This window comes from Scleropages formosus, chromosome 5, assembly GCF_900964775.1.
Source record: "Scleropages formosus chromosome 5, fSclFor1.1, whole genome shotgun sequence".
In the NCBI taxonomy this organism is placed as follows: Eukaryota; Metazoa; Chordata; class Actinopteri; order Osteoglossiformes; family Osteoglossidae; genus Scleropages; species Scleropages formosus.
This window is the reverse complement of record NC_041810.1, coordinates 4,063,466-4,135,554: the sequence shown is the minus strand read 5'-3', so window position 1 is coordinate 4,135,554 and position 72,089 is coordinate 4,063,466. Positions and strand designations below refer to the sequence as shown.

Genomic DNA, 72,089 nt, shown 5'->3' with positions numbered 1-72,089 from the left:
AAAAATTGTAATAAAAGATAAAAAAGACAAACTTGCTTTGCATTATTCGGCAGAAACTAGAATTTTCTTCTGAAGTGCCATGTTTTTGAATATAATCATAAAGATTTCAAATAAGCCTTAAAAATTTAATTCGGTTTTGGATGGTCTTGAGGTAGGCCATCTGTTTGATTTCATATGTTCCTCCCGTATGGGATCCCAAACTAATTTACTTTGACTTAGGAGTTTGAAAAGAAAGGAAAATCAAAACTTGCCTGTGAAATGTTCATTAGATCTATCCAAGTAACTATTGTTAATATTTCATTTGTAGCCTAAATTAAAATACTTTTATGTTTATTTTCTTTCATCAAGGTAGTAAGCAATGTCAAGCTACCTCCTTGGAAATTATTCCTGTATGAAATTTTGAACCCAGCAATCTGAAATAGTAGTTATTCATACAGTTTCAGTTAATAAAATATAACTTACTGATTTCATATATTAAATAATCACATATGTAACCTCTTATAGCTTACTGTTTCATAGTAATGGACAATGTAACGTGCCATTCAGAAAATGTTTGTAACTTTTCCAGCATAAGCACAATAGTCCAATGATATTAGTTTGTAGGTCTGTATACAGTATTCATGTAGTGTATAAATAAGATTTGAATTTTTGTATAAAGTAAAATTCATGAAATAATTATATTGTCATACAGTATATTCCCCAGAATGTTCAGACTTGGAAAAGTAAATTGGTAGAAAGGCAATAGCAAACACACAAAGTTTTCCCACTACAATTATAACTTGCAGACTGATGTGGCAAGGCAAGAGGGATGGGGTGGCCTGTGGGGGGTTTCTGGGGGGGGCTCAGATCTTCCGTCTTCATACACATAAAACCTTTTTTCTTTTTTTTTTTTTTTTGTTCTGCCAAGACAGTTGTGTGCATAGCCCATAAACAATGTTTTCCTCATTCCCTTGATAATTTAATGCCCCATTTGCTGGTGTGTTTTGACACATTCCTTACACTGCTCATCATATGATTCTGAATAAATGTGAAAAAAAAACCCATCTGCGACTCTGTCCCCTGTCCACTCATTACTATAGCTCAGATTCATTTAAAATTGTTTTGATTATATATCCTCAGCAGAGATAAATTGAATTCCAAGAAAAAAAAAATATAACTAGGTTTGAGATTTAAAAGGTTGATTCAGATATTAAAGAATTTTATTTGTTAATTAAAATGTTTGTTTTGTGTCCTGTTTTTAATCATCCATCCATTGTCAATTAATGATTGTCCAGTGCAGAGGTGCGGAGGTCTAAAGTCTATACCTGAAGCATACAGTATGAAGCAGAGTACACCCTAGACAGTATGCCAGTCCCTGGGAATTTCACACACTATGAACAGTTCAAAGTCACCAGTTCACCTAAAACAACCTTTTTTTTTTTTTTTCCTTTAGGAAGAAACCAGAGCGCCTGAAGACACCACATGAACATGGGGAAAACATACAAACTCCACACAAACTGAGCTAGATTCAAACCCAAGGTGACATGGGGACAGAGCGAGTAGCGCTACTGTCTCAACCCTGTGTGGCTGGTGTGAGAGGCTGTGGGTTCAGTCCCTGCTGGGTCTGGGTGGAGTTTGCATGTTGTCCCCTTGTCCGCATGAGTTTCTTCTGGGTGCTCTGGTTTCCTCCCACAGTCCCAAGACCTGTTGTTCAGATTCAGCCATAGTGTGTGAGCGACAGAGAGAGTGTGTTCCGCTGATGTATGGATAAGTGACCCATTGTAAGTAGTGTATCCAGCAGTGTAAGTCACCACAGTGAATAAGGTGGGTGGGCTGATAACGCTACATAGAGTTCATTGGAAGTCACATATTGAAAATGGTCATCACCACAGTTGGCTGCAGATATACTAAAAATGTTAATGCTTATGACCAATTTTACTTAAAGAGTAACTGTGACAGTTGAATGAGGTTATAAACTAAAAATGTGTATGTACTGTTTTTGTTTTTATTTTTGAAGTTCATTAACTGCTACGCTCAGACCATGACCCTGACCAATTTTACTTCTCAGAGACCAAGTGAACGATGATCTCGATATTAATGTTGGGTGCATGAAATGTCAAAATTCAGAAGATTTATGTCTTTCTAGGATTGGTGTCAGCTCTGGTTTCTCATGGGACTTGAGTGTTTTGAATATGTTTACTGCCACTCATTTATTATGCACAAAGGTTCCAAAAAACTGCAAACTGGCGCTTGATGGGTCAGGCTTGCAGAAGTTTGTCCCTGCGGAGTGCGTCGCCTTCATCCCTGACATCTTACGCTTGAGTTTTTTCGTCGTCTGGAACTCCTCACGCTACTGGAGCCCACAAAGTAATAAAATTTAGCAGCTGGGTAAAATGTCAGTGTGGCCTTTTCTCAGATGCGCCGATTCAAACTACGCCAAATGCTTTGCTTTTTCATGCCAACTGCCTGTCTAAGCCAGTGGCGACTGAGTAGCGGGAGCAGTGTGGACCAATGCCTTCTTAAACAGATAAAAAATGATATATTATTTCAATAAATTAAGAAAAATCAATCAACAGTCTGACACTATTCTGTTAAACTCATGCAAATTTGTTTTTTAATTTTTTATTTTTTTTTGGAATCTATAATGTATGTGTTTCTCCTGCGATTAAACATATTCTAAATAAAGATATGAGACTCACACACATATACACATGTCATACTTCACGTGAAGTATTGTATATATATATATTCATATATATGAGTTTAGAAGCTAAACTAATTTAATTTAGAATATAAATATTTTATTACATTAAGATTGCATTTACTCTGCTAAGTTAATGAATATTATTTAAATGTAAATATTTTTAAATCTATGATATACATTTTATGGAGTTTCTAAACTCTGTTAACTAAACTTAAAAAAATAGAAATCAATTTAAAATCTTTTAATACATGATCATTTAAAAAAAAAAAAAAACGAAAAAAATAAGAAAAATTTAACTCTTGTGCTTATTCATTTAGCTCTTCCTATTGGACATGTGCTCCGGCAATTATATAATACTAAGTAGGACTTCCAGAACATGTAAAACATTAAAAATAACCTTCACCTTAAAGTAAGACAAGCTCCGGTTCTGGCTCGTGAGTTCTGGCTCATGCAATCACATTACTTATCCGCTGGGAAGTGACTCAAATGTCTGCACTATTAGCACATAATTTGACCAATTAGCCTCACCAGCTGCCCATGGAAAGGTTGCTGGGGAACAGCAGGGTGTCCTCATGGTCGGAAGTTGACATGCAGGATTCGGCCGGTTGCGAGAGGTAGAGCCTCACCTTGACGGTCCAAATGTGAATTTATATTTACTGAGTATTTTTCCAGTTGCTCTTATCGCAACTGACTTAGAGGAGCTTCAAGGCAGGAACATGATACTTGCAAATATTAATCTGTACCGATAAACATCAGCACAAAATCACTGCTCATGGCATCACAGGGCATACGAGTACGAAGGTGCTAAGAGTTTACTATTAATTTGCCGTTTAGCTAGCGCTAATCGATATCGAGTTTTTAACCCATTTATGCTGTTTGTTATTTTATTGGTCTTCAGCATTTTTTGTGATCAATTTAAACATACAAAGTTTGCTGAACTGGAAAGCATCATATTTACAGAAAGAAGGAAATTTTCTGGGATAATAATTAAATCGCTTCTTTAAAATCGCCTTTAAAATAATGGGTTGTTATTCTTTTAGAGCATATGAGACTTTTATGGTAACCTAATTGTTATAACATAGAAAATATTGGCTCTTAACAAGTCAAGAAGTGCCACTTTGTCCATGAAAATGAACGATACAAACAATGCATGTAAAGTTTAGTGGGAAAATATGTTTATTCCACTTCTTAATATGGCAGTGCTGGCTTTGACTAGGATTTAACCAGATTCTCCGAATACTAACTTCAAAAAGCTTCCGAGGCTTTACTAAAAATCAACTTGTAATGGCTTCTGAGGATGATTATACATAAACAAATCCATGCACAATTGATAAGAAAATGTACAGAAAATGAAAGGCTCCCAAATAGAAGTAAACAACTCTCCAATTTAATCTGGCAATTTGCATATTGTCATATCTGGGCCTAACAATATTCTGCCTCTGCTGACTGCTTTCGGATCAGCCAGAAACCTGCCATTTCGCTAATTCAGAATTGTCAGGGCTGTGTAAACTGTAGCCCTCGTGTCTCAAAATCATGGAAATGCAGAAACTTGATGGCTATGTATTTTGACACTTGACCTTTCCTTGCATGCATAATAGCCTGAAAGTGCCTGGAGAGGAGGTTTTATACCAATCCTTTGACAACAATAGGCAGGTAATCCTGGCCAGTCTTAACGCTGTGTCTGGATATCACACTCGACTGCAAATTCATACATTCAGTGTTATATCATTTGACTGCTGTGAGGAATTAAAATGTACGAAAAGCTGTAGATGAAGGACTTATTGTGACAGGTCAGTTGTCTCACAAAATGTTTCCAGTAAGAGTTATATCTGCCTAAGATTTGCATTCAGATGGATATGCCCAGTGGAGATTTCAATGCACCGCAATATTCATACAAAGCGTTGAGTCCAAGTTCTACATTTCTAGTTTTCTTCTTAAAAAGAAACCTGCCTGTTTTCACTTGCTGCCACTCATTCCCCCATCCAATTCCTTAGAATTTTGTTTGTGTTACATCTGATGTATACCCTAGATATTTTTAAGGCCTGAAATGCTTAGAAAGCAACCTTTTAACATGTGGATAATTATTTTAACCGCATTTAATGGCTAACTCAGTAGATTTAAAGGCAGTTTGGGATCAGAAATCAATTTCTTAGCCTCGTGGATATATGAGCAGTCAAATATAAAGCAGCCAACATATTCTTAAGGTTATTATGACCTTGAATTCTTTATGTATTAATACACACACACACATTTTCTGAACCGCTTGTCCCAGACGGGGTCGCGGGGAACCGGAACCTACCGGGCAACTCAGGGCGTAAGGCCGGAGGGGGAGGGGACACACCCAGGACGGGACACCGGGACGCCAGTCCGCCGCAAGGCACCCCAAGCAGGTCTCGAACCCCAGACCCACCAGAGAGCAGGACCCGGTCCAACCCACTGCACCACTGCGCCACCGCGCCCGCCTATGTATTAATACTTCAACTATATTTTGAACCCTGAATATTTTTTTTTCTGTCTTTCTTTATTTTTGTGCCCCCACAAAGTTTGTTTTCTTTAAAAATCTGTTTTCACATTTTCTTCCTAAGATTTGTAAAGGCTACATTTAATTTTTTGAAAAAGATAGCCTGAAGATTCTTCAAAGTGAAAATTGTCTATTACTAAAACCACCTATCCATCCATTGCTGATAACAAAATGTTCAGTGAAGGGTCATGGTGATCTGGAATCTATCCAGGAAGCATATGGAGATGTGTACACACTGGATGGGACATCAGGCCATTGCAGGCTAATTACACAGACACCCACTTTATTGTCACTAGTCCATCTGAAACACATGTCTAAAACTGTGGGTGGAAACTGTAGCACCTGATGAAATCCCCTTTAATCATGAGCAGAACATCCAAACTCCTGAGACTGAGCAGGTATTGAATCCATGTTCAAAACCACAGCCCAGGAGATGTTAGGCACCAGTGCTACCTGCTGCACCTGGGACAGCTGGTAGCATAGCGGTTAGAGTTGCCACCTTCAGACTCCCAGGTTTGAATGTCATCTTCATTGTAGTACCCTTGAGCAATGTACTTGCTCTAAACTGCTCTAGTAAAATTACCCAGCTGTACAAATGGGTCAGTAATTGTAGGTCCATTTATGTTGCTTTGAAGAAAAGTGTCAGCTACATGAATACATGTAAGTTTTGATGCACAACTAAAATTTACTTATATTATGGTTTATTTACATTTCGTTGAACCTTTTCTTTTTTTTTTTTTTCTCCAAAGCAACCTGTAGCGTTAAGCTACCTACAATTATTTACTCATTTATACAGCTGGATAATTTTCCTGAAACAATAGAGGGTAAGAATGTTGCTCAAGGGTACCTCAGTTGGAGGTGGGATTCAAATCTGTGCAGCCAAAGACAGCAGCGCTAACCACTACTCTACCAGGTGTCCCCCATTTAGTCACCAATTTAATATTCAGAATAATAAGACAGATGATATGGTATGTGCAACGGACTGGGCTTTTAGTATGTAGTAACACCTCCTTTAGCAGAATACATAGTTTAGCTACAATAGCTTATAATAGCTTCCTGTACTAAGTTGCATTTATTCTCTTGCCTTGCGGGACTTTTCTGGCTCTAGAAATATTCTTAGGTCTTCTCGCATGCACTTCATGTTTGAGATCTCCTTACAGACATTCAGTGATATTCAAGTCTGGAGACTGTGAACTCCATTCCAAATCCTTCATCTTTCATTCCAGTGAGCATTTCATGGTTTTGACTGAGGTATGTTGTGGATTGTTGTCTTGCTGAAATATCCAGCATCTTATCAGCTTTGGTTTCCTCACTGACTCTGGGACATTAACTTATGGGATTTGCTGATATTTTCTTGAATTCATTCTTCTTTCCAGTCGCACATTATGTTCTGGGCTTCTGGCTGCCATACTGTTCCAGACATTAATAGTGTCACATCCATGTTTAATGCTGGGCAAAGTATTCTTTCCTTCAGGTATTTCACTTTTTCTGCAAATAACTGTGGTTCTTGCAAAAAGCAAAAAAAAAAAAAAAAAAATCCAGTTTAATATAAGTTCAAAGAACGTTGTTCCAAAAAGTTTCTGTCTCATAATGATTTCATTTGGCTTGCAATAGACCATGAGATCTGAGATGGTTTTGTAGAAAATGTTTCTTTCTGACAACTCTTCCATGCAGATCATTGCTTCTTAGGCCTCCACAAACAAAAGAAGGTCTATGTAGAACTACTCCAGCGCAAGCTAAACTATTCTGCAAATCCTTTCTGCAGTGATATATGGATTCCAGCTTTGCAGACCTGACTAATTTTTTGGGGGGAGTCATATTGCATGCTATTGCAGTATGACTCCCCCCAAAAAACTGACTGCTGAACCTGGAATCTGGGGGTATTTAGAGAAGATCCAACAACCATCCTGCTCTTTATGTCTTTGCTTTAAAAGCCTCAGATAGCTGCTTGGAAAAGTCTAGCATTGCTCACAGTAGACAGAACCACACTCGCAACCTAAGGGAAGGAATGGGTCAAGAGTATTTGTTCAACACTGGAGCTGCCTTCACCTTTATTAATGAAGGCCTAACAAGTTGCTTACACTTTAGGTCTTTTGAAACAAACAAACACAAATGTAATGGATCAGCTGGAAGGTTGCCCAAACCTTTTCACATGCCACATTCATTTTTATTCCAATCTTTCAAAATCCACAAATAAATTGTGACTGTGAATGAACATTTGCAGAGTGGTGTTTTATTCTGGTTTTTACAATTAATTTTCACTTAGTGGTTCATTATCACTTGCAGTTTGACCGTGGGAGCGTAAACCTTCCCACACATCCGTGTAAAATCAACCTATGAAGATGAAGCGCTCACAGAAATTACAATTTTGAGTAGATTTTATTTAGCATTTTTTAACATTTACCATTGCCTATTTCTCTATTTTTAAATATGAAGGGTGAGTGGAGGTCACAGGGATGGCAATAAACTTGTAAGAGTTAAAAAATTATTTAAACATTAAAAGAAAATATTCTTTACAAATTATTCAATCCATTTATAACAATGTTAACAGGAAAAATGACAAAATTGTATTTTACAACAGAACTTATTGCATTAAGAATTTTGAATGTGTAGCTGTATAATGCTTGATCGAACCATAACCCTGCTTAGAATAAAAAAGGATTTATCTGCTCTGCCAAATAATAAGTGTTTAGAAAATAATACATCTCAGATATCCAAAGTATAAAGTATGAATTTTAAATTCCGGTGTGAACTTTGATCATTATATCTGGCACATTCATATTAATGGAAGTTCATTTTAAAAAAAGAAACCCCATTGCATTAAGGTGCATTTTATATGCCACCTGATAGATCAAAGGATGTATTTCATGCAAATAAAGCTATTGTTTATTCTGAATGTATTTATTCTAAGGTGTAATAATGACATGAAAGCCACGGATGGCATCTCGGGATTTGCGGCTTATCTACCTTAAATGACAAAGAGTGTCAGCCTTCATGGCCCCCAATGGCAAGCACATGTCACCTTGACATCAAAGTGGATTTAGAGGTTCAGATTCGCTTTATTTTTAATGTTAAAAGAAATTCTGCTCACCTGCCAATCTCTTAAAGGCTGACTCTCATTGTGAGATCACAGGAAGTAATTGCAAAGAAACGCCTCATATTACCACTAATGCAAATCAGAGGCACTCATCGATGCAGGCGCATATTCGCTTTCCCACTCAATTGTTCACATCTGATGTCCCAGGTGTAGAACTGACAGTGCTGATTGCTCCATCAGTGAGAAAAATAACAAAAATCTAGCCAGAAAATACCAACAACCTACGTCAAGATCCATATGGATCATAATAACAGAGCATTTATCGAAACTGGGTCATATGCTTATAGTTTCACCACGAAAGGTGCAACCTTTGAAGCATGGATTGAACTGTATGTGTCCTCATATAATATTTTGGTTTATAATACAATCTGACATCCCTTCATCCTAACATCCATAAATACACTAATACAATTAAGAAAATTATAATAATTATCAACATCTAACACTTTCTTACACTAACAATAACTTTAACCCACAGTATTCCACGATGTAATATTCAGTGATGTGTTAGTCACTGTTTTTAACCATATTTAACATTAAAGCAACATTTTAGATAGATAGATAGATAGATAGATAGATAGATAGATAGATATCTTGTTTCCTTTAGACAGCACATGCAAAACAACATTTGGAAATCACAACCCAGGCATGATGATAAAACCCATGTTTGTTAGTTTTTTGTTGCTCATTATCATTCAGCCACTGTTGACATCGGGAGAAGCGGCTTCAGTCAATGTGTGTGTGTTTAACATTCACCGTGGTAGCACTGTCTGCAAATTCTTCCTATTTGTAAATGTTAATCGCTGCTGTGTTAATTTTACAAAATATCTATTCCATAAATAATTGACCACACTTTTTTTTTTCAGCAAGTGAGCAAGGCTGCGAGTGGCAAAAAATTAGCGAGAGGAAAATCATTCGAGTTGTTAGTGATCTTAAGGTGATTGGCAAATACACCCTTTTTTCCTCCTCTATTCAGTCTATTACAGGTAGAAGCAGCACAAAATGTAATGGTTAGAGCTGCTGCCTTTGTATTTGAAGGTTGTCAGTTTGAATCTCACCTGTTGTTGTAGTACCCTTGAGCAAAGTTCTTGCTCTGAAGTACTCCAGTAAAATTACCCAGCTGTATAAATGGGTGAAGAGGTGTGGGCATCTTAACATTGTATGTTGCTTTGGGGAAAAGTTTCAGCTAAATGAATAAATGTAACGCAAATGTTACACACAGGTGTCACTCATGGGAAAGAGAGAAATGGTAAAATGTCTCTTTACGTTATGCGTCATTGTAAACTTAGGCTCATTTTAATTAACCCCAAGCTTCCAGAAGAGATGGAATGGGTCGCATTGGCCAGAGACACATACAAAGCAACACTGAAGATCTATAATCCATGTGTTTCTATATTTCTAGCTGCCTGAAGTGTTTAATTTGTACGTTTGTCGGTTCCAACGAAGGACCTTGCCATAAAATTTAAAAAAAAAAGAAAAACAAGGAGAAAATTGGCTTTAGAAAATGTAGTTTAATTCAACAGAGAAGTAGCGGAAGAAGCATCTGCAGACATTCATTCAGTAACTGGCGCAGGTTATTATCATTAATGAATTTGTCTTCTGCTCCGTGCATTTTAAACGAGCTTCGTATGATCCAAATACAAACTTCTGTGATGAGTTTTATTAGCATCTGTAATACGGCAGTGAGAAAATAAATTAGTGATCAATGAGCTGTTTCACTATGTAAACGTGAACTGCAGGCAGAACTGAGAAACAAATTCAGTATGTGGGACAGATAAATATCCCACCCTACATCACCAAGTTTGTATAATCGGCCATGAAAACAATAGCAGTGGGGTATTATTTGTTTTTGCACACAACGGCCTTCCTCTCATTCTACTCTTAATTCTGTTCCCTACTGGGAGGCTTGTTGTGGCAACATCTTTGAATGTAATTACATAAATATCAACACGTAAAATAAAGCAGTGCAGCAGCTGGAAATTATTTCAAACAACCAGGTGTTTCTTAAAAAAATAGATATATGTTTAAAACATAAAAATTAAAACAGTAAGTTTTTTTTTTTTTAATGTACACCTCATTTACATTTATTCATGTAGCAGACAATTCTGAAACAATGTATGATTCATAAAAGCGAAACAAAAATCCATTACACCAACAGACCAAATATAACAATATTTTAATTATTTTACTTATAATTTTAATTGTATTACATCATTTTAAAAAATATGAATATTTACATATAGTGAGAGAAAGATAATTCATTATTTTGAGAAATATACCTGTATTCTATGGAATATTACTGTCACGTCCATGCCTGCACCTCACTCAACAGCACCTGACACCAGTCAAGCACCTGACTAACCACTCACCTTTAAAAGACCTTCCTCAACTCCCATACACTTGCGGAATCTCATTTGAGACAACCGTCCTCTTGTGATATGTCCTGCTCTCCCTCATCCCCTGTTTCCGGTATCCGTTCTCTGGTTTTCAAACCTTTGCTTCGTCGCCTGACCCTGTCCTTGGATCTTAACTGTCACTCTGACCGCCGATCGACCGACCCTTCACCTGTCCTGGACAACGAGAATTTGCCTGACCCCTTTATTCCAGACAAATGATCCTGCACTTGGGTCCAGCCGTCCCGGCGTCCTCGGTTCCGAGTGACAGTTACATGTTAATTGTTCAAGTCTACTAAGTGTGGAAGGATGTTGAATTTAAATAAAATGAGTCAGCTTCAATTAAACTGACAAGAATTTTTTTATAAATCAGCTTCATATATCTATATAAATATATACATATCCAAGGTACTGACACCACTCAGAGGTTAGCTAACGATTAACCCCCACAATTCTCCAGCATTAAACAACGTACAGTATTTACGATGGGAATTTTTGAATACTTCATAAAATTTTTTAAATTTAGACCATTAAAAATTGCTAAAAGACATTTAAAATGTGGGCATCAATAAAATACCAATAATGCTTTCATGCTGTACTTTTTTACCAAGAATATCTGTGATACATATTACCAGAAAAAGGGGAGAGATAACGTTATTTTCCCTCCAGCCTTAGACCATTCATTATGAGCAACAGTCGATTAGTCACCAAGTCACCTTCCAAATATGAGACCAAAATAACAAACAAAAGTACAATCTGAAACATGCCTTAAAGCTGTGGGGGCTATTTTTATGACACTGAAAGAACAGATTCAATGACCTATATTATGTTTTCCAGAACCTTGGTAATCGGTTTTTGACTGGTTCTCAGGAGTCTTGTCTATCTTCTTTCTCAGTATATACACTCTATAAATAAACTGTATGTGTGGGTGTGTGGGTGTAGTGCCCTCTCGTATTAGTTATTTACTTTGTAAAATCTTGATGAGGATCCATAAAATTGCTTTTTTTGATTCTATTTATGTAGAAAGGTGGGGTAAAAATGTCCATGCGTTCTTGCCATGCTTTGTTAAATATGAACTTTATTATTTGTGGTCTAAGAAATATAATTTGTCTTTGTTGGAACCCTTTTTCTATCTAAAGCTTCACTTCATTCAGCGCACTGGGTAGCGCTGTCACCTTGTGTTCGAGAGGTCCAAGTTCAAATGCATAACTTCAGTGCAATACCCTTCATGAAAGTACTTGCTGTTTACTGAATTGCTTAATCTAAAAAATGCCCTGCTGTATAAATGGGTAAATCATTCAATGTAACTTAGTATCCAAACCTGACATTACAGGCCACTCTTGAGAAAAGCATCTGGTGAGCAAAAAAATAAAAAATCCATTGGTTATTATATTCCATCCCTTGAGCTTCTAACTAGGGGCACACTCCTTTTTTCATAACCAAAGGTGCCTGCCTGAACTGATTTTGAAGATGACCAAGAATTTTCTCAATATAATATAATTATCTGCAAGCATTACCCCCACTTCCTTCCGCATAGCAATTCTAAAAATGAATTGCATTAATTATGTCTGGATAATTAAATGAATATTGAATAACTCCTGTATACTATGAAACATTGAGAAGTAAATGGAATATATCAACTGATGCGGGAAGGTTAAAACCACAATCTATAAAACCATTTAAATCTGGTTCACCGGGTGTCAGATAAAAAGGCGGGAAAGTGCAGGTCGTGAGCAGAATTAACGCTCATCGTTCCACCGGGAATTCTCTTCTGTTTTGTTCTGCTGAATAAACAGTTGACAAACTGATCGAGACTGTTATTAACCCAAATATTGGAAGCCAAAAGTGTATTACTTTGTTTAAATTTGAATACCATCACAGTTTTTTTTTTTTTTGGGTAAAGCTGTTAAGTCTAAGGACACCTGAGCTACGTGGGCAATATGTGTATGTTATGTGTTTTGTGTCTCTGGGAACTGCTGTTCATATGTATCTCAAAAAAAAAGAAAAAAAGAATCACTACAAAGGCGATCAGGAATTGCGGATATTCTGATAAAGTTTTATACAGCTACTCCTCTGATGATGAAAAGAAACAAACTAACTGCACTAAAAATCAGATGTCTGCATCCAAGTGTCTGTTTCTGCTAATGTAATGAACACATTGTATTTTCTATGAGATGTATGTCGCTTTGGAGAAAAGCATCTGTTAAATGATTGATTAAATGGAAATTCTGCAGAACAATTGGGAGAACATGTTGGTTGATTCCACATGGTTGAGTACTGTACTCTTTAGCATATATCATTCAAGAGAATAGCATTTTTGGGTATAAGTTTTTCTAGTTGTATTTTTGATGAAAAGAGCAGTTCTAAGCTCATACACTTCTAAAGCTACATGGGCATATATAAATTACAGAGGTGAAACAAATATGAAAGTATTTTACATTGGGGTCATTGGCTGGAGTTGTTTTTCACTTTCCTTCTTCACCAAGTAGCTGTTATACAACTTTGAACTGTGTTTCAGGTCATTATCTTGTTAGAAAATGAAGGACTGTCCAATAGCTGTAAGTCTAGAAAGGGTTTGTTTCTGAAGTGCACTGTGATGTTGCTGGCTGAGATTTCTGTTGACTTGGTAATCTCGAACCATGACACTGCCTGCAGTCGCTTCCTTGTTGAGCGGTAGGAACCTTTCTTGCACTCACCGTCTCTGCATTTTACAAATACTCAGTGTTTGGACATAAAAATGGCATATTTTGACAGTTCAATCCATCCCAACAATTAAACTCATAATTTTGACTGATGCTGTAGTTGCTGTTGACTTTGACTGGCACTGGTTTAGTTTCTTGTTGGAATTATACAGGTGGTCCTCGATTTACAATGGGGTTACATTCCGCGAAACCCATCATAAGTTTAAACTATCGTAAGTTCAAAATGCATTAATACACCTAATACACACCTCTGTTGACGGACTGGGAGATGCGGATTGCTGCCACTGCCCAGCATCGCTAGAGAGTATTGCTCCGCATATTGCTTGCCTGAAAAAAAAGTCAAAATTGAAATTTCAAAGTACAGTTTCTAGTGAATGTCTATCGCCAGCTCCCCATCGTGAAGTAAAAAAAAAATTGTAAGTCGAACCATCGTAAATCGGGGACCATCTGTATTCTATTTCCTGCAGGGAGCAGATGTGCAGTGAGGGACTATAACGGAAGGTGTGCTCCCTTTGAGTTAGTTTGGTGAAATGTCCTTTGTAATATACGGACTGTGAAATGTTTATGAGATTAGGTAGCCATCTCACGTTTAAGTCTGTTATATATTCTATTCAAATGAAAATACAATGAATATTTTTACTTGCATGAAATGAAGATTATTTCAGCAAAATGCTTCAAGCTTTCAGTAATGAAAGTGTCAAAATTCCTAGGTTTCCCTTTCTTGATATTTGTTTTATACTTAAATTTTTTATTGCCAAAGCAATCTTTTTTCTCGTTCCACTAAATACTGGGAGAAGTTATGGGAGATTCAAGTTTTACCTGAGAAAGTGTGTTTGTGTATTCCCACAAGGTGCTAAAAGAAGTTAAAAGCAGCGCAAAATGTTTCTCAAGTTTCTCGATTTGGACTTTGCCTGATGGAGAGGAGCTGGATTATGATGTTCCTTAACTTATCGATGCATATTTGTTATGCGGAGTCAGTTTATTTGGGCTGGATTTGACATTCACTGGTTGTGAGGGCGCATCAGTAAAAATCTGCCTCACGGCAGATTAAGTTCAAGGCCTTTGGAAATGTCAACATTTAGAGGCATTGCATAGCACATGTACTTGTTTCTGCATGGAGAACCAAGCTTTGCTCACATGGTACACAAGCAGTTTGCACAAAATGTCTTTATTTAAACCATAGCTAAAGAAAATATGGGGTGGAATGCAGGAGAGTGAGACTCATTGTCCTTGATGGACAGCAGTTTGTTTTAGGTCCTTCTGTGTCGCTTCATCTAGGAAGTCCAGTCTAACTCCCAGGACCTGCCAGCTTTTCTCGTTAATTTATTCAATTTGCTGGCATCACTTGTGCAAATGTCATTACTGTGGCATACAGCTGCGTAGAAGACCACATTCACTACAACAGTCTGGTAGAACGTTTAGGACAGTGACCTAAATACTTCAAAGGACCTGAACATCCACAGTAAATATGAAAAATAGTAAAAAAGTAAATGACTCTTCTTGTGCCTGACCTTTCCAATAAGTTGTCCAAGTACATATCAAGGTATGCATATCTGGAGATGCACTTGGACAGCATAAGTATGCATACATCCAATCCATCTCTACCTCCTTACCATCATCGGCAAGTAAAAACAGTGGACCCTTGGACCTCCTAAGGTGGACCACCATCTCTCCATCTCTTTTGTCTTCTCAGTACTAAGTTGCAATTGCTTTTTTTTGCATAATTCAACAAAATCTTTCAGGAAACCTCTTTACTCATCCACTTGCATGTCCTTAATGCACTCAAATATTGTTGTATCATTGGTAGTCTACTATAGGTGACAGGACTCAGTGTTGCACTCAATCCAAGATGTAAATGGTGGACAAGAAGGGTCCCTTGAAGGACCCCCAAGATGTACACAACTATGTCAAACACATAGCCATATAGCCATACACAGTGTGATCTATTAGTTAGATATGGATAGCCCATAAACCAAGACTCAATAAAAATTTCTCTCCCAGCAGCCAAGGCTGGTGTTGAAAGCACTAGAGAAATCAAAAAACATGGTCCCTCAAAGCCTAGCCCACCTTCACCAAGTGGAAGTAGGCTCTTCTCAACAGACAGTAGACACCATTGTCCACCACTATAGTCTTAGTATATTGAATTGAAGACATTATTATCATCATACTGCTGTGTAATAGAACAGAACCATAGTGGCATTCCCTGAGTTCTTTAGACAAGAATATAAAAGAGAGCACTTAAGTATAAAAATTAAAAAAATTTAAAAAAAATAAACAGTTTAAATAGATAATACAGTAAATAAATAGATAATATAATATAATATAATACAATAAAAAATTAAGCAGTGTTCAGTTGTTTCACAGCTCTGGTGAAAAAGCTGTTTTTCATTCTTTTGGTGTGAGAGTGAATTGTCCAGCATTCCCATGCATTTTTATTGTGATGTCGAAATTGAATTTATGATGAATATGATGATAAGAACAACAATGATGACAATTATTATTAGTACACACACACACACACACACACACACTGGCTGAAACTGCTTGTCTGCAGCAGAGTCGCAGCAAACCGGAGCCTAACCCAGCAACACAGGATGCAAGGCTGGAGGGGAAGGGACACGCCCAAGACGGGATGCCAGTCTGTGGCAGGGCGTCCCAAGCGGGACTCGAACCACAGACCCACCGGAGAGCAGGACCCGGTCAAACCCACCGCACCCTCTCTATCATTAGAATGGCTCTATAAATTAATTAATTAATTGTCTCTTAGTATTTATTAATAGGAATTATACACACACACACACACACACACACACACACACACACACACACACACACACACACACACAGAGACCACTTGTCCCAGGTGGGGTCATGGCAAACCAGAGCCTAATCCAGCAACACAGGGAGCAAGGCTGGAGGGGTAGGGGACAAACCCAGGACAGGACGCCAGTCCACCGCAATGCACCCCCCGCAGGACTCAAACCCCAGACCCACCAGAGATCAGGCCCCAGCTAAACCCACTAAACCACCACGCCACTCTACTACATAAATGTTATAATTTATTCAAACATATTGGTATTTATATGAAAAGGGGCAGGGGGGGCACGGTGGCACAGTGGGTTGGACCGGATCCCGCTCTCCGGTGGGTCTGGAGTTTCAGTCCCGCTTGGGGTGCCTTGCGACGGACTGGCATCCCATCCTGGGTGTGTCTCCTCCCCCTCCAGCCTTATGCCTTGTGTTGCTGGGTTAGGCTCTGGCTCCCCGCGACCCTGTATGGGACAAGCAGTTTCAGGCAATGTGTGTGTGTGTGTGTGCGTGTGAAAAGAGGCACTGCTTTTTACTGAATATTGGCAGCGATTAGTTATAAGGCTTGGGATCAATACAAGAACAACAAGAACAACGACAACAACAATAATAATAATAATAATAATAAGAAGAAGAAGAAGAAGAAGAAGAAGAAGAAGAAGAAGAAGAAGAACACAATTTTAAAGTCTGTGAATTCTCCAGCTGTTCATTAAACTACTTTACATGGTATTCTTGAAAATGACTGAGTGCACTCAAAATACTGATTTCGCATGTAAAAACTGATATGTGAAAACTGATTTACACTTATGAACTGGTCACTGCCCACCCCTCCAAGCCCAACCCCAACCCCTTCTGTAACAAAATTTTATAAAAGACAAAACTTAAAACAAAAAATTTGTCCAGTTTAGTCCAATAGTTAACAAAGTTAAATAATTACACCACATGAAACTGCTTGCAACTGCCCTTGAAACAAAATAAAAGACAACAAAAATAGAAATATGCAATGGCAGCAAATGTTAACATTTGTATTTCTTCTTTATTTGGACGACAACTCAGGTGGGAATACTGCAAAAGGAGCACTTTGATAAATGACAGAGAGATTTCAAATTCCACAGGAATACACATTTCTGTTTTTCTCTTTCATATGGAAGTTATTGTGTATGCTCTCTGGTTGGAATTCCTGGCTCAGAAAAGATAAATGAAATTATATTTCACACAAATGGATGGCGGTAAGGGGGACATATCCCATGCATGCCCTTCAGGGTTTAAGGTAAATGCGGAATTACTCATCCTCAGATCGAACTGGTGGGTTTAGCATACATAAACTGATTCATTGTAATCTAGAACTAATAATAGATGCGTACTCTGACTTTCAATACACAATTTGAAATAACAGTTAACTCCAAATTGCAATGATTACGGGGAAGACTCCTAACCACATATAACAGAGCAGTTGGAATGCTAATAGAGTGTGATTTTGCTGTCAAATTCAGGTTGAGATCTGTTTCTATCCTACGGTGTACTTTTACAAGACATGCGGTCGGTGGTAATTTGAAAGTTGATTACTGGAACATGGGTTAGTCAATTAAAGTGTTCATGTTATAACAAACCAAACAATATCACAATCATTTTAATGACACGGAAGCAAGTAAATTGTAATCACAGCCATGGCCTTCATCTTTCCCCGAACCCAGCGATGTCACTGGACTTGTTGCAGATTGACTATAAACTTCTGAAACAGTCAAGCAATTATTGGCAGAGTTCAGAAAGAAAAAAAAAATGTCATTAGTGATTTTCCACCTTTAAACAAGTTAAGGTTTCACTAAATTGGAGGTACATGAAAATGAAACACTTTTATTAAATCAATCAGTTTCTATCTTATGAGAATGTAAAACATAAACAAGCTATGAATAAGTGAGTTCTAAAATGAAAGTGTGTATAATAATCAAGTGTGCATGGGGGATGACTGGTACCATAGTGGTTAGAGGCACAGTCTTCAGATTTAGGTTCACATCAGTGTAGCATCAGCAAAGTATTTATTGTAAGATGCTTTAGATTTTTTTTTTTCTTTCAGTAAAATTACATAAAATAAAATAAAATAAAATAAAATAAATACAGGTATCTTAATGTTCTAAGCTACTGTGAAAGAAATCATCGGCTAAATGAACTGCACAACAAAAGGGTGCATATTCCTTCCAAGAGTCATTATTTCTCCTTTAGAAAGTACTAAATCCAAATTTCAGTCTACTGTGAGAAATTACTGCAAATATTAAAAATTTCTATTTTGCACGATAATTCATAAGACATTTCTTTGGGCATGTCTACACATAATTTTTCCACATTAAATGATTTTTCCCTGCTGCTGGTGTTCCAAACAGTTTTATCGACAGCTTATTAAGTCTGGCTTAAAATGTCACCCAGTTAGCAGCTTACTAAAGAAAGCAAATAATTTAGAACGCCAATCTATCAGTAAAAGTTTAATGGCCAAAATATCCTGGAGTCTGGCTGCAGAACCATCGGCTGTAAACTTTTAAAATCAATACGGTAATTAATAGAATCTCGATAAAGTTGGGCCAGGATCGTTGTCCTTGGGTTAGAAGATTTCTTGTGTAATACTCCACTGCTGAAAGGAAGACCAGCAGAGGCAAGACAATCGAACGCACAAGAGACAAAAGTGCTTCCGAAACAAACCTCCATTTCTTTCAGAGAACACTCTGTCCAATGGCTCTTATTGCAGCATTGAAAACTGAAAACTGAATTATAGTGCTTTCGCATGGCAACCGAGTAGGTAAATTCCAGACCGTTCAGGAAGACTCAACAGGGCAGCTGTTTCAACTTATTGTGACCCTGCTGGAAAGCCTGGAACCTCTGAGCAAAACACGTTCTACATTTCACTGTAATAACAGTTCAAGCTGATATAAACTGCCGAGCCACTGACATACTGTAGATGGGTAAAAAGAACTTACTTACTGCTTTATTACACTTGATCAAGGTGTTTACCCTGCATTGCTCCAGTAAAAATATCCAACTGTAAAAATGGGTCAAATAGTCTAAGCTGCTTTGGATAAAAGTGTTAACTAAGCAGGAAATTAATAATAGTTATTCCCTCATATTTCAGAAAAGCTCAGGGCTCAACAATCGGGCCAAAAGTGGGATCAGCATACCATTCGGAGAGCTTCTTGGCATCAAAATGGACAGTTCAGCATAACAGTAATGAAAAAATCGGTTTATTTGTCTCATTTTCCCTTCATATGTATATCATGTGTTGGTCTGGTATCCTTGATAAGATAATGCTAATAAACTCACATTTTGAGAGTTTCGTTTTTTTTTTTTTTTTTGTATATTTTCACTGTCCAAAATTAGATGTTGTTAAACTTTTGGGATCAATAAATATCTCGGAGTCCCAGTTATGTTTACGTCGCAACTTAAAATACCCCATAACCATATGATTAGCAGTAGATTATACAGTATGCTTCATGTGTATTTTGATTTTTCTCTCACCAACATAAGAGCTGTAGGCCAGCAGTCAAATAAATAGAAGAATTTACGTGTTTCCAGCTCAAATTCTTCTTCTTCTTCTTCTTCTTCTTCTTATTATTATTATTATTATTATTATTAGCACTGCTTAGACTACTGGCCCCGCGACCCAGTCCCGGATAAGCGGAGGAAGATGGATGGATGGATGGCTGGATGGACTATTATTATTATTATTATTATTATTATTATTATTGTTGTTGTTGTTGTTGTTGTTGTTGTTAAGAAGAAGAAGAAGAATATACATTTATTGATTTACCTTCATTGTTTCATTTTTATTAAACCTTTAAATAAATTATTAGATAGTGTTCCTAATGTCCTAAATATATTATTTATATACAAATAATAGACATTTGTTGAGTTTTTAGGTTTTTGGGCTCTGAGTAAATGAAGCATTTTTATTAGTTGCATCTCACTTTCTATAACTGTTTGATGTAGTGCTTTTGAACTACTATTTACAATGATCATAAAAAGACCTTACAATTAATTAATTAACTAAATTAATTAATTTCCCCCTTTAACAAGCAATAATTTTTTAATAGATAGATAGATAGATAGATAGATAGATAGATAGATAGATAGATAGATACTCATCAGGTGGTAAGTGTACCACAGACTCATGTTGCCACATGCATTTTAGGTTTACCATGAGAAAAATAACTCCACATTAAACCCTGAATGAGTCATGAAAGAAAAGAATAATATGGGCACAGCATGAAAAAAAGACAAACCTAACAATGTAATATCCAAAAATGTTTGTCATTGTGTGTGTGCAGTCACCTGCTCATTGAAACAAGGCTTCATCATAGGTCTCCTGGAGATGTTACTGTCGGTACTGAAATCGTTGCTTTTATGCAGGTAATAAGTTATCCTTTGAATGCATATCACTTGAAAATAATGTCTGCGTTTGCGGTTTTATAGGCCATTCCTTTTTTATTGAATGTCGAAGTGCATAAAATAAAAAGACAATTTGACGACAGTTTTTTAATGGCACAGATCTTACGGGCTGATAGCAAATTGAAGGCACGTTTTAATGATAAATATAAAATTCCTCGATGCAGGACGTCACTATAGCAGGTATTTCTGAACATTTAAGTCTTTATATTTTAGCATCTTCTTTGCTTTTAACCAGAAAAGCAACAAGTTTTAACTTACTAGTGGAAATGCCTGAAATATCAACATCAGTTGAATAATTGTATTAAAAACACACTTAATGTAATTCAAATACATTTTTATTTAATTCTATTGAATTTATCCACACTTTTAATTTTAATAGGGGTTATGAGTTCATAATGCACACACCAATTTATTTAATTATTTTCAAAACATATCAGATGAGAACTTAGAATATTGATGCTTTGGTGGTTGACCCATAGAGACACGTGAAAGGAAAATAGTTAAGAATGAACTAGCGAAACATTATTATGTAGATGCTTTAAATACTAATACACAGGATAGTAACATGATGCATATTCAGGGGAAAATGAATATCACAATATTTCCTCTGTATTGAGAGTCATGAACTTTCAGTAAGTAAATATAAGTAACAAGGTAAATGTTAGTTTTTGCTTTTTACATTCCTTGTTTTATTGTCATCTAGGTGCAAGTGTTTGACAAGCAATTATAACATTGAATTCTAACAGTGCCATGAAAGCCCAATGACTCCATATATACCTTTAAACACATGAGATTAAATTTGCAACTTTAAAGTAAACATTTATGGTTTATTCTGGGAACAAATCATTTTAAACCTTAATTGCACACAGTTTTTTGCAAATCTCTGTTTTCTTGAATTGTCTGGGTACTGCGCCCTATGATTTATTTTATGAAAGCAATGCTGCTTTAGTATTATTTTGCATTACATATCAAATCTCTCACAACTCCACTTTAAACGGCTCTTTTGTGTACAAAAGGCCATAACCTTAGACATGGTTTAAACAAAAGAGCCTGGTATTTGAACATTTGCATTTTCAAAGCCCAACTCCTGCTGTGGTACCCTTGGTCAAGGTACTTACTCATAACTGATAGACACCTCTCTACTTACGTAAATTTCACTTATGTAAATCTGGATTCACAACCAGCATGAAAACTACAATAACGAAGAAACGTCAAAGTGCAGTAACCGAGATGGAAAAATTATTAATGTTATTGTGTTGAAAGGTGGGGGAGGAGGGGGAATCTGACATCCGTAACTTTTGACTTATATGAGGGGTTGAAGAACGGTCTATTTGAGGAAGTAGAGGGGTGTCTGTACAGGTGGAAATTACCCTGTGGTATCAATGGATAACTCACCACAAGTACCTTAGAGTATAAACTTCACATTATACGTAAGTTGCTTTGGAAAGAAGCACCAGCTAAGTGAACAAGCAGATATTTTCTGCTGTAGGCTACAGTAGATAGACAAGTGCTGATTTTGTTTTGACACCGTATCGAACCTGTTGTCCTCTGAAGCATGAGTGACCGTGGCAGTCGGGATCACGGTCTTCCAGAGCACCTTCTTCTGCCCGTTGGCTTCTCAGAAAAATGGAGTCGTCTGCTTGCCGCCGAGAGGAGTGCCAAGGTCAACCGTCTTATTAATTCATGTCGACTGAAGCCAATTTAGGTTCAATCAAGGCAAAAGAGTTTTCCTCGAGACCAAGATGCTAAGCTGCTATGAATCTTGTCAGTCCTGTGATGGTAATGGCTGCAGATTAAAAGTGTTTTCAGCTGACAAACCGAGGTGAAAAAAGAAAAGTAGCAAAGGTGACAAAAACAGACTGACAGAGGGGCAGGTGGCCTGCAGGACCAACATGAAAAGTGATGGTATGGAATTTAAACCGAAAGCATACTGGTAAATTCTTCTGAATGTGCAAGTGCTTGTATCTAATCTATATTTATTGGCATAATACTACACTCATCCTTCATACAGCAGGTATTTCTGTCCCATTGCACTGTCATTTCACTTTTACAGTGAGTGTCTTATTCTGTGCTCATTATTTTACTTCACTTAGTTCTACTGGTCACTGGTATCTTATCTGGGTCACAGGGGTCTGGAGCCTATTCTGGAATCATTGGGTGCAAGGATGGAGGGAAAAACCCTGCCTGCATAGGATTCCAGTCCATTGCAGGGTAGCTATACATACACACTAGAGACAATTTGGAGTCACAAGTTCACCTGAATTGCATGTCTTTAGACTGCGGGAGGAAACTCATGTAGAGTCTACACAGAGTGGGAAATCAAAGCCACGTTCTCTCACACCACCCAGGCATTGAGAGAAAGCAGCACTACCTTCCGCTCCATAGTGCCACGTGTATTGTAATTGTTGTTGTTGCTACTGCTTCATTTTTTCCGTAAGAAATTCTTGTAATTCAGTCCCCTCACAAGGGACAGTATCAGTGACAGGTATGTACACAGTTTCATATGTATTATTATTATTATTATTATTCTTATTATTATTAATTGCTTCTCTTATCATTTGAAATCCTGCAACAAAGTTTTACCGAGGTAATTCAGTAAAACGGGGAAAGTGAGGAAAATACTTAAACGCATTTTTCTATCTATATAAAAAGTAGGAAATGTCCCGCGGGGAAAAAAACGCAATTGAAACATGCACAGAAATGGAGCGATATGATTGAAGCACTGAGATATGATTAGTCACCGGCAGGATATAGTGGGCAATAACTAGGGTGTGGAGGGAAGGGGTACAGATGGGGAGAGGAAGGCGGGGGGGGGGGGTTAGAATAGGAAGGCCGGTTCAAAAATTACCACATTAGAGTAATGTGCAGTGCGGTACAACATTATTTTGCTTCAGCAGTAATGAAGTACAGCAGGACACAAAGGGAATGAAATGTTCCTCGGGCATAAGTCGGCCATCATCTCAGCATCAAGCTTCATAATAGGGCACGTTAAATTATTCTTTTCAGAGACTCATATTGTTCCTCATTTCTGCACAGAATTCGGAGGCCTCCGTCCTGGCGGGTGTGTTTTGCCGAAACGACTCAAGTTCTGCGAGAGTGCTCTGCTTGAAACAACCACCTAGCGAACGACTTTAAGGGGAAAAAAAGAGGGTGAAATAGTAAGTAAAGGAATTTGAGGAGGAAAATATGCGTTTTTTAAAACTTAATTAGTGTTTCCCGAATAATTACTCCCCAGGGGGTAGCAGCCTGCCACTTGGCATTGCTTCTCTCCATGTGAGCGGAGATGTTGCCAACGATTCACTTTCATTATGGAAACAGGAGACTTCCCGACAGCTCGGGAAATAAACTACCGCGTGCCCCCCACTGCACTAATGATAGTCTCATCCAGAGACCCAATTACAGGTTGTCGTTTCATTAGCTTATCTTTACAGGTTCGGCCGTAGTCCATTTTAGCTAACTTCACCGTGTCTCCTCATATTTGGTAATTAAGGTTTGGCTAAGGGATGGATCTAAAGGGAGAAAGCGGAAGTGGCTGAGCCCGAGTGTGTGATGCCATTCTGGAATCCGGAGGCTGCCGCTCACCGAACATCATCTGAGCGACAAGTTAAGCAAGGAGGAAAATCTTTATCGTTTCACAGCGCTCTTGGGAGGTAGGTTGGACTATCGTTGTTGTCAGTCAAAATAGGGGTGTCTGTGTGCGTGTGTTGGAGAGGAACGAGAGACTAACGTTTCACTTACCGTGCATTCAGTGTCATTTCAATATCGAAGCCCAAATGCGTGACAGTTGAATAATCGCCTCCATAATATAGTATATTCATTCACTACAGATTATTGTGGATGCTTTTTGACGTCACCTTATCTGTGCAAGAAGTGCATGCGTGCATGCAGCAAAAGTCATCTGAAAAAAATTACATGTACAGACGCTTCTCGACGCTGGAGTGCCATTCTGGGTGTGTCCCCTCCCCCTTCGGCCTTGCGCCCTGCGTTGCCGGGTAGGCTCCAGCTCGCCACAACCTCGTTTGGGACAAGCGGTTGTTGACATTGGTTGGGTGGATGCTCCTCAACTTACGATGGTTCAATTGAACATTTTTTTCGACTTTAATGGTGGGCTTGCCATAGACATTCAGTAGAAATCATACTTCGAATTTTGAATTTTTCTTTTTTTTCCAAGGCAAGCGATATGCAGTGTGATACTCTCTTGCGAAGCTGGGCAGCGGCAGCGATCCGTATCTCCCAGTCTGGCATGCAGATGCTTTTTCAATTTACGATATTTTCGACTTTCGATTAGTTTTGAGGAACATAACCCCATCATAAGTCGGGGACCACCTGTATTTTTACGTTACCTATATGCAAAAGTTCCGTTTACATCATCTCCACTTACACATCATACATTTTACTTGTTTTGTTCAAGTTGCATTATTGACATGTTTCTTTCCTTTCTCATTTAAAAAAAAAATTCAAAGTAGAATTTTTAAGTGATGTTGGAGCCATATGGCTAAACCAATGCATATATTTTGAATACTAGCTAATAAAATAAAAGACACAAATAGAATCTCGTATTCTCACAAGTAATTTTCAGTTAAATCTAATAGCTATTAAACTGTAGCTAAAGATTCATTGTTCATTTAGATAATAATGTTCTACAAGACAGCTAACAATGTTAAGGTATCTACAGATTACTCACACATATATAGAGCTGGGAAATTTTTCTGGAATAAATTACAGTAAGTATCTCACTCAAGGGTAGTGTATCTTGAATTGGGATTCAAACCTGCAACCTTTGAGTCCAAAGGCAGCAGTGCTAAGCATTACACTACCAGCTGCTTGTACAGCAATCTTCTATCAATAAAATTGTGCAGTTAAATCCAGTATATCTCATTAAACATTTCATAGAGGCTCTTTTACTTGTAAGTCTGACATGTGGCTACTACTTCTACTATTACTACTCTTACTACTACTACTACTACTCCTACTACTACTAATAATAATAATAATAATAATAATTTCATACTGCAAAGCAAGTTTGGAGTTAAATTTTCCATGTATTTCAAGAGGTTATGAGGACAGCCCACAGCGTAACTTTGAGATCCCCTCTGCCTACACTGTTTAAATATAGAAGAAATTAAATTCTGCTGGACACATCACTTGTTTAAGTGGTAGCTGGAGAATACATTTGAAAATACATACATATAAAAGGGACCATTACCAACAGTGTAGCTGTGGCGGTTATATTTTTTGACCTTATTAAATTAATTAAGGCAGTACTTATCATCGTGGCATAGCGGAAAAGAGAAACCCATCGGGACGCTCACACAGATGAGGCTGGGAGCACCCATACAGAACTTATTAAATTTGGCCCGCTCTCCAAGGTTTTCAGACATAATTGTCATACATGTTATTAGACTCAGTTCGCTTTGCCCTGCTTTACAAATGCTCCAATGCCACATTTTAAGCGTGCAGACTTCTCTGTTGGCCAAACAAATTGTTTTGAAATGTTTTGCAAAGCGTGGATTTCCTGTGAAAAGATTACAAAAATGTGCCCTCAGGTCGAAAAAAGGGAAACACATACACCTGGCTAAGGGCAGGGCCACGGTGGGAAACCAAGGATGGGCAGCTGTAGTACAATGCATCTGTGTCTCATACACAACTGCTCATTATTATTGAAGGTTATACTTATACTTACTGTTACAATATAGTGGGTACTATTTGTTTGTGTACTACCACTACTACTACTAATAATAATAATAATAATAATAATAATAATACATTTCAACTTCTATCAGAAACATTACGTACACAAAAAACTGTCACTCGCTCACTACCCGTAACACTATAGGGTGTAAGGAAAGGTAAACCCTGGATGATGCACCAGTCCATCACAAGGTGATCAAACACACACACACACATACACAGAGTCTGAAACCACTTGTCCCAAGCAGGGTCGCAGCTAACTGGAGCCTAACCCAGCAACACAGGGTGCAAGACTGGAAGGGGAGGGGACACATCGAGGACGGGATGCTAATCCATCGCAAGGCACCCCAAGCAAGACTCGAACCCCAGACCCACCAGAGAGCAGGACCCGGCCAAACAGGCTGCAACACCACGCCCCCTTAATCAAATGTAATTGTAATGCAAAAAAAAATAATTTATTAAAATTGCCCTTTCCATTCTGGTATCCTTGGACTCCTGTACTTTTGACTGTGCTGAGTTTATGCCTGTTTAAAATTCATTTTCACTCTTATTACTTACTGTACGTTATATATATGGAAATTTACTCAATCAGAAGAATTTTCATTTTGACATCTGGGAATGCAGACACATTGAAGTAATTAATATAGTCAATTATCATCTACGATATTAATGCTAATTAGTCAAGTTATTTTTAAATAGATCATTAAATATATCAATCAACTCATTGTAATTAAGAGAAATCTTAATTAAAATATCAACACATGTAAATCTTTCTCAGTCTAGAATTCATAGTAAACTTATCAGGTGTAAGTATTATAAGGTATCTTCCTAGCCAGTACCTAACATTAATTAGGATGCTTAATTAAACTGTAGCAACAGTGTGAAATTAGATTTAAAATTATGTTTACATGTCAATCAGCCGCTTAGCTAACGCCACATTAATGATTTTGCAAATCTAAAAATTTTAATAGAGTTTGACACAATCTTGTTTGCGTGTTTTTTTTTTTTTTCAACCAAGATAATGCAAATTATCAGTTTCAATTAATCTCATGAAGGGAGACTCAAAGTTAATATATGGTGTTAATATTTATTGTACTGGAATTTTTGCATAAATATAGTGTTTATTTATCTATTTATTTATTAACCATGTGCTCCCAAGAACCATGTTTGTTGTTTCCTGTTTTCCACAATTAAACTGGAAGTAACACTCCACTGAAATAACCTTCAATTAATTATCACTAACCTTCAATACAGGGTCGCGGCAGTTTGAAGCCTCTTCTGGAAACAAAGGGTGGGAAACAGGGTACAACCTGAATAGGATGGCAAGATGTGGTTCGATCCCCACTCAGTCTGTGTTGAGTTTGGATATTCTCCCTGTGTCTGTGTGGGTTTCCTCCCACACTCCAAAGACATGCTGTTCAGGTTCCCCCATAGTGTGTGAGTGACAGAGAGAGAGTGCGTGTGTGTGTGTTCCACTGATGTATGGATGAGTGACCCAGTGTAAGTAGTGTATCTAGCAGTGTAAGTCTTCCGGTGCTCTGGTTTCCTCCCACAATCCAATAATATGCTGTTCAGATTCACCCATAGTGTGTGGGTGACAGAGTGTGTGTGTTCTGCTGATGTATGGATGAGTGACCCATTGTAAGTAGTGTGTCTAGCAGTGTAAGTCACCACGGTGAATAAGGTGTGTGGGCTGATAATAATACATAGAGGTCATTGAAATTTGCTTTGAATAAGTGTCTGCTAAGTAAATAAATATAACACGGGAGGAACATGCAAACTCCAGACTGACTGTGGAACTTCTGGTTTGATTTTTGGATTCGTAATGCAACTTTTGCAAGTTATGCTGACAGTCAGCTTTGCAATGTGTGGCACACTTGATTGAAATCTCAGCCTTATTTTGCTGAACTGAGACAGATAATAATATGATTTAAAGAGTCTGGTTACTCTAATTAGGGAAAGCAATCCCATTCTCCGCCACTCAAAGACACGCAAACGCAAAGGCATGCCGTCGCTTGTCCCGTAATATCGATGCGCTCTGAACGCCGCCCGAAAAACAAAAAACGAGATGACAGCAAGGCGTCGCCATCCTCGGGAGCGCCGGGAGAATCAGAGGCCCGCCGCGCTGCCGTGAAGGTAAAGCACCGGCGGATTTTTTTTTGAACATCACACCTGCCAAGGGTTCGCTCTTCAGTAAACATTTCACCTTGACATTCCATCACGAATAACAAATACCACTACGGGAGCACAGCTCCTTCGTCACATGTTGTTCGAAGTCACAGTAATGGCATGCTTTCATAACAGTGTTACACTTGCTGAACTACCTCTCCAGAGCTGAATCTCACGTACTTGAGATATTCCCCGCAATACGCTCCCCCACCGGCCTCTGCGGACACATGCGATGTTTCAAGAGGCCTCTCCACTTATTGTTAAAGAGCTTCCCTGCGCTTGAATAAAACGCAGAACTTGAAAGCCAGTCTGCCGGTGACTTTTCGCAGCCAAGACAAGAGCCCGGGATCTCAGCGCATCCACGTGAGTATGGATAACGAGTAAAAATTCCATCAATATTCCCATATACAGATAAAAACACACACCAGTATGCATAGCACATATAACCAGGAGCGCCTGTATGAAGGTACTGAATACCGGGCCTCTATTTCCCACAACTCAATGCTTTATTTTTCGTAATTTACGGGCTGCAGCGTTAAAAAAAATAAAAAAACTTTTTAAAAAAATATAAAAATAAAAGGTCCTTTACACATGATTTACTTTCAAGGTTCAGAAAGAGTCCTGTGCAAAGCTGCCAAAGGGATGTTTAGCTGATTATTTTAATCTCGCTGCCGCACTCGCGCTGACCAAATATATATGCACCCGAATATAGTGTTACTACGCTGTCACAGCAGGAATACCGAGGTTATGTGTGAAGTTATAAAGCATAAAAACGGGCGAGAATAGCTACACAGATGTGATCATTTAAAAGAAGGTTGTTTTTAAATTTGAACGTATGCACAGTGAATAAATTATGCATTATGAACGCCAGTAGCTGTAAAGGATCACTTTTTAGTTTTTTTTGTAGTGTAAAAAAAGAAGAAAAACTGCTTAAGTGGAGCAGGTGGTCTTAAATTGCAGGTAACTATAATTTAAGGTGACTACTTTCATACTCCCTGACATAAAAAATAACTAAGCACTGACTAGTTTTAGGTTTGCAATTGCATAAATGAGCAGAAATAGAGACGAGGTTCGTCCCTGCAACACCGCCGAACTGTCTCGTTCAATTTTCTCCCCGAGCTCTCGCAGGTAGCTTATGAACAGCACATTTCCAGTCTTTTCACAGATCCTCAGTAGGATTCGGGTCAGGACTTTAGATTTGCTGCTGAAGGACACTCACTTTCTTATTCTTAAGCTACTCCGGTGTTACAGCCATGGGTGCGATCATTGTCTTTCCTCTGCGCATGTCACCGCCACATGAGTTCGAAAACATTAAAGGTTTTCATATGGCACCATTTTCCTTGACGTGAAAATGTTTGCATTCTGTAATATGCAGCTCACTTTGACCTTACGTGTAAAATATTTTCTCAGCATTAAAAAACACTCTCACTCGATCTCGCTGTCTTATTGTATATATGATTTTTTTTTTTTTTATTTACTGAATGCATACAGTAAAATGACTATTTCATGGATCTGTAACTGATTTTTTCTTTCTAAAGGGGGTCCATGTCTCTAGGAGTTAAATGTGAATAATTATTTATATTTCAGTTAACAATCGCTCTCTCTCACTCACACACACACACACACACTGGCTGAAGCCACTTGTCCCAAGCGGGGCTGCGGAGAATCGGAGCCTAACCCGGCAACACAGGGCACAAGGCTGGGGGGGTTGCGCACCCAGAATGGGACAGCAGTCCATCGCAAGGCACCCCAAGCAGGACTCGAACCCCAGACCCGCCAGAGAACAGGACCCAGGCAACCCTGCTGTGCCACTGCGCCCCCCTCAGTAAACAATGAACACTACAAATACCTACAAATAACAAACAGATAGATAGATAGATAGATAGATAGATAGATAGATAGATAGATAGATAGATAGATAGATCAGGAGCAAAGGAAAACAAAAGGGAAAGATATTCATTTGTGTGTGGTGAAAAGATGGTTTTCTTGTTCTGCCCTGATTCTAAATAAAGTTCTTGATAACAAACTGCCTGAGCATTTCCGCACTATCGATCTTCACCTAGTTGGAACGTATCGTAAGCACTGACCTTGTCTTCTATCTGTAATTAATTGAAATTTCATATAAAGGTGACAAGTGATGAATTGTTGCCTTGTTTGTTATTATTCTCGATGTAATCATGTGCCTTGCTCCCTGGTGCGCTCACCACCTCAACCGCCGTTGGCCTCTTTATTGTCAGATCAGCACTTGCGCCATTTAGAAACCGGATAAACTCAGGAGTTAATAAAACGGCTACGGCAGTTCCGTTGAGCGGAGAAGGTCATGCATTTGTTATTCAGTTCTAGAGTCTGATGATTCTGAACGCTGCATTTATTTATTTAGCAGACGCTTTTCACCAAAGCAACTTCCAATGAACTCTATGTAGTGTTACCAGCCCACACACCTTATTCACCGCGGTGACTTACACTGCTAGATACACTACTTACAGTGGGTCACTCATGCATACATCAGTGGAACACACCCTCTCTCTCTGCCACTCACGCACTATGGGTGAACAGCATGTCTTTGAACTGTGGGAGGAAACCAGAGCACCTGCAAGAATCCTATGTGGACAAGGGGTGAACATTCAAACTCCACACAGACTGAGCGGGGATCGAGCGCACATCCTCTCGCGACACCCAGGGACTGTGAGACGGCAGAGCTATTTGCTGTGCCACCAATGTCTAAAACACACCAGTTAAAACTATAACCATGCCGCTCTTAGCTTAAGACTGTGAAATTTAATGGAAGTGTTTTACATTTAGTTGATACGTTTCTCTAAAGTGCCTTACAGTGATTTACCCATTTATACAGCTGGGTAAGTTTTAGCAGAGAAATTCAGGCTAAGTACTTTGATCAAGCAGTTGGAAAGATTCAAACCCGCAACCTTCAAATCCAAGAGCAATAGCTCTAATCACTAGGCTACCTGCAGCTCCTTGTGCTTTTCAAAGAAATGTTTAAAAAGCTGAGTTTTGTGCTTTCCCCATCTAATTGCAGGCGAAATTGCAGTGCAAATCGAAAGTCGAATGTTCCTCTGCAATGTCCCTGCAGGATGTACCCCTCCTAGCCTAAGACCCTGTGATTCTGGCATAGGCTCTGGACCACCGCAATCCTGACCTGACAGTTAACGAAAGAGAGTGAGTGAAAGAGAGAGTGAAATCTAAATGAGAAAGGGTCTAATTGTGTGTGTGTGTGTGTGCGTGTGTGTGCGAGCGCGCACGGGACAAAATACGTAGGCATTCCATTTCAGCGGGGCCTAAATTTTTAAAAGATTTAAATTAAGACAATCCCCTGTCAAATTTCGGTTCTATCCCTTCCCAGCGGCTTAGAATTGCCCTGTCGCTTTCCTGTCAGTCAGAAGCTCGGAGAAGCTCTTAAAAGCATCTTTCTCAGGCAGACGATGTGAAACCAATATGGACTGAAGCTGCCTCTGGGGAATTTAAGGCATTAGGCTGAAGTGGGCTGGATGGTTCTGCTACAGCTGAGATGAGCAAAGTTCTTGCTCAAAGGAGTAAAGATTGACTGACTGCACCACATACGAACATAAACCGCTGAAATGATTTCAATTATTTTTTTTTTTCTCTCTCTAATAATGACAGTTACCTTTAAACTGGAAAGGATGTTGTAAAAAGAGCATCTATTGAAAGTATGTTTTCAGAACAGAAATTGTGTCTCACATGCCGGCTCCTCAGTTTACAGACAAAATAAGGGCTGCAAATCTGTTCGTAAATTAATTTGTTTGTTAATCCCGATTCACTTTTATCAATAAATCAAAATCAATCAGTCAAATTTTTATACAGAACCGCCTCAATGTTTTATCACTTCAGTTCGGTAAAAATCTCAGATAAAGCTACAATAAATAAAATATTATATTTTAATTTGAATTATATTTTACTTTATAATTATATTTAATGTACCTTTTAATTATCTGTTAAAATATTATCTTAGATTGATTTCATTTTTTTCAGTTAATAAAATTAAAATATTGGAATGGATGAACAAACAGATCTGTCAAATCTAAAACCTTCGAATCAATTCGAACAGCATTTGATCGATCCACAAAATAAGTCCAATGTCTGTCAGCTTCTGGTTGCGTTCAGTTTTATTTATCATCTTCACATTATACGTGTAGAAATAGCTACATCCCTCGATTAATTTACAGGTTGGGCTCTACAAAATTCACGTTTTAGAAAACAGATGAGCGGAAGAACCACTCAAACCTTCATCACACAAGAAGCCAATGTAATATATGAATATATTAAGTATGGTAGTTACATTCTTCATTTGCCAGTGTAAAGTGGAAAACCAAAAAACCCTCTATAACTACAGCGTGTAACTACTACTTGATTCTAACATTTACAGTTGCTTACAGTACCTAGTAGAGTAATATGTGAGCTACACAGACATTTAACGTACTGCACTTTTTATTAAGAAAAGGGTATATTTTTGTCCTGTAAACTTTGCTTAGCACACACACACACACATTTTCAGAACCGCTCATCCCATACAGGGTCACGGGGAACCGGAGCCTAACCCGGCAACACAGGGCGTAAGGCCGGAGGGGGAGGGGACACACCCAGGACGGGACGCCAGTCCGCCGCAAGGCACCCCAAGCGGGACTCGAACCCCAGACCCACCGGAGAGCAGGACTGCGGTCCAACCCACTGCGCCACCACGCCCCCCACTTTGCTTAGCATTTAGTACAAAATGTCGATTTTGTATTGATATTTCAGGATTTTTTTCTTATTATTATTTTTAATTCATTTGAAAATATTTCTAAAATCCTGTTTTTGCTATTATCGGGTATTGAGTGTAGTTTGATGAGGAGAAAAATGAATTTAGCATAAAAAAATGTGACAAAGTGATAGGGTCTGAATACTTCCTGAACGCGCTGTAGTCTCAGCTGTGGTGTCGCACGACTGGCTGAAGCTTAATGCACAAGCTCTCTGCACAAGTGCCTCGCAGCGCCTGGGTGGTGTGAGAGGATGTGGGTTCGACCCCCGCTCAGTCCGTGTGGAGTTTGCATGTTCACCCCTTGTCCGGATAGGATTCTTGCAGGTGCTCTGGTTTCCTCCCACAGTCCAAAGACATGCTGTTCAGGTTCACCCATAGTGTGTGAGTGGCAAAGAGAGAGGGTGTGTTCCACTAATGTATGCATGAGTGACCCACTGTAAGTAGTGTATCTAGCAGTGTAAGTCACCTTAGTGAATAAGGGGTGTGGGCTCATAACACTACACAGAATTCATTGGAAGTCGCTTTGGCAAAAAGCCTCTGCTAAGTCATTAAATGTAAGATTCATAAATGAAGAATAGTAAAAAGATTAATAAAGAGCTGGTGGTCAACACAGTTACAACTCATACAAAGTGGTACTAGAGCGACGAGTTGTAAGCGGCAACAGATGCTGCAAAGTTTGATTTTATTTTTCCACTGCAAAACTGTCTCGCTTAAAAGAAATTTTATTGTTTGAAACTCAGAGGTAATTACTTGTCCTGAGCCACTGCTAACGTTCAATTTAATTTTAAAGTTCAAATATAGGTCATGGCACTCATCTCCACTCTTTAGCGGAGACACAAATTACTGCAAATTGCACAAAGTTGCATATCTGCCGCGCTTTCATTTCAGGGTCATTACACTTCTAAATATGGTTTTGTATCATCTGCCAAATACAGTCACCCACTCTCTTTCCACCGTGCTATTTTCTCCCTAATCACAACTCTATTTTGCATCTGCGCTGCGATTCAATGGGTGCCGAGCATTAGAGAACCTGCTTTTTACTATTAAAACAATTATGACACCCAGATAGACAAAAACACCATTATGTGAGCGGAAGAAATAGGGCGAGGACACTTAGGGGGACAATACCCCTAGTTCATTCATCCACACTTGTGTACAGGGATGTTTTAATTTCAAACAATTGTGCAGCTTGTACAAGGAGGCTCTTCTTTTCCCTGAGCGCCACCGACACCACTTGCTGGAGTTCGATCATATGAGGCATCCATACCCTGACCGGGTGGGTCCGCTATCGGCGATGCTCCCTTTACACTCGGATCATAATGACTGGAGATGATCACCTGCATCATCCCAACTCCTGCTGAAAAAGCACATTTCGGAACAAGGGCAAATCTTAATGGCAGTACAACTGTGCCCTGTTTACACTGCTGTTGAAAGTTGTGATGGAAGAATACTGTCCGGCATGGGTGGTTCAAGGGTGGGTAGTGCCGGCGCCTCACAGGTCCTAGACTGTGGGTTTGGGTGTGGGTTCGAATCCCTCTCATTCTATGCAGAGTTTGCATGATCTCGCTACATGCACATTCTCCAAGTGATCTGGTTTCCTCACATAGTCCAAAGACATGTGTTTCAGGTAAACTAGTGACTGTGAACTGCCATTAATGTGTGCATGCGTGTGTGTGTGTGTGTGTGTGTGTGTGTGTGTGTGTGTGTGTGTGTGTGTGTGTCTCTCAGGGATTACTCTGCAATACACTGGTGTCCCATCCGGGGTATTCCCTACCTCACATCCTATGTTTCTTGAATATGGAAACTGTGATCCTGCATTGAACAAGCGGTTACTGAGAATGAACAAAATTTAGAATATATGTCTGTGTTTCTTTAAAATAAATAAATGAATAAATAAATAAATAAATAAAAAAATAAGGGGGCGCAGTGGCGCAGTGGGTTGGACCGGGTCCTGCTCTTCGGTGGGTCTGGGGTTCGAGTCCCGCTTGGGGTGCCTTGCGATGGACTGGCGTCCTGTCCTGGGTGTGTCCCCTTCCCCTCTGGCCTTCCGCCCTGTGTTACCGGGTTGGCTCCGGTTCCCCGCGACCCCGTATGGGACAAGCGGTTCAGAAGATGTGTGTGTGTGTGTGTGTGTGTAAATAAATAAATAAAAAAAGTTAAAAATCTACATTCCCTGCTCTTCTCATAGTATTGTTCCAGAACTGCTATTTGACACATCCAGTGAAGAGCTTGAAAATAAAACTATGGTTTAATAATGAAACAAGCCCATCGGTTTTGCTATGTGGTATCGGGGAAACGATTTTTCTTATTCTAATAGAACACACACACACACACATTTTCAGAACCGCTTGTCCCTTACGGGGTCACGGGGAACCGGAGCCTACCCGGTAACACAGGGAGTAAGGCCAGAGGGGGAGGGGACACACCCAGGACGGGACGCCAGTCCGCCGCAAGGCACCCCAAGCTTGAACCCCAGACCCACCGGAGAGCAGGACTGCGGTCCAACCCACTGTGCCACCGCACCCCCTCGAATAGAACAAATAAAGCAATTTTTAAGGTGTGACACATTGTATTTAATAAGAAGGTGTGAAATGAGGTGGTGTCCCATCCTGGATGGCAGAATGGAAAGCAGAGGGGGTGAGAAATGTGTACTCCATTTGTACTGTATCATGCAAACATCATGTTTTACTTTTTATTTGTAATTATGTGGTGTTTCCTTTTCTTTGGTGTTCACATTTTTTTGCAAAGTACTGCTGTTGATCACTGGGGGGCGCTCTTGTACTCTCATTGGCCCAAATATACTTCATATTGGCTTTTTCCTCTCTTTTCTGGCACTGAAAGCAGAGCCATGTGACTGTCCCTTGCACTTTTTGCCTGCTATGTACACACACACACACACACACACACACACACACACACACACACACACACACAGACACACACACACATTAAGGTGGTTCTCTGCACTTCATCAGGACCATTTCTGTGGTGTCACCTATCCTCCAGTACTGTGTTAAAAAGCCAATTTAAATACTGTATCACATATAATAAACTTTCTCTCTCTCTGTCTCTCTCTCTCCCCCTTTCCAGATTTCTCCCTTCCAAAAGACATTGCCATGTTATAATTCAATAATAGAGCAAGCGATTATGGACTATATTTAACCCTACAATGTCCTCATTTATACTCGCACAGAGGGCCTCCATTAGAAAGCAAGCAGATGGAACTCTTAAAATGGGCAGTGATGGGGGACTCAGCTCTGGCTCTGTCTTTTCACTCCTTCCCAAAAATAAATACATGCAGGCATGAATAAATGAATATCATCATCATCTTCATCGGCAGCATCATCTTGTTCATCAGCGACGACGGCAACAATAAATAGATCAGGCAGGAAAACCGAGACATGGAGCGACGCAAAAGTGAACTGGACAGATTTGCAGACAACATTTGCTTGTGTTTTCAGCTCAGAATTAAACATACTTTTTAAAATATTATAAGACAGACAGACAGATAAATGGACAAATAACGAACAGATTAGATAGATAGATAGATAGATAGATAGATAGATAGATAGATATTTTGCTTTATTGACTAGAGGTGTACTAAACAAGAAACATAAATAGAAAAATATAAATATAAAATCCTGAGATCAGTAGCAGTAATCAGTGATTCTTTGCGTCGCACAATGCAGGGGGTGATTTGTTAACATGTATTTCCCCCCCCGTTCCCCCCCTAAACGCTAGGGGGCGCATGTTGCCCATGTTTAGAAGGTTCCCAAGAAAAATGTGCTGAAGGTTCCAAGTCCTGCTGAGTTATTGTGTTACGGGAGGAGATCGGAACGATCATCTGGGTCGTGTAGTAAATGGGAAGCCTGGCGAGGACACATTAAAGTTGTCGGACATTGTCTCAGAAAGGACGGTGTTATTTAAGATCATAAGGGGGACACATTGTAACTACTGTACAGTAAGTGAGAGCCCGCGAACGGCCGCCGCTTATATAACTGCTCTCCCCGAAAGCTCGAGACTCTTCTTCGCATTTACAGTACAGTCTCGCGCGGAAGTGATTGATTCGCGCCTGCATTCACATCGGGCATAATGTGTTTATTGATCACGCATTAAATGTATCACGATTTACTTATCTAAGTAGCCGCTCTCATTAGTTAAATGGACCGTGAGCGCGCGCGCGCGTGCACAAGCACCACAACCTCGTGTTCCGGACCCGGTCAAGGCAGGGAATTGTAGGTCCTTTAGTGCATCTGACAACTCTTGTGCATTTATGCAAACGCAGTTAGCGTATATTTAATATGCATTTATCATACGCATTATTATCTGGCTAATAGTAGCAGACCACCTGTTTCAGATGATCAGCTGAAAACCTATATGACAAGATGGGGAAAAACATATTAATTTAAACAGCACTTAAGTATATGCTTGGCAATTTAATATATGCAAATATATGTGAACTATCTATATACATGATCTACATGGATTAACCCTAAAAATTCCGGTATAAATGTTTTCGCTTGCTTTCTTACCATTTCAGGAAAAAAAAAAAAAAAAAAAAAAAACTATTCTAAAAGCTGTCACACGTAAAATTTCATATTATTTTAAAATAGCATCCAATCCATCAGGCCATAACCGGCGCAAATGCCCTGCATGCTTACATTAAACAAGTTTATTTAATTTGTTTGCAAATGCATTTTCTAAATGTGTCCGAGCGTGGCCAGGAAAATAATAATAGCAAGACAAAAAATGTATGGGCATATTCCAGTGTATGTGTAATTAATCGGGTATTAATTAATGCACGAGCCTATGACTCATTAATGCGCGCGTTTGGTTTTACAACTCTTTATAATGCATCCTTGTCTATTAACTCCATCATCAGATATGCAATTCAATTAATCGAACCCCTGCAAGGATGCTAAACTGATTCTTTATTCGGCCTGTGACTAGACGTGACTGACGTTGCTTTCGTCCAATCGGATGGCACGTGGGTGGGTGTCGAAGCTTCCTATTGGCTGGCGCGGGGAGAGCGCTCAGCAAAAACTGAAAAGCTGAGCACTCGGTGTTCAGAAGTCTGCTGGAGGAGATGAGCGTATCTGCAGCTGGGACACAGAGAGTATAAAAAGGAAAAAAAAAAAAAAAAAAAGTAAGATAATCACATTTGCGCTTCTGTGTATGACTGTAAATTTTACCAATCCCAAAAACCCGAGGATTAGTCGATCCGTGTTTAGATTTTTTTAAAGAATTTATTTATTTGTAATAGTTTCTAGTGATGCGTTTATTCTACGCATTCCGCCTTTTTTCTACATTTTACTCGCCGTTTTAATAGGGATGAGTTTATCCTGCGCACACTGTCGCTTATCGTCGTACAATTCAAGTGTCGAGGATCAAGCAACTACACTGATTAACGAGCAAGAAAACCATGGTTTTGGACTGACAAAAACCGGAAAAAAAAGGAGACGGTTGTGATTGCAGAAGCCTTAATTTTAATTTTTATTTTCATTTTCACTGTTTTTCGCCTTCGCACAGGGACTAGGATGATGGAAAAGCCAAACTGGAGTCAGAAGGATTAAAAAATAAATGAATTAAACACACACACACACACACACACACACACACACACACAGACACACAAGTGCACTTGCTGTTTGGAGATGATTGTGTTATTTCTTTTGCTCAGTATTGTGGATGGAGCGGATTCCCAGATACGCTATTCTGTTCCGGAGGAACAGGACCATGGCACGTTCGTGGGAAATATAGCCGAGGATCTGAGCCTGGACATAACGAAACTTTCGTCGCGCCGGTTCCAGACCGTGCCCAGCTCGCGGAGCCCGTACTTGGAGGTGAATTTGGAGAACGGCGTGCTTTTCGTGAACGAAAAGATCGACCGGGAGCAGATCTGCAAACAAAGTGCCACCTGCCTCCTGCACCTGGAGGTGTTCCTGGAGAACCCTCTGGAGCTCTTCCGCGTGGAGATCGAGATCGTGGATATCAACGACAACCCGCCCAGCTTCCCCGAAACGGACATCACGGTGGAGATCTCGGAGAGCGCCACCCCGGGGACGCGCTTCCCGCTGGAGACCGCCTTCGACCCCGACGTGGGCGCGAACGCGCTGCGCACCTACGAGATCACCACCAACAACTACTTCTACCTGGACGTGCAGACCCAGTCGGACGGGAACAAGTTCGCCGAGCTCGTGCTGGAGAAGCCCCTGGACCGGGAGCAGCAGGCGGTGCACAGGTACGTGCTGACGGCCGTGGACGGGGGTCTCCCTCAGCGCACGGGCACCGCGCTCCTGGTGGTCAAGGTGCTGGACTCGAACGACAACGTGCCCGTGTTCGACCAGCCCGTGTACACGGTGAACCTGCCCGAGAATTCCCCCGTGGGGACGCTCGTGATTCAGCTGAACGCCACCGACATGGACGAGGGCCAGAACGGGGAGGTGGTGTACTCCTTCAGCAACCACATCGCCCCCAGGGTGAAGGACCTCTTCAGCATCGACGCGCGCACCGGCAGGATCGAGGTGAGCGGAGACGTGGACTTCGAGGAGAGCAGCATGTACCAGATCTACGTGCAAGCCAAGGACCTGGGACCGAACGCGGTGCCCGCGCACTGCAAAGTTCTCGTCAAAGTGATGGACGGGAACGACAACCCCCCGGAGATCACCTTCAGCACCATGACCGAGTCGGTGAGCGAGAGGGCCGCCCCGGGCACCGTGATCGCCCTGCTCAGCGTCACGGACAAGGACTCTGGGGACAACGGGCAGGTCCACTGCGAGATCCTGGGAGACACGCCGTTCAAGCTCAAGTCCTCCTTCAGGAACTACTACACCATCGTGACGGACGGACCCCTGGACCGGGAGAACGCCGACTCCTACACGGTCACGGTGGTGGCCAAAGACCGCGGCGCGCCGTCCCTGGCCACCAGCAAGTCCATCAAAGTGCAGGTGTCGGACGAGAACGACAACGCGCCCGTCTTTACGCAGCAGATTTTCGACGCCTACGTGACGGAGAACAACGTCCCGGGCGCCTACATTTACGCGGTGAGCGCCTTGGACCCCGACATGGGACAGAACGCGTACATCTCTTACTCCATAATGGAGTGCGACATCCAGGGCATGTCTGTGTCCACGTACGTGTCCATCAACTCGGAGAACGGCTACCTTTACGCGCTCAGATCTTTCGACTACGAGCAGCTGAAGGACTTCAGCTTCATGGTCCAAGCGAAGGACTCCGGCAGCCCGGAGCTGTCCTCCAACGCCACCGTGAACGTGATAATCGGGGACCAGAACGACAACGCGCCCTCCGTCATCGCGCCGGTGGGCAAAAACGGCACGGCGAAGGAGCCGCTGCCCAGGTCCGCGGAGCCGGGCTACTTGGTGACGCGCATCGTGGCCATGGATGCGGACGACGGCGAGAACGCGCGCCTCTCCTACAGCATCCAGAAGGGCAACGAGAACGGGATGTTCCGCATGGACTGGAGGACCGGCGAGCTGAGGACTGCGCGCCGGGTGTCCAGCAAGCGGGACCCGAACCAGCTCTACGACTTGTTGATCGAGGTGAGGGATCACGGGCAGCCCCCTCTCTCGTCCACGGCCAGCGTGATCGTCATGGTGGTGGACAGCGTGGTGGAGGGGCACAGCGGGGACCGGGGCTCCGCCAAGGTGAAGGAGAACTCCCTGGACCTGACCCTGATCCTCATCATCGCCCTGGGCTCCGTGTCCTTCGTCTTCCTGCTCGCCATGATCGTGCTGGCCGTGCGCTGCCAGAAGGACAAAAAGATGAGCATCTACACGTGCGTGGCCGGCGACCGCTGCGGCGGCGCGTGCTGCGGCGCGTGCTGCCCGTGCTGCGGCGGCGGCGGCCGGCAGGCGCGCGCGCGCAAGAAAAAGCTCAGCAAGTCCGATATCATGCTCGTGCAGAGCTCTAACGTGGCCGGCGCCGCGCAGGTCCCCGTCGAGGAGTCCGGGAGCTTCGGCTCCCACCACCAAAACCAGAACTATTGCTACCAGGTATGTCTCACCCCGGAGTCGGCAAAAACTGACCTCATGTTCCTAAAGCCCTGTAGTCCTTCTAGAAGCACTGACACTGACCACAATCCATGTGGAGCCATAGTGACAGGGTACACAGACCAGCAGCCTGACATCATATCTAACGGCAGCATTTTATCCAACGAGGTAAGAACTACCTTTTTTATTATTATTATTATTATTATTATTATTATTATTATTATTATTAATTTTGTTATATACATGATGTATAGACCCTAGTAGTTGTTGAAACTCCTGTTCAACTGAATTATCTGTGTTATTGTGCAGTAAATATATTTTTATGTTGTAAAAGTGCGCTGTCAGCGTCGGCTGATGATGTTTCGTCACGTTTCTTTTCTCGCACTTTTCCGACTTGTACTGCGTTTCAGTTTCACTTTTGCGTGCGCGCCCGGTTCAGCTCGTTTGCCGGAGTGCGCAGTGTGCGGCGGCCGCACTCTGGGTGTGTGTGTGCGCCGCGCGCGCGCGCGCCCGTGTGTGCGGGGCTCCTCGGCGCGCGCGCACTTTTGCGCATTAAGTATGCGTGGCACGGTCTCGCCGAGTAACACTCGCGAACAAAGATGTGTCTGTGGCTCCAGTGTGTCACTCCGCAAACAGTGACCCAACTCCTTGAGGCCAAACCGCGCGCTTTATGTCTTCAACACTTTTTTTTTTTTATTACTTTGCGCCGCATCCAAATAAAAATAAAGACATAGTGATAGTTGGTGCTTTTCAGCGTCCTGTAGGGGTGGAGTTCTGAAACAGAGTAGATTTCCCCGTGAATTATATCATAGCTTGTTTTGTACGTGTGCAGACATTTAATAATTAGATAGTTGGGAAATTATTTCATTATTTATATTTTTCTAGACAAAACACCAGAGAGCTGAACTCAGTTACCTTGTTGATAGACCAAGGCGTGTTAACAGGTAAGATTATGCGCCTTTAACATTGTTCAGAGATTTATTTCATCACAACACCCTTAGATAAGATGGACTTGTAGCCTGTTTTAAATAAATAAATAAATAAATAAAAGAGAAAAAAAAGGGGGGTCGTACAGTTTGCCGTGCAACTCCAGCAGCGGCCGTTTGATGGCAGAGTAATATGTATTTATTTGTTGTGCTGTTTATAATAGTGGAGATGCACATTGTAAGTCCAAATGCTGTGTCCCACAGTTCTGCTTTCCAGGAAGCAGACATTGTGAGTTCTAAAGACAGTGGACATGGAGACAGTGAGCAAGGAGACAGTGATCATGATGCCACAAATCGAGGTCATTCCTCTGGTGAGTACACTCACATGTTTTCCGTTTTGATTTTTTTTTTTTTTTTTTGTTATTTGTTCAGTATGATTTGTGTGTCTCCAGCTGGTTAATGTAGCAGAGGTCATAAACGGTCGGATCCTTTATGAGGCCGTGCGACGTACTTGGGAGAATGGGTTGTTCTGTGTTTCAGCGTGCATTCACGGTGTGGAGTTTCGTTCTGCCAGCAAAAAAAAAAAAATGTACATTTTTGGCTGCGGTTGTTGTGGCATTCCTCATGCTCATTAAACACAGCTACAAGGGGATTAAGAAGGGAAAAAAGAACAAAAAAAATGTGTTTACAAAAGGAACGAGTTAGCCGGTGCTGCCGTTGCTCTTGTGTGGATGTGGCCTCAGTGCGCTTGCAACAGGAGCCCCTTTGGAAACAATAGTCCCATTGAGCGGCAGCTTCAGTTTAATTCTGCTGTTTATAAATATGCAGACTTAATGAGGTCTGTGGGACGGTATGAGGCGTTACTCCTCGTCAACAAAGTACAGGGAATTTAGAGCAGGACCGATGTGCCATTCATACTGTGGGAACAGGATATGCTGTGCTGGAGACAAACGCTGCGGTCCTCCCAGCTCCCTCCCACCTGGCCTGGCCACATACACAGATACACAGGAGTATGCCAGGAGCTCCCCCCCCAGCACTCACACACACACCCAACCACCCCTTTTTTTCCTTCCTTCTCTTCACTAAGTGAAAGTATAGGCCATGCCCTAACTGGATTACATCATCCATTTATACATTTGTTAACGAAGGAAATGAGTCATTAATGTGCACACATTTATTTCTGAAAGTGTCTATTAAAATAATATTTGAAAAGAAACCTCAAGGAAATCAAAACATTTCTAACTTCAGAGAGCAGTAATGAAATAAAGAGACTCTGCTTATGGTTGAGTGCAAAAGGGTCACTGTATATCTAAATTAATATTAATCCAATTAAGAATATTGATCCATAAATTAAGTGCACTTTTCTTGGCCCCAGAAAGAAGCAGTCCAGAGCAAGGCACAGTTTGGAAAATATGTGGCCTATGATATTTACACGCTGCGAGTTGAGTTGACTGGAATTGTGGTTTTGTATTGACTTTATTTGATGTACTAAATAAATAAGACAGTTATAAGTTATCCTAATGTTGCTTGTCTTGATTGTCTTTACTTAAGTAAAATGTATTTGCATACTTATTTATATAACATAAAACGGGTCTATAAACAGTATTTATAGTTCAATAGTCAACATCAACTCAATGGTTCAACTGAGCTGTCCTTCTTACAAGAAGGGCAGGTTGGTACCTAAAGCTGTTTTTTTTTTTTTTCTTTTTTTAAACCCAAAATGTGGGTTTTAAGAGTTATATCAGTGTCGCATGTAAGGTAATAATGGTATTTTTTTCCAACTGAGCTCCTCTTCTTCGGTTCTGAAGAAATCTTTGCTCTCAGACTAAATTTCCCAGCAGCCGCTAGAGAAGCAACTTTAATACATAACTAATATCCTACATGAATTCATTAGGCAGTTTGAAGAGGAATTAATTAAATACCTAACACCTGTATTCCACTGAAAAACCAACAAAACGTATACTGGAAAGGAAGAAAATGATGGTCATCAATAACAGAAACCACTGTGAGTAAAAAGAAGAATAATTTAACAGTACACAGCCTCATTTCTAGTGTCGGTTAACATGGAAATATACAAATTGTCATTCCCAAGAAATGGTCTCTGTGACATTCATCACACCTCTACTTTGCGTTTTAACATGATCATGTTTGGACAGCACAGCAAAGCATGATAAATTACACCGGGACTGTGCTTTAAGAAGTTCTTTGCAAACATTAATAGTGTCTCCTGGGGACTGTCGTCCTCTATTCTGTCTGCAGTTCACGTTAGCACTCTGTAACAGCTCACTGATCAGTAATTTACTTTCAGACCTCTGCATACCAATTATTAAATGAAGGTTATTATTAAGGCTTGGATTTGCGATGCTTGAATTTCGGTTCGAATTTTTAGATAAAAAGCCATTTTAAGGGGGATTAGCTTTTACAATCCCCAGCCCACGCGTTTCCCCTCGATGCTCATTCACGTAAGATGTCATACCTGTTGACATCTCTCCGGAACAGCTTGGTGAGGGGTTGTGGGTGTTGGCTGAAGTGAGCAGCTCATACAGTTGCTCAGTATCACTTCCCAAACACCTCTTGATCATGCTTATATTGTAAACACTGAAAAATACATACTAGCTGTTTCCATTAAAGATGCATGACATATTTACATTTACCTAACACTTTTCTCCAAAGCAACTTACACTGTTAAGGTTACAATTATTTACCCATTTATGCAGCAGGGTAATTTTACTGAAGCAAATTTAGGGTAAGTTCCTTGCTGAAGGGTACTACAGCCCAAAATGGGGATCAAACCTGTAACCTTCAGGGCCAAAGGCTCTAACCACTACAGTACTAGCTGCCCCGAGACATACATACATATATATAGATGTTTATTCTAAGGTGCTGGTGTCCTGAGTTTACACCATAGAGTAAACATAAGTTAGCAACGTGGTTTCTGCTTCATTCGTTCCAAATGTTCCTGCACTGTAGCATCTCAAGAAATGAAGAAATTCTCCCGGCATATTTTGAGGGCAGAGGAGTGATGACTAACGACGTTGTTTTTTGTAAAATATCTTGAAAAGTGCGGTGGTCGCGTCAAAAAACCAGAATATACTTTTATGGTGCTCTGGGACTATGTGTGTCACAATCCATAGAGAATGAAAGTAATGGTGCTCTTGTATGAAACAAAGTGACTGATGTCTCGCACCGTTCCGCGTTTTTATTGAAACTTTGGTAGTGCCCTTTGAGACGCAAATGTGACGCAAGGTCAAATAAGAAGAAATGGCGCTCTGACACCTAAAATAATTACAGCCGTTGGAATACAAGAGGTACATGATGCAAGAGTACTCTGTCAGTGTACAAGAAAAAAAAAACATGAATATATGATGATCATTTTAATTAGCTAGCAATCAGTGACCAGTGATCAGTCCTATATACATTACTAATATTAATTTCTAATTGGTTATGTTTTTGTGCAATTTTAGGCTACACCCAGAGGAAATCATTTCGCAGTGCTTGAGTGTCAGTCCCTCCCATATGTTCTTTCTTCTGGTATTGTCATTCTTGCTAAAATTAAGGCTTTTAAAACTAATTGGATATTTTCAAAGTGCCCAACACATCAGCTTGGAGTTTTTTTTTTTTTTAAAATGTTCAATTAAGATTGATTTTCTGCTGTTTCAGTATAGCTTTACAGTTGAATTACTCACCTTCAAGCTTTATTCGTCATATTTGTTTATTTGAGGTTTGCATCTTTTAATTATCATCGTGCGTGCCCTTCTGTTGTTTCATTTTGCTTAGATAATGATTATTTTAACAGTTTAGCTGTGGTGCTCAATTGCTAGAACCAGCGGAGCTACAAGGATCAGTCGAGACCAGTGGAGACCGGCATGTTTGCATAGATTTTAAGTTTTTCACATTTTAAATTGTGTCTTATTAAAGTCTTTTATTAAATGCACAGAAATCACAAAATGCAACAGAGCACCAAATCTCAAAGCAGTGTGACCAGCACCACATCCTTGAGTCGCCAGCTCTTCTCAGGATGCATCTGTGATTTCTGACATTAAACTTTCGATCAATCATGAATTTATTCAATCTGTGCTCAATTAACCTCCTTTCTTTGTGGGAAGATGCTGTCGATGTCAAGCCATGCGTTCATATTTGCATAAAAAGGAGTAATACTTATGGATTTAAGGTGAAAAGTGTTGAAAGACGATTCCTTGGCAACATTTTCCATGGACAAAAAAGAGCTACTCTATGTATCCTCAGCAGAAATGTATCCTTTAGATGAACACCTAGTTGAAAATGAACGAAAAACACTTTATGAACAAAATGAATGAAAAAGACTTTATGAACAAAATGAACGAAAAACACTTTTTCACTTTCTGAAATTGCGTAATTCTACAAATTGCACCATTTATTGAGCTGCGACTCTGTGTAGAAAAGCACATGGCCATTCAAAATGTTTGTCCGGAGTTGAAGTTTCCTGCTTCTCTGTGTTTGTTGGAAAGCGAGGTTCCATGTTTCTTCACTTAATTGTCCGTCAGTTAATGGCCAGTACACTTAGTTGTTAAAACAAATGTATTGATTTTCTTTTTCCAACAGTCTGCTGTGTTAATTCATTATCACAGCACTCAGCCATAAACAAATAAAAAAACAAAATGTTTTTCAGTGCACATATATTTATTTATTTCTTTCTTTATTTATTTATTGAAAGCGGATATTGGAAAATAGTGACTTTCCCACTATAATACATATTACGCAAATGAAATGATTTAACTCTTATATGCACAGTATATCATAGACATTTCTTAGCATATGATTTTATTGAAAGCAAAGTTTACATAGGTGTCTCTTTATAGGTGAATACAATGTATTTTTGTCAGGTGGGTTTTGTATATTGTTCTGTGGTACAATGGCAGGGTATTCCCTAGATGTCCCCCTTACCTTAGCATACGGGGTATCTTGCGTAGCTTTACTTTTCCATTCCCTTTATAGTCTTCATTATTTCTGTAATTGATCTGTTTATTAATATTACACAAACATTGAAATCATCGTTTCGTTGTGGATTCTGTTGAAACATTAATTAGTGTGTCAGTTTGCATTAATATATTGTGTGTAGATTGAGTAGAAATGCTTTTATAAATTAAGGCTTCTTCGTTCATATATGATTTTTAAAACTTCTTTGGGAGAAAGTCATCCTAAATCTTCCCTTTGATGTATATGTAATATGAATAGGAATGTGACCTTTTCACCAGGATTCATCATTTCATCTTTTTTTTTTTTCCCTTTCAAAGTTCACCTCACTAGCCTCCCTTTTTTCTTATGCAGACAAGGCTTTGCCATAAGGAATCAGAGATTAGACTTTTGACTCCACAATGCTTTCTGTGTGACTTTACATGTCGCTTTGATCAGTGTATTCAACAGTGTAAAACCACCGCCCTCCTGCATAAAATGCCAAAACCAATCTGCACATGATTAGCCATGCCGAAGACTTTCATTATTCCGCTGTTCCAACATTTTTGTAGCTCCGAATCAAGCAATTAACTCACGTATTCTGCTGCTACAGTACATTTTTGGAGTCTCGGAGACAAGACACTTATTATATGTTGAGTGTCTGAAAAGTGCTCATAGGAAAATCAAAGTGTAGGGTGACCTGGGGCTTGCTGTGAGGGGAAAAAATAAAATTTGTGAAAGTAGATGATGTCATCAGGGCGACGAAAATAGGTGAGTTGCGAGGGCAACGATCTCATGTCGTTTCTTAGCACTGATTTCCTCTTTTTTTTTTTGGTTGTTTCAGGCGCTGATCTCTTTTCAAACTGCACAGAAGAGTGCAAAGCCCTAGGGCATTCCGATCGATGTTGGATGCCCTCCTTCGTGCCATCCGACGGGCGCCAGGCGGCAGATTATCGTAGCAATCTGCACGTCCCGGGGATGGACTCTGTGCCCGACACTGAGGTATTTGAAATGCCAGAGCAAACTGGGGAGAGATCGTTCTCCACCTTTGGCAAAGAGAAGTCACATCACGGCACGCTAGAGAGGAAAGAGTTTGATGCACTTCTGTCCAGCACACGTGCGCCTTACAAACAGCCCTATTTGTGTGAGTATTTAGCCATGAGCTGCGATCTGATCCAGTACAACTAAAACCTCTGACTCTGAGAATGGCTGGAAGTGCCATTAAATTCTTTTCATCATAACCCATCGTTTTGTTATATCTCTGTCTAACAGTCTTTTATTAATTCTTTTTTTCTGTCTTTTTCTACTAAAAGCAAAAATGTCTGGTGTCCCTGACATTTCTTTGAGTTTTCCATGTCCCCTCTTTTTTTAAATTTTTTTTATTTTATTTATTTTTTTAAATAAGTAACGATTCAAAGTGAGTCAGCTGTACTTTGTACAGTTATAATAGAGGAGTTTGACTTAACATGTCTGCTGTGAATTCCATACCTGTCACTGGGAATTGGGCAATTTTGCTGAGTACAATCACAATATGTTCTGTGTCTTAAGTCCAAATAAGTGTGGAAAATATGACTTTTCGTCCTTTGTTGAACGAGTCGAATTCGGGGATTATCTTGCTTTATCTGTCAAGTATAGATTTTTAAGCATTGGATATCCAATATAGAAGGTGCACAAAAAATAAAATCCGTCACTTTTCTTGGTCACAATTTTGTTTTGCTGGGCTCCCGTGTTGCTCTGTTCTGTACACGAACTGAGGATACAGTCCATTAACTAAAAAAAAATAAAATAAAATCATACTCTAACAAGTACATTTTGCCACTGTATTCTGAAATAAATTGTCCTATTGGTATTAACACTATGTTAATTTTTTTCAAATGTAAATTTCCTCGAACCCTGATTCTGGTGGCATCTACACTGAACTAGCACCATTTGGGTTTTGGAAAAATGTGAAAAATAAAAAGAATCTCTGTTTAAAACAGCATTAACCCCTCCATTTGTCATTCTTCCCAGATTTCTGTTTATGTATTATTTTATTGATTTATTTCTTCTTGCCAAGTGTCTTCCAAACACCATGTACAACTGAGCTGCCACTCTTTTTTTTTTTTTTTTTTACATAAAATACAAAATATACACATCACCTAATGTTAGCTGAGATGCTCTCGAGTGGAATTCTGGCTTTACATTAATCTCAATCCTTTTACATTGGTCTGAATATATAGCTGTGTGGTAAAAAGACATGTTAGGTCAAACATATATACATTCCATCTGTTTCGCTGGACATTACACTTTTATGTCTTTTTTCTTTTTTTTTTTCTTTTTTTTTTTTTGCAAAGCTTTTAGTAGGAGCTTTGAAGATGTCTGTAGAGAATGCTGTTAATAGGCCACATTTGATTATAGGAACCTCCTATATTTGTCATATGTTACAAACCGATTATACTGTACTCAGAGAAGGTAAATAACTGTCATTGTCACTGGCCTTAATAAATGGAACTTGGGAGAAAAAAAATATAATGATAATCCCCGACCCTAGCAGTCAGTTTTTATGGGGTACAGCTGGCAGCGTAGTGGCTAGAGCTGCTCCCTTCGGCCCTGGCTCCCTTTGGCCACCTCTGATTGTAGTACACTTGCGCAAGGTTGTTGCTCCATTGGAGTTACCCAGATGTATAAATAGGTAAATGATTGCAACCTTATTAGTACAAGTCACTTTGGAGAAAAGTGTGGAAAATCCCTGCCATGGGAGCAATGGCTGGTTGTGTAGTGTTTAGAGCTGCTGCCTTGTAACCCGAAGGTTGTAGGTTCAAATCCTCCTGGTGGTTATAGTACCCTTGAGTAAGGTGCTTACCCTGAATTGCTCCAGTAAAACTACCCAGCTGTGTAAACTGCTGTAAGTCAGTTGAAGTGAATGAATGTGTTTCACTTGCACACCTCTAAGTCAGTAAAACACAGATGAACAGTTGTGTTCCTTTCCTGCTCTGAAGTTATGAATATGTTTAAACGGCAGTCTTGCAGCTTCCCTGTAGCAGCCTGTGAAGTTTGTGATACGAAAGAGGAATTAATGGCTGTATGTTCTCTGCTTGCAGCGCGGAAAAGGATTTGCTAATCCTTATCGTGTGGACATACCCGAGACAGCATGAATTTGCACAATAGCTGACCAACAAAAGCATCAAGTTCTCAACTTCATTACTGTAGCCATCTAGTCGAACCTTACTTTTTGGATTTTTTTCTGCCTTTTGGGGACAGAGTAACAAGATGGCAAACGCTAGGACCTTACTGCTCTCAGCAGGCCTGAGAAATGAGTTGAAACGGAACTACATACGAAGAAAATTAACTTCTCCGAGGTGGATTTTCGCCTCTCCGATCTGTGTGTGCCTGTTTACAGCACTATGTATATCTTCAAATGTCACTGAGCCCTTTAGATGTTTATACTTACACCAAGAAGCCAATTGTACAGGAAATATTTGTGCATTATAAATGCAATATCACTGTTTTAGACTTGACTGTTTTATATTATGTTTGTGTGGTCAGGTGTTCCAGAATCTAGTCCAACTTTATAAGGAAGATTGTGATCATGTTTTTTATTTTTCCTTTCTTTCTTTTTCAGTAAAGTTTTTTTTTTTTTTTCTTTCTTTTTCCACTAAGTGGGTCAGGACAGCGCTGGCCGACAACTTAAAGAGACATTCTGTAGTTTATATCATGTGTGCAAAGTGTTTACTGTACTATTTTAAAGCCTCTAAATAAATATATATCTATATACATAAATCAATATATATACTTTTTCTGGAAGTGTGATATCTATTGGTCAGTTTCTTATTCACTATAGATTTCCATAAACTGGCGTTAAATGCTAAAGATGGCTCAAGATGTTGTTGCGGGTTCGAAAAAAGAAGGCCTTAGTTTCACTCCCACCGATTTATATATATATATTTTTTTCTTTTTCACTTTTGAATATTGGAATTCATGTCTATAAATAAAAGAAGGTAATAATTTAGATTTGAATTCATGGTAATTATGTGTTATTGTAAACAAACATGGTCGATTTAAAAAAAAAAAAAAATAGTATCAAAGGTATACATACATTAAAACAAACACACACACAAATGCCAAGAGGTGATTAATAAACAGATAAATGCAGAATATCGTGGCTCAAGTGTTTCTTTCCTTCTTTTACTCATACAAAAAATAAAAAGTCATAAATAAAACTGCGACAGACAAATTCCCAGCCATCTGTGGATGGTGTGTGCAAGTTCAGTGCACAAGAGATACAGATGAGCATTTTTTGGCTGTTTTTGAAGCAACTTATATGTTTTATCCATTGTTTATTCCGAAATGAGCAGGACAACACAGTATCCGATGACACCTCGGTATTTCCTGGCCACAGTGGGGCTCAGTGTTAAACTTGTATCTGTGTCCTCTGGTTTCGACGCCTTGGGGAATCTATATGTCTGCTGGAACAATAGATGAGTGATGCAACACGTCCGATAGAGTACATTTTTATTGTTGTATTTGAGCAAGTGATGTTTATTTGATCAGCTCATGGAGTCATTCCAGTGGTCGTACCGCTGTGTGGTGTGTTTAGCCCCCAGTTGTTCGACTTGCATAATAAATCCAGCTTGGTTTCCAAATAAAAAAGGAAAAGACAAATGAGAGCAGGCTATAAAATTGCATCTGATTCATCACTTTTAAAAACGTTTCGCTGCTGGCAACGAGCAGCTGCCCGTGCAAACAGGATGCTGTGTTGCGATGCCGGTGGAACACGGTGTTACCGCACCGCACAAAGTAAATTTTACAGAGCGTGGTGTGTTTTGCCCTTTTCAGTTGATTTGCTCCCTTCCCGGCCGCTGTGTTAATTTGCTCATAAAACAGAGAGGCGCTAACAAATGGTGAAGTAGCTGGCTGACTGTCAGGCGTCTAACGTGAAAATCCTGATTGCTTCGGTGTTATATATAACCGAACTTGTGTGTGTGTGTGTGTGTGTGTGTGTCTGTGCGCATATAAAGAAATTAATATTAGTGCATTAAATTATACTGAATGTAAAAATAAACAGCATATTGTAAATTTAGTACACTGAAATCATAACAGCACGCTGTTTATTTTGACATCCAATTCCATTATACAATTATAAACCGGAGTAAAAACTCTTGTGTTATGGGCAGTAACAGTAGTAAGGCATCCCAACGGAGACCAAAAAAAATTATCCAACACGAAAGCAATATTACATCTGGCCGCTGTGAAGCTTACAATAGCAAAGAGAACAGCAGTATTCCCCCGTGAGACATTTACTGAAAATATAAATATCAAAAGGCGTAGGATCATTTGAAAATAACTCAGGTTGGTCGCATTCTTTCTTCGGCTCATACCTTGGTCCGCGATGTCTTCAAGGGTAACGTACTGATGTATCAGTACTCGGGGTAGCACTCGTAGGCCTACAGTCTAAGACGTAATTCTGCACAACAGTTAATGGTAGATTTACCCTGAACTTTACACAATTCATAGTAACATTCAGGAATCGAACATTTTCACGTGTTTACAACTTTGCATTTTGCAATTCATGGCATTGCAATTATTCACATATCTCAAACAACCTCCCCTCTTCTGTGTCTTGAGTATTTAATAAATTTAAAATATACTATAATATGCATTGTTCCTCTTTACATGGTGAATGTGTCATAGGCTGTAAGCGTTAGTATTATCTCAATTTCTAAGACTTTCCAGTATGTAATGGTTGTTTAATTGAACAGATTGTCGAGAATGTAATTTCATTATGATTGCCCGATGGTGTCTTATATGCCTTGTTGCAGGAAATCTTAAGGTGAAATTAAATTCAAGGTTTTATATTTGATAAGGATGTTATTAAGACCGGCATATCATTTGTTTGAATATTGTACATTTATCTGGAAAATATGATTAACTGTATTTATTTTTGTGTTGTTACTAAAGGCATAGTGTCATAAGGACCAAGTCTGTATTTTGCTAGGGGATTTTTTGAAAGAAATGTGATGTTTTTGCATTTTTTCAGACTTGTGCAAAAACCGACAAATGTTTTGCAAGGCAGAGCGGATGTATAAGTTTTAAGGTCAACGTAATTATTCCCCTTCGAAATTAACCTATTATATTTGACCTCTCTTTGTATAAAATTCTTTTCAAAACCGCATGTTGTAATATGCGTGTGTAACAATGCACAAGAGGAACTAAATTAGGAAATCATTAAAGCGTGATGAAGATCATTTAAGGAAAAAAATAAATTACTTACAATTCCCAAAACAAGCATTAAAGTTTCAAAATGAGAGGGGGAAAAAAAGAAACTGACATGGATTCAATATTCTTAGGACATAAGTTAACTATTTCAGAGTTTCAAAGTCAAGGATCACTAAGCAAAGTTTGCCAATTCACACACTTTGTTTGAATTTAAAATGTTGAATTTCTTTTTATTATCTTTAATGCTTAACTGATCGTTTTGTCCAGTGGAAAAGATAGATTTTGGCCCATTTCGACAGTGGGGTGTAATTGAGGGTTAAGTACCTTGCTCAGGGGTATTACGGAAGTAGCAGGGAATGGGGCATGAACCAGCAATCTTTATGTTTCAAATCCTTGTCTTTAACTGCTAAGCTACCTGCTGACCTTGGGGGGGCATTACATCAGCACTGTGTTTAGATGATAAAAGGTCTCATATATGACTGGCAGTTGCTAAATACTGTTTTATACAAAGGCTGGAAGGGGTCTGTATGGATTATGCTGTGCTTTTAATCCTTTTTTATATCAGGTTCTTACAAGGAAGCTCAATTTCTTGTCACAGCAGACTCAAAGGCCTCTTAAAATATGCAAGCTGTGTTTACCTTTTTTAACCACGGTGACATCTTACTACTTACATCGAGCATTTTTTAGCCGTGCTCCTTGCTCAGAGTCCTGGGATGTGTGTGAGGGCTGGGAGAAGGGCAGCGAAGCAGGTCTGGTGAGGTGGCTGGGTGCGTGCGTGCATGTGCGTGTGTGTGTGTGTGTGTGTGTGTGTGTGTGTGTGGGAAAGGTAGGTCACAACAGTTGTGTCAAGGTGTTCTGCATCTGTTCTCCCCCTCTGTGCTGCTCGGCAGGGAGTCCGCTGAAGGCCCGTGAGCACACTCCATGCTCCGATCAGTCTCCTGTCACACTGGAGAATCTGCACTTGCACTTGGTAGGTGAGCCTCGGAGTGGCCGCCTGGGTTTCATCTGATGAAGGCAGTAAAGGGAGCTGAAAGCAGCAGGAAGCGAGTGGGTCGCACCGTTTTCCGACATCTGCTTTTCACTGGGGCAGGTGATGAATAAAATATCGCCACAATCACTCACAATGAAAGAAAATACATCATTCTTTTATTCACATTAACTATTGAACTGACATCCATTAAACCAATTAAAAGCATCATATAAAATCACATAGTATGTTTTTTTTGTTGTTGTTGTTTAAGAGTGACACAAGCAATAAACAACAACAAATTGCTGGCATCCTTATGTATATGATCGAATGCAGATATGATAACTGCATTTGGATTATATATGATATATAGCTTATTATGATCACTATGGGGGGGGGGGGGGGGGGGGGGGGCACAGTGGTGCAGTGGGCTTGGTCAGGGCCTGCCCTGTAGTGGTTCTGGGGTTTGAGTCCTGCCTGGGATGCCTCATGGTAGATTGGTGTCCCCCCCAGGGTGTGTTGCCCCACCCCTGCCCTGCCAGGCCAGGCTCCTGCTGCTCCTGCTCGCTGCAGAACAAGTGGTTGTAGACATTGTGTGTGTGTGTGTGTGTGTGTGTGTGTGTGTGTGTGTGTGTGTGGGATAGCTACAGATTATGATTTAGGACAGGGGTCTTAAAACACAGTGCTTCTACTCACCAGTAATGTAACAGGGAAACAGAACTTTATTACTTTAAACCCTTTGCTTTTACATTTTGAAATCTGTGCATTATATAGTAGGGCTCTGAGCAGTATGTGTGTATATATATATATATATATATATATATATATATATATATATATATATACACATACACACACACACACACACACACACACACATTTTCAGAACCTCTTGTCCCATACGGGGTCACGGGGAGCCGGAGCCTACCCGGCAACAAAGGGCAGAAGGCCAGAGGGGGAGAGGACACACCCAGGACGGGATGCCAGTCCGTCACAAGGCACCCCAAGCGGGACTCAAACCCTAGACCCACCGGAGAGCAGGACTGTGGTCCAACCCACTGTGCCACCCCACCCCCTATATATATAGGGGGTGGATGTATGTATATATATATATATATATCCATAGACAATTAGCATCCACGCATATACATCTCTTTGCTCGCCTTGGATTTTGCATGTGTGTCAGAATGCTTTGCTGTATAATGACGCCTCACGTCATTTCCTTTCATAACTGCCATCCTTTCTTTGAAAATGAAGCGGATGGCATTTCTACTATACTAAAATACTCAGCAGTGTCTATTTCTTGAAATTCTCTCTCTCAAGATGAACCTTTCCTTTTGGTCTAGAAAGGGCTGCACTGGGGGAAGCTGCAGCTAGCTGTTAACTTCCAGAAGGGGTGTAGTTGAGAAGGCTTCGCTTGCTTAGTTTTAACAGCAGAGCAATAATGCACACTGAAAGCATACACAGCAAAGCGCTTTACTCAGTGTGGGTGTGCTTTCAAGTGAACGAGTTTACTTGTGGGCCAAATGCTATTGACACTGTCTAACGTAATGAGGGCTGTAGTACAACATCTTGTGGGCCGCTACTAGCCCGAGGACCGTTAGTTTTGTCGTTAGTTTGAGACCCCCGATTTACGATGTCACTGTGTTAAACTTGTTTAAAATAATATGTGAAGGATATGTCTATTTACAGTCTAAAGTATGAGACTGATCATGATATCATATGATATGCTTTTTAAAAGGAATTTCTGAAAGTAAGAGCTGAATATACAGTTCCAGTCTGCAAAACCCATTTCAGTTGCTGGGCCTTTCAAAATTTTTTGGGTCAAATAATTGGAAACAGCTCAGATTCGGTAATAAGGTTTCTTAGTGGATCCTCATTGATTGAATAAAAGGTTCTAATTAAAATGAATATGTGTTTGCTAAGGGGTGCGGTGGCGCAGTGGGTTGGACCGCAGTCCTGCTCTCCGGTGGGTCTGGGGTTCAAGTCCCGCTTGGGGTGCCTTGCGGCGGACTGGCGTCCCGTCCTGGGTGTGTCCCCTTCCCCCTCTGGCCTTACGCCCTGTGTTGCCGGGTAGGCTCCGGTTCCCCGTGACCCCATAAGGGACAAGCGGTTCTGAAAATGTGTGTGTGTGTGTGTGTGTGTGTGTGTGTGTGTGTGTGTGTGTGTGTGTGTGTGTGTGTGTGTGTGTGTGTGTGTTTGCTATGGTTTCTTCCCACAGTCCAAAGATACGTGTTTCAGGTTGACTCAAAATTGTCTTTCATGTGTATGAGTATCACAGCGGGTTCAGCCTGTGCCCACCATGTGGCTGGTCTGGGGTTTGAGTCCTGGGTGGGGTGCCCTGGGCAGACTGACGTCCCGTCCGGAGTGTGTCCCTTCCCTCTTCGGCCTTGTGCCCTGCGTTGCTGGGTTAGGCTCTGGTTCGCCGCAACCCCTGCTTGGGACAAGCGGTTCTAGACACTGTGTGTGTGTGTGTGTGTGTGTGTAGTGGTGTGTGATGGACTAGTGACCGATACAAAGTGTATAGGACCCTGCAGTGCCCTGTCCTTCCAAGATAGGCTCTGGATGGCCATGATACTGGCTTAGGAGAAGCAGATACCAATATTGAGATAGAGACATTTCAAAACTGAAGTCATTTTTGTGTATTGCTGGTTTAAAAACCACAGTACTTACTGAATGATCCAATTTCATTGAAACACATCAGAATGCATGGACCGTTTCTGACTTTAAAATATTTCATAGAGGCTTAAGGTTTTTTGAATGAGGCTTTTTTCCGCTGTGCAGAGACTATAGATTTATACAATGCAATTCACGCTCTCATTTCGGATGCATCTTCATCCACAGCCGTCTCCCAGCGGCCCTCAGAGGAGCAGCATGGGTGGGTGGTTGAGGCAGAACGCTCCAGTGACAGTATCATCCATCCAGTGAATCGGTTATCTGTTTTAATTTGCTTGACCAGAACGCTTCCCCCTCGCGTATCACGAGATCTTCCCGTGCTGCGTGGCTCCATCTGGTTCCGCTCAGGGCTTGTTAGGATCATCGTTATCAATCAGAAAGCTCTTTGTTTCTGTGCGGAGCCTGTTTCCTCTTGCTTCGGCCCTGGACATTGTCAGAGACTCACAGCTAAGAGAGTCTGACTTGGTGCTGAAAGCAAATATGCCACATGTTCAGAGTAAATTCATGCACGCTGATGGCCAGGCTAGACAACGACAGCACTCGTTTAGTACATACAAACAAACAAGGCAACAAATTGATAGCATCATACTGTTGCATTTCATGGTTACTCCTGAGGCTACAACTTTCCCGCTGTGTAGCGATCAAACGTCTCTATATGAAAAACCTACCAAAACATTTTTGAGAAATACATAAATACAGAGGGGGGATTTCATACATACTGTATACAGGTAGTCCCCAGTTTACAATGGTGAGCTGGCAATAGACATTCAGTAGAAATCATACTTCAAATTTTGGATTTTTATTTTTTTTTTCCCAGGCAACCGATATGTGGAGCGATACTCTCTCGTGATGCTGGGCAGCGGCAGCGATCCGCATCTCCCAGTCTGTTACACAGAGGTGTGTTAAATGTACTTAAGATATTTAAATGTATTAAATATCGACTTAACGATATTTTCGACTTACGATGGATTTCGCGGAACATAACCCCATCGTAAGTCGCGGACCACCTGTAAATATATATATATATATATACAAGAGAGGGTAAAATATGTTGTTTACTGGTTGAGGATTCTGACCGTTTGTCCCACACAGCCTGAGAACCATGTGCAGCTAATATAGGGCACGAAAATCAAAATAAATTAGGACAAATTGTATAATAAAGGAACATTCCAGGAATATTCCAAATATGCAGAAATCATTTTCCCTCACTTCTTGGAATCCTCTGCAAGAATCATCAGTCAATGGCAAAATATGTAATAATTGGTAAAATATTTGTTTTATGCACGATGGAGGGAAAACAAGAAAGATCCATTCGTCTGTCCGTCTGCAAAAATTGCAAAAGTCTTAATGGTGAAATGTTTGTTGTTTTTCTTTTGTATCTCAGTGTATCTTTGTCACAGTGGGATTCTTTTGAAATGCAAGCGATCCGGTAGTTGAGGTCAGTGCGATTTCATATATCTTAGAAGAGCAAGCCATTTGTGCCACGTCTCCATCAAGTGGAGGTGCCACCTGAGTGCTAATGAGCTGGTAATTAGGAGCTGGCACCGACAGACCACATCCTGCTCTTTAGGACCTGCTCTGCCATATGTCACAGCATTTGGGGGCATATCTTTCCAGAACCTAAAGCAAAAAAAGCAGGCTTTCTGAATCAACTGAATCTGAAACGACCACTGATTTGGCTTTAACTGCTCGTGCTGGCATGCTCGTCTGTCTACAGTTTTTGCTTTGTAAGATGAGTCTCGAGGAGAGTTACTGTGATTTGTAAACCGAATGTGATGACCTTTGTGAAATTTTAGAAGACCCTGTTGAGAGTGGGCTGTGATGCCAAATTCTGGACTTGTTATTATGGGACAATGCATCTGTCAGTGCTTCTGAATACAGGAGTGTTGCGATTACCACCTCTGCTGAAACAGGATCCCTGCATTTGCCAAAAAGGGAACTAAGGTCAAGTAGTTTGGGAAGAATGAACAGAGAACTGGTTTGGCAGATGGTCATGTGATTAGGGGAACTGGAGTCTAAATCCTTTTTTTTCCCCCCTTTCCTTCACTCCTAGGTATTATTCATTTTTATGGAAATGTTTCCTCTTTACAAGCTAAACTGTCAATGGTTTTGTGCTTTTGTGCAAAATGAAATAGCTTATCTTGACTGGAATCCATCACCGCTGGGACATCAAGACATTCTGAATGCATCTGCTTTTTCTCCTCAAGATTAAGGGGCTTAGACGTAAACGGAGAGTTTAGATTTAGGTGGACGATTCACAACTGTTCCCGATAAGACCCAGGCACTCCCCCATTAAAGTAACTTCACACATAACTCCATTCAGTGGCTGCCAAAAAGCATTAATTCAGCCACTGCAGCAATGCATCAAGAAAAAGTCAGGAGTTCATAAGCTGCAAGAGTGCAAGACAGAACAACACTGATTTGTTTTTATCTTAAAAGCAGTTATTATTATTATTATTATTATTATTATTATAAGAGGTAACAGTTGGTAGCGTATAAGCGTATAGTTCTTAGAGCTGCTGCTTTTGGAACCAGAGGCTGCGGGTTTGAATCCTAGCCGTCATACTCTAAGGTACTTACCCTAATTTGCACCAGTAAAATTGTACAAACTGAAAAACTGCAGGCATGATAACATTGTAAGTCATTGTGGACAAAAGCATCATTTAAATGAATAAATGTAATAATGCTTTTCAATTTTTTTTTTTTTTTTTTTTTTGTCTGCTCCATCTGATTTGCCAAACAAATTCTGATCATTATCTATGTTGATTCTGCCATAAATTTAAGTTCGTCCTGTGGCCTCATATTGACAGATTCTTCTTTCCCAGACATGGTGTAATCTGAATAGATTACCGCATTCATCATCCGACTCAATTCCATCTGCTTGCTGAAGTGAGGCGATATGTCTCCACGAGCTCCATGTGAAAGGGCTCCAAACTAACAAAGTGGTGTTTCTCACCCACTCAGTGTCAAAGTGGGGGAGAAGTAAACACATTTTAATCGCCCATTTGTCTCTCTCTGGTTATGCATCACCCTGTGCACTGGTCTAATTTCATTTCTCTCACTGATGGAAATAGGGAGTCTGGACTTTAACCGAAGGTCTGCGTATCATCTATGTTCAAAAGCGAGGGAGTGTGTGGCTCTCAAAGCGAAGGGGAGACGATGAGTGTTGAGGCCAAAGACAGCAGCCATAAAACAGGCCCGGGTTCATCAGGAAGCTGCAGAGACAGAGGGGCCCCACAGCTGCCTGGGTAACAACTGGGGCCAGAGCTACAGTCACTTTGCCTCACAATCCAGGTAAAAGTTAACCCAAGCAAGATGATATAGCACTTCAAACAGGATGCAGCCTCTATGCATGTTTTACTTCTTCAAATTTCATAGAGCAAGTCTGAGAATCTACAAGTGAAGCAATGTCGAAGGGATAATTTGAAGCAAGTGTACAGTCCAGAGCTTCAAAAAATATACATTAGATTCTTTACAATGGCATTAAATAGTATTGTCTGGAATTTATTATTCAGTTAATTTATTTCGCATTGTATTTTAAATGTACTCTGTTCCAATGACTTCTGCATCACAGGTCTCTATGATGACCACGTGCTAATTAAAGTGTTGATTTGCAGACCTTGTCCTATTTATTAAATCAATATGATGGTTTTTATTTATTCGAAACAATTATATGTGGTCAGCAGGCAACATTATGGTTAGAGCTGCCACTTTTCACTTGAACAACCCATGTTTGAATCTCAACTGTTGGTGTGGTGCCCTTTGGAAAAGTATTTAACTCAAATTGATACAGTAAATAAAAGCCCACCGGGTAAATTATTATAGCTAACATTGTAAGTTGCTCCGGAGAAACATGTCAGCTAAATTAATAAAATAAATTATTCCTGGTCTAGCTGCTGAGTGAATGAATTGTGTAATTCAGGCAGTGCTGAGCCGACACATGCTTTTTTGGAAAAGTGGAACTAATTTAGTATTCCAGGGTCTTAAAAACCTGTTCAAGTTACTTTTGAGCACTTAAAGTTAGGAAAATGAATAGGTTTTGCACATACAGCTTATATGTATTATAAAAAGAAAAAGGGATCTGGTGTTTCGGGGGAAAAAAAAAAAAAGTAGATTGCTTAAAGCAGTTTGCTTCCGTTTATGATTTGTCCTGATCCTCCCCATGGCTGTGTGGCAGTCGCTGCTTTTATCCAGGAGTTCACTGAAGTGCAATAGGCTCAATTTGCTTTCCTCAATTTGTTGTCAGCACAGAGTGCCCATACTGCTTGATGTGCAAAGTAACGCCAAATTTCTGACTTTTAAACTTCAAGCTGTGACTTTTTAATTATCTCCAGGTTGTTCCTCGGGCACAAAGTAGGTAGGGAGGTTTGTCATACCGCTCTGAAGTGTAAAGAGGGTATGGACAAACGGCGAGATCAAAGCGCCGTCAATGATCTTCAGTACCTCTCTCTTGGACACTGGCCGCCGTTGCCCGGGCAAAAAGGTGATGGTTTATTTCAAGCTGGCTTACACCGGTTAAAAAAGAGAAGTGAAAAAATATGATCTCTAAGTGGTTTTAAGGCCAGTGGGCATGTGTCCCTGGAATGATGAAACGGGACTTCTGACCTGTGACCACAGACCCTTCAGTCGAGAGTGAAAATAGTTCTGCAGAACTATCTATCTTATAAGTTGCCGTCCACAAAGGTGTCCTCTTAATGAATAATAATAGAAACATAAGTACAGTTTAAAGTGCATTGAGCACTGGAAATAATACTGCGCACTTAAATACGTTTTCCGTGTATTTTATGTACAGGAACATGCTGCAAAATGTACAACGATATAAAATAAGCCTTCCGTTGCGTAACATAACATAAATAGGCATATTTGCTGTAGCTTTTATTTTCTTTTTTAATATGCAGTGAAAATGTAATCAGAATTTTAGGTAACATGTTTATGCATCCATTAGGAACACTGAGACCCAGAATTTATTAATTCCGAGCAGACGTTCTTTCCCCCTCAACACATCATTAATTTAGAGGGGAGCTAAATAAAATAATCTAGGCTTTCCACACATTTCCCTGAGTAGCAGAGCAAACTCAACAGGAAACTTCTTTTACCACTTTTTTTCCTTGACATTCACCCACTTTATGGGGTGCTTACACCGTTTTTTTCCCCCTGGACTTTTCACTTAAAATATTAATTTGGTTCTTAAATATTTTTAAAACAACGAAGCATTTATGCTGTTACTGTTATACATGGGTTATGTTTGAAAAGTAAAATAAAAACTTATTTTGTGTTCCCTTTGTTATTTCTTTTTTCCCAAAAATCCTTAAATAGGGAAGAAGAAAAAAAAGAAAAAAAAGAAAACAATTCAACGTCCAGTGACAAACCAATAACATATCAATGATACTTGATATATGGAAATCCACATAAAAAAAGACTGGGGTAAAATGGAAAATAAATAATTTAGCATTGTGCTTGATACATTATAACTGTAATAGCATGGAAAATAAATCAAAGCTGCCTTTTAACTACTCTGATGGAGATATAAGCAACTGTAACAACACATTAGTTTGTTATTTGCAAGGCTTTATTTATTCATGCATTTGCTGTATGCTCCAATGTTCTGATCATCAAACATGGATCTGAATTCAACAAGTTATTGCTCATGAATACAGGTTATAATGGTTTAAATAAAACATAATTTTTGTGTAGGCCACAAACACTTGTGTTTCATAAGAGCCACGTACTGTATGAAATTTCATCAGTATAGACCAGAGGAAAAAAGGCACTTTATCTGAAAAGAACAGCTTTTTTTAACCATTAAAATGGATTAATGCAGAAATAAATAAATATAAGGACTTAATTTCCAGTTGGAGCATAGTAGCTTGGCTGTAGTCCATAGCATGGTCAAACAAAAGCGAAAATAAATTGAATCGTAATCATCAACACAGCTGGCCCTCTTATGCTCCTCCATGTCATCGAGGAGGGAAGGCCAGCTGTGTACCGTTCTCACAACAACGGGTTGTGATGTGGTGTCGGCTGGGTGAAGACCCACAATATTTCAGACACCGTGCAGGATGAATGGTGTGCTTGTTGTTTTGTCTTTATAATCCAAAGCTGACAGTTTATACAAGTGGCTTTTCTCAACAATTTAAGTATATTGGGCAAATCTAAATAATCCAAATGCAAGGCCTAAATTGTTAAAATGCACATCCAGTTGACATTATGATCAGTGTCCCTCTCAGCATTGTTGCTACTGGTCTGGAGACCTAGTTTGTTGCTGTTTCAGTCATGTTTACACTTTACTCTTCAAGGCACTATGGCTATACTTTTGAAAAGCTGCCTTGTTCCAGCTCCTCTTCATCTCATCTGTCATGGAAGACTTTTTTTTTATTCTTTTCCCACAGATCAGAATGGATTACCAGCCCACCAAAGGTGTCTGGTTCCACGCACTGCCCATCTCGACAGTTATTAATTTCTCCATTCATTATTTGTGACAATTAAAATCTGTATTCAATAAATAAATCCTACAAGCTGCCATGCCAATAATAAAATCTAAAATAAAACAATAAAATGAATAAATCCAGTTTATATGAGGACTGCATGACAGAACCTTTAAAACATGTCATGGAAGACTTGTATGAGAATGTAGCTGAGGTGTGAGCAGGCATAAGTGTGATTTCAGTGCTGGAATTTAGAAGATGGTGTGCGCTTTGGGACTGGTCCAAGAGTTGATTGTGGAATCAGGCATTGACATCGAGTAGTTTCAACAACGAAGACATCAGGGTCTGGTATCGACCTCCTCCTTAGAATGTCTTTTTTTAATAGAATTCTATTTTGTCGTTTTTGAATAAGTTCCAGATTGAACATGAAAAGAAACGGGAGGTAAAACAAGGACAAATGAAAACGAGATGTGAGACCTTCATATGAGAGCATCCAAAAAAACAAAACTAAGGAGTGCTGTATCTCTACTATGAGGAAATGAAGAGACACTTGGGCCACTGCATCTCACTCCAGCTATAGCAGTTTAGCCAAGTTATTAGCATAACTTTAAGGGGAAGACTTTTTTTTCTGAAGTCTTAGAGCATTTTACACATGAGAGCAGACACTTTAAAAATGTTAACAACGCTGGTCTCCATCCTCACACTGAGAGCCTTGAATGCACACTTGAATGAAACATAGGCAACCCCTTAAAAACCTAAAAAAATGAGTCTTCCTTCTAAAATATGGTGTATTACAAAAAAAAAAAAAACCATGGCAATTTTGAGTCTTACTGAGTGGCAAAAATAAGAAATAAATCAGAATATCCATAGAGGGTTATGGGCAACTGAGGTGATGATACAAGAGGTAGATGTGCCCAGACAAATTTACAGGAAAGAAAAGGGAATCAGACTGATTACATACTTTTGCAGTTTACTTGACAAGATATTGAACTTCAGGGGAAAAAAAAAAAACTCAAGCACTGCAGCAGAAGGGTCAATGCTGGCTGGTAAATATTTACAAAGGGCTTACACCAGCCACCCTCAGTGATCCACTTGACCTCTGGTAAGACAAACAGAGGGAATAAGACTCCATATTCGTACCAGGAAAAAAAAAAAAAAAAAACAGGGAGTTGGGTTAACTGGAGAATTGCATGAATGCTTGGGAATTTGTTAGGTACTGTTGGTTCAGCAGAGACAAAATATGCAATGGTGGTGCAGCACCAATAAATCCAAAGGCAGATAAAAAAAAGAAAAAAATGAACCTCACTGTTTGGCCCTTTTCCATGTTCTTTTGGGGAGCCCTTTGGGAACATACCTTACAATTCTGTCAGCTGAGGCTTTTCCCTTGGATATTGCTTCGGAATAATGTACATCTGACCTGTAAGCTCGGCTTCCTTATTCACAAAGAACCATCGTATTATATCTATACTAGGGGGGCAATGATTTTTTTTTTTGTCTCACCCTTTCATGTCATTCAGTTTGGTGTGAAATAGGTAGGAGCCAAATTCAAACATAATCCAATCAACCAATTTTAATAACTACTTGTCCAGAGCAGGGTTGCGGGGAGACAGAACCATTGGGCACACACCTTGGATGGGGCACCAGTCCATCTCAGGGCCACAGGTACACAGCCAGGCAAAGGTACTGGAGCAATGGGAGGACACACATCTTACTCAAGGGTACTAGAACAGGAGGTGGGGATTGAATCAACAGCCTCCAGACACAACGGCGGTGGCTCCAACCACAACCCCACCAGCCACCATAAGTATAACTCACTGATTTTTAATGGTCACTGAAGTATGTTACTTGTACTGTACATACTACATAACACACACACACACACACACACACACACACACACACTGTCTGAACCGCTTGTCCCATTTGGGGTCACCGGGAGTTGGAGCCTTACCTGGCAACACAGGGTGTAAGGCTGGAGGGGGAGGGGACACACCCAGGACGGGACACCAGTCTGTCGCAAGGCACCCCAAGCGGGAGTCGAACCCAAGACCCACTGGAGAGCAGGACCCGGTCCAACCCACTGCACCATGGCACCCCCTACATACTATACTGTACACTGTAATGTCCAGCAACTTGGCAAATCCAGAGTATAAAGTATACACTCACTTCTCAGACACAGTTGTTTTTGCAAATGATTTGTGTTACAGAATTCTCTGATACATTGGTACATTTGATATATATTTTTGTACATGCATATGTGTTAATAAAAATAAACTTTCTTGAGAATCTTCAGTGCAAAAAAAAAAAAGCCAGATTGATCCTAACAGCACAATTATTATCCTACAGGACAGGTGTGTTGCTGGTAGAGCTTAAAACTAGAAGAGATAAATAAATAAAAACTGTTGGCACAAATAAGTAAATGGCAACATTACGACTACCAGAGGGTTTTTCTGTATTTATGTATTTATTTATTAGCAACGAAGAGGCTGCAGAATAGTATCAATGGAAGTGGATTCGACAGTGAGTGACCTATTAGATATGAGATATAGCTTTTTCCCCTCAAAACTCAGTCCATGAAAAATTTCAGGAGGTGACCCCCCGCCCCCCCAAAAAAAAAAAAAAAAAAGATTTTCTTCATATCTTTCATGGGGAAACTAATCTGTAACTATAAAGTAAATGAGTATCCGTCGCTGTCAGGATTCCATCCCAGAGCCTTTCGCTGCCGCTATGTCATCCTACATAAAGGCGTAGCATCCTTACAGTGCAGCGTAACACTGTGAGATTAGCAGACACAGACAGCTGCCCGCTACGCCTTTCGTGCATTGGGCCAAAGACTTGTGCAAGCGGGGACTCTGCCACTCTTCTGTCATTTCAGTGCCATTGTGGGAATGCAATATTTCTTGTATACGGGCAGGTTATGCACTTATCACGAGTTGTTAAATTTTCACGGGTTATTTGTTAGGATGACCCAGGTGCCTTTATTTTCATTAATATCAAATAAATAATTCACGGGCGTCATCATGAATGCTTGAGATGTTTGCGTTGCATAGGTACTGCTGTTTCCTCTTTGACCGGAAGAAACCTACACTCATTCATTGGTTTGTTCCTTCATTCGTTTGTTCGTTCATTCATTCATTCATTCATTCATTCATTCATCTGTTGGTGGTTCAGAGTTGAAATAGCGGATGAGGTTATGTTTTCTGGTTTGGTTTACTCAGAACAATTACTAATAGTGGTTATACCTAGATTTTTTTTTTTTCAAGGATTATCAGGTCTTGCTCATCTTAATGTGAGTTGACCTTCTTTGTTAAGGAAAGTTTTTGTCAAAGTATTATTGAGAAGATTGTGACATGGCTACGAGCAAGCAGGTGGATCATGAAATGAACACGTGCACCTCCAGTATGTCGTGCAGCCCTGGATTTCTCAGCAAAACCGCAAACACGTGGGAACTCGCATTTCATTATTACTGAATCATTATTTAATTACTCTCTCATAATTGCATCACCATATAGCCGTCAATGCAGATTTATCATTTCGAAAAATAAATAAATAAATAAACAAATAAATAAATAAATAAGCAACTCTCTTTCACTGAATGCCAGTAATTGCTCAAAGGAAACAGAGCTAATTATGTTCTTACCAAACAGAAGTGGTTGTAATTACATCCCGAATTGGCAGCATAAAAAAAAAAAAGAAAAAATCTCCAGCTGCCGTAACCATGTGTTCAAAAGGCATTGAGTGCTGATAATGATGATAACTTTAAAGCTATATATAACGGAGAATCACCAGTTTAGATGCCCTTGATTTCCCTGCATGGCACATTTCCAATTTAACAAGTTTATATTAAATTCATGAATCCAGTGAAATCACACTGCCTTGAAATGATGATATAGTCAACAAAATAGTATTTGGATATTTTTATTTCCGAGGTGGGGATTTTTACCCTGTAATATATACATTTATAGTTGAGTAGCTTTTTCGTCCCTGGTGTAACAAATACTTCATTATGCACAACAGATCAGCTACTTGCAGCCCATACCACCACAAGTCCTATCTCATACATCAGTTGTGACTTCTGTTTACCTTTATTGTCAACACTCCAGGTGCTAAACAGCAATTTGCAAGGTAAACCTGGTGAGATCGAGTAGAACAGCACCTTGGTCTATTCCTTTCATGTCACGTTTCGACAAACACATGCTACATCGGGCAGCGCTGAAAGTTTCACCCAGTTCCAGCATCAGCGACAAGTCAGAACCCCGTGACAATAACTTGCCCTTACCTTATCGGAAAATGAGTGTGAATCGCACGTATGTTGAGAACGAGAAATTAATCCGTGCTCACTTTTACAATCTCTTGCATCAGCAATAGAATGGTAGTGGTGTTTATCAAAACAGCCTCCACGTGACTCGGGATGTACCCACTGCTGTCATTTCCCAGAGGAGGCAATTACAGGCCTGGCGGAAGCTCTCAAAGGGCTCCGGCGACCTCGGCCAGGAAAGCACCTCATCCCCCCCCACCCTCACCCACACTCCCACCCCCCATGCAATCGCCCTGAGTGACAGGTGACTTGGGAAAATAACATTTAGCCAAGAAAATGAATAACAGATTTTTTTCCCTCCTTTTTCATCTGCTTCAGCCTTGTTAACTTCAAGCACATCTGTATGCATCACAGTCTTGTAACCCTTCGTCTGAGAACAAGCAGCGAAGGTGACGTTGCGAATGAAGGGAGTAGCCGCGCTGGTGATGACCGGGCGCACGTGAGTCAGGGGTGATCCCTCTGTGCGGGTGCCACGCGGTCATCCCCCAGTCGGGGTGTTTAATGAGGCTGTGCGACCGCGGCCTGCTCCGCTGACAGACAAACGCTTCTGCCGCTCTGGGGAAGGAGGTAGAGTGGAGTCGGCCGTAGATCACGGTTCCAGATTATCTGCTTTTAAGCCGATTGCTCCGATGTGAATCAGATTGCCCCGCCCGCGCTGGTTTAATAACACACTCCGCCGGAATCCAAGCGTTCGCGCGTTGAAAACGAGAGGAGGAGACCGAACGGTGCCCTCTCGGCGTCGTTTCCGTTGCTCTTGGCTGGGATGGGCTCAAAAAATGTGTTTCCCGTCTCCTCTCAGCTCTCCTCTGTCCTGCTTCAGCTGCTTCGTCAGGTAGATGGAAATTAGTTTACTGGTGCTTTCCTTAGTTTATTGATTCTGGCTCATGCTTCTATCCTTCTTACAACATCGAGAAGCAAAAAAAAAAAACCCGAGTTGTATCGCGACGTCCGCGTGCGTCATATTTTATTGTTAACGTGGCACAATGATAGAATGGCTACAAGAGTTCTGGACAGTTTAAAAAATTAACTTTTAAACGAGTTAATGAAATTTCAGTAATAAATTAATCGGTAAAATAATAAGCGCCATATGCCGCGCAAGTTCAGTTTCCCTGATGTGGTGAAAAGCGTTGCATCATGCCAGGTTTCCGTACCTGCCGTATGACAGCGCATCACCAAAGACAGCGAGACGCAAGCTGTCTCTCGGTAACAAATATGTGTTCTGACTCATTAAATGTACCTCCCGCGGTTTGCTTTTGATGAGTGTGATGGTCATTTCAAAAAGCATTACTGTGTTCGAGCCCAAAAAGAACATGACACACCTGCTAATTGGTTGTGCTTTTGTTGCACAAAATTACATCATGTGTGTGTGTAATGTATTCATCCGCACCGCTAGAGTGTAACCCTGCTCGTGGCACCCCCCCGTTCCCAACACCAGCCACCCCGTGGTGCAGATCAGTGAACTGCCAGGATGCGATGGCGATACGCCAGGGCCATGCCACACCGAGGCTGCTGTATCCATGGGAGACCTGAGGGATCGTCAAACTGGCAACACTTCTGAAATGCTCCAGGGAGGGCCCTGTGTTCCAGTGCGTGATTCCATCGCATTCTCTTTCTCCCACCCTTTTTTTCACTCGAACCAATTGTGATCAATCCCAGCGGCACATATGATTGTCAAGGTATATAACTGTTTAGTTTGTTCATTAAGGACTAACAGTATTTGCATGTTGACACTCACATTTATTCATTTAGCAGATGCTTTTCTCCAAAGCGACGTACATCTTGTAGAAAATACAATTTGTACATTACATTAGGAGAAAGAGACATAGCTGCAGATGTGTGACTCTTAAGCACAGTTAGTTTCCTTCATCATATACACCGACATTCATCACACAAGTAGCTGCGTGAAACTTTATCAGAATATAGACAATTCCTGATCACTTACCTAGTAATTTTTTTTTTGAGATACATATAAACATTTACATTCCATTGCAGGAGTGGCTCTGTAAAGGATTGATCCACGCATGATCATGAACATTAAGGTCTTACGTGAACTTAACTGACTGTGGAAGACATGACTTTTAAGACCCTGTTTATTCAGCAGACCCTTTTCTCCAAAGCCACTTCTAATGGTGACTTACACTGCTAGATACATTACTTACACTGGGTCACTCATCCATACATCAGTGGAACACACACACACTCTGTGTGAATGTGAAGAGCATGTCATTGGACTATGGGAGGAAACCCACACAGCCACAGACAGAAGATGCAAATTCCACACAGACTGAGCATGGATCAAAACCACATCTACTCACATCACCCATGAGGTGTGAGACAGCAGCACTGCTTGCTGTGCTACCATGCTGAGCCGAAAGTTAACGCGGGACATTTTGGAGAAGCGCATTGGTGAGAGCTGTCGCCTCCCACTGGAAGGACTCAGGTTCAAATCCCACTCCTTCTTTACTATCCTTGACCAAGGTGAAGTTAGACAGTAGAAATTACCCAGCTGTATAAATGCAAAAAATCACATGCAATCATGGTAAGTAAATCATTATATAGGTCACACTTTGAATCTTCCTTTGGGGACAAATAAATAATAATATTCTTTGTGCTGGAAGGGGGTGCGGTGGTGCAGTGGGTTGGACCACAGTCCTGCTCTCCAGTGGGTCTGGGGTTCGAGTCCCGCTTGGGGTGCCTTGCGGCGGACTGGCGTCCCGTCCTGGGTGTGTCCCCTTCCCCCTCCGGCCTTACGCCCTGTGTTGCCGGGTTAGGCTCCGGTTCCCCGTGACCCCGTAAGGGACAAGCGGTTCTGAAAATGTGTGTGTGTGTGTGTATTCTTTGTGCTCAGCTGTGTGCATGTAGAAGTGTATACCTTCTGTAAGTATTTTCACAATTTCCATCACAGCAAATGAATTAACATGCAGTAATCATGCAGTTAACTCTTTTGCATTGTCCTGTATGTCCTTGAAACAGCGCTATTTCGAAGGGCAGAGTGCACATTGTACAGGTGAGTTCATTGAACAGCAGCACCGCAGAACCACCCAGCACTATGTGAAAAGTCACTACAAAAGGAACGTATCGTTTGATCATCTGTGTTCAGTGTGCGTGCACATCCATTTCTAATGTCACATCAGTTCATTAGATGGTAACTTAATTTTACTTTGCCAACATCATTTTTTTTTTCATTTTTTTACTGTCAAAAATCCGTAGTTTGATCATTATTCAACCGAACGCGTTTGAAATTTCACCCTTTCTTCACATCTCAAAGAGCAGATGTGAGAGAGCATCACAATTTTTCCTCTGCCAGGACAAAAGTCTGACTTGGAATTCAGTCAGAATTTGTAGTGGATTTCCTGAAGTTCCTAATAGTTGCACTCTATCCACTTAGACATCTATTAAATCTTAATAACATTTAAGTAATTCAAGGGGAATGTAACCTTGTTAAACGTTTAATGAGATTTCCCTGCCAAATTAGCACTGGAAATTATCCATTCTGAGGTGAGATGGCATGTTACAAGTAACACTTTTCAAAGTAAAAGATAGGTAGTGAAAATAATAATAATAATAATAATAATAATAATAATAATAATAATAATAATAATAATAATAATAACATGTACAATTATGAAGTAATATTAATGAAATGCAAATTGCATGCAGTTTATGATGTGCTTGCTGAATGGAAAAACAGTCATGAACAAAGTTTGTCAGAAACAGTGCAATTTACAGCTGTGTACCACAATTTTACCACCTTAATTGTTATCACTATATCGTGCAGAAAAGTCCATTTGTTAATTAAATACAAGTTCCCCAACCCCAATTAAAAATGCATAAACATAAGGCATCAATTAATCAATAGACTAAGTGATTTAATTAGATTATAGACAAAAAAATTAAAGAAAGAGCTCCTGCATTAATTCATATTTGTTGTAAGACTGGGTCACAAGAGGACATTTGAAGTTCTATTAATGGATTTCTGATAGGTGTTTAAACAGATTTTGTGTTTAGATTTGCAAGGCAACTCATGGAATTCAAAATGAAGCAGACTCAAACATAAGGCATTAATTAATGGCTTTTATTTACTCAGTAAAAATAGGACAGTCAGTACCAATACGTGTTGTATAAGCCTATAAGGTCAGCGCATAAGTTTTGTATATTTTAAAGTAGGTCACGAGGGCATTTCAACTTTGACTGATGGGTTTCTAAACAGACTCTGTGCTGGAATTTGTAAGGAGGTCTGTGGAATTTCACATCAAGGAGAAAGACTCAAAGAATGGTACGGAGACACAAAGAGCGCAAGAACAAAAATCAGGGCCAATGTCAGTCGTAAGGATCGGCGCAAAACTCTCCCAGGCATTCCCAGTTAAACGAGTGCCAG

At 40.2% G+C, this 72,089-nt stretch overlaps 1 protein-coding gene across 3 annotated transcripts; it reads left to right on the top strand.

The window, feature by feature from the left end:
• The first annotated feature begins 38,871 nt into the window (after positions 1-38,871).
• pcdh10b (protocadherin 10b) lies at positions 38,872-51,030 on the top strand. 3 transcript variants are annotated; one of them, XM_029251651.1, is made up of 5 exons: positions 38,872-41,440; positions 42,158-42,216; positions 42,463-42,569; positions 47,975-48,132; positions 50,211-51,030. In XM_029251651.1, exons 1-5 carry the CDS (start codon positions 38,918-38,920, stop codon positions 50,262-50,264), a joined length of 2,901 nt encoding a protein of 966 aa, XP_029107484.1. In that variant the 5' UTR covers positions 38,872-38,917; the 3' UTR covers positions 50,265-51,030. The 3 variants fall into 3 exon arrangements, with proteins under 3 accessions (XP_029107484.1, XP_029107483.1, XP_029107482.1); XM_029251650.1 differs by having other exon boundaries at positions 47,975-48,274; XM_029251649.1 differs by lacking the exon at positions 50,211-51,030 and having other exon boundaries at positions 47,975-48,484.
• Positions 51,031-72,089: the final 21,059 nt, after the last annotated feature.

What these genes read in the sequence shown, in the direction of transcription:
- pcdh10b (XM_029251649.1), top strand. Translation starts at nt 38,918, where the DNA reads ATGATTGTGTTATTTCTTTTGCTCAGTATTGTGGATGGAGCGGATTCC. An exon ending in GCAGCATTTTATCCAACGAG is followed by an intron (nt 41,441 to 42,157) that starts GTAAGAACTACC and finishes ATATTTTTCTAG; the next exon opens with ACAAAACACCAGAGAGCTGA. An exon ending in AAATCGAGGTCATTCCTCTG is followed by an intron (nt 42,570 to 47,974) that starts GTGAGTACACTC and finishes TGGTTGTTTCAG; the next exon opens with GCGCTGATCTCTTTTCAAAC.